Raw genomic sequence first — 71,309 nt, 5'->3', positions numbered from 1 at the left:
TTGCAGAGAGTTGTGGATGTAGCCCAGTCCAGTTGTGGATGTAGCCCAGTCCATCACCCAGACCAGACTCCCCACCTATGACTCCACCTAGGCTGCCTCGGAAAAGCAGGCAACGTAATCAAAGGCTTGTCCCACCCCGATCATTGCTCCTTCTCCCCGCTCTGCACTCCTATCGAGCTTCTGAACGGCCCTTCCATAAGGCAGGGCACTGTCCGATTCACCTCTACCCCATTGTGGACATTGGACTTTGTGGAACTGATGCGCTACAATGCTGAGAACTATATTCTGCACTCTGTATCTCCCTCTTTGCTCGATGTATTGCTCTGATTGTAAGTTCTCAATGTTATAGGAGCAGAATTAGGCCATTCGGCCCATCGCCATTCAAACATGGCTGATCTATCTTTCCTTTTCAACACCATTCTCCTGCTTTCTCCCTGTAATCTTCGATAGGATCAAGAACCTGTCAGTCTCTACCTTCCCCTCTCAACCCCAACCTCCTTTCCAAAGGTACATCCTTTAATTCTGAGGCTGTGCCCTCTAGTCCTAGGCTCTCCCACTAGGGGAAACATCCTCTCCACATCCACTTCTGACCCTTCTTCGGACACTTCAAATCAGTCTGAAGAAGGGTCTCGACCCGAAACATCATCCATTTTTTCGCTCCATAGATGCTGCCTCACCCGCTGAGTTCCTCCAGCATTTTTGTCTACCTTCCATTTTTCCAGCATTTGCAGTTCTTTCTTAAACATGATAAGGGAATGACGTTTAGTGCAAGGTAAAGCCAGCAAAGTCCAATCAAGGATAGTCCCAGGGTCACCACTGAGGTAGATAGTAGTTCAGCGCTGCTCTCTGGTTGTGGTAGGATGATTCAGTTGCCTGATAACAGCTGGGAGGAACTTGAAGCTGGAGGTCTTGTATATCTGATCAGTTTGGATAGCAGAACAAAGCTTTTCACTGTACATCGGTACACATGACAATAACCAACCCAACCTAAATCAGCGACCTCCCAAAGTGGAAGACCTCCCCCTTGCTGGGGTTAAACTCGGTGGGATGGCAGGGTGGGCAAATCATAAGTGATAGTAGTAGAATTAGGCCATTCGGCCCATCAAGTCTACTCCGGCATCCAATCGTGGTTGATCTATCTCTCCCTCCTAACCCCATTCTCCTGCCTTCTCCCCATAACCTTCTCCCCTGCCACCTGTACTAATCAAGAATCTATCTATCTCCGTCTTAAAAATATCCACTGACTTGGCCCCCACAGCCGTCTGTGGCAACGAATTCCACAGATTCACCACCCTCTGGATAGAGATTGGCGGGTGTGTCGTGCGTGGGCGGTTTCTTCAGACGTCAGGGAGTGGCGTCACGGCGCCTCGCTAACGGTACAATCACTCTTGCAGCGGCTACCACCAGCAACACGGACGCATGTTCACCGCCGTCATCCCCACCAATGTCTTCGGCATGCACGACAACTTCAACATCGAAGAGGGACACGTCTTGCCTGGGCTGATCCACAAGACACACCTGGCACACAGTTGAGTCTCCATAAGCGAGTTCGGTATTACAACTGAGCGTGTGCGTGAGTTTGCCCAGGTCATTCGGGATAAACGTTCTCGCCAGCCGAGCTACTGTGTGTGTACGTTACCATCGATAATTGTTTTGAGCTGCGTTTCATACATATTTTCGTTTTGCTTCTTCCAGGTAAGAAAATACCGCTTTCAAAACTATTAATTCGGTGTATTTATGCTTCATTTGTACAAAACTACGATGATTTTGGCGGTTTTGTTGGCTTTTCCTTGGTCGCTTGCTGGCCCTGCTTTGCTGAAATGTATGATTTCTATAACTAGCTATAATTAATATGGAAAGTATTTGTGGGGTTTTCACCTCTTACGGCCACGGGCTGTAGGCACGTTTGTTGACTTCTGAATGAGTTCTGCATGTACATGTGTGAGTAAACTTGTGTAAAGGGCCTGTCCCACTTTCACGACCACATTTAGCAATGTTACAAAATGTTGAGATTTTAAAAATCAAGTCTGCAATTTATCCCATCAGATAAAGCATAAAAAGAAGTTTAATTTGACACCTAATTCACTTTCATATCTTCAGTATTAAAAAAGTTATGGCCATTTTCATACTCGGAAATTAGCATCTTGTTCCCTATTGATTTTCCATTGACTTAACACAAAAGCTGTGATCGAGGACAGTCAAAAGCCCATAACTTTATTAAAAATTAAGAGAACTGAAAGAAATTTTCAGTTATTATAGATTGAAGCATTCTGAAACAAATATGAAACAATCTTCCTTGGATGACCTGAAATTAAAGCATATAATTAGTTAGTTACCCAATTGTAGCTAATTCAAAATTCAATTACTGGATCTAAACATCTATCCATTTCTTAAGGAAAGATTAACATTTTTAAATAGCATAAGTGTCCAAATAACATTCACACAAGAATTCACAATAAAACATGATTTTAAATCTCATTTACATTAATTTATAGGCCAAATGGAAGGAATTTAGTGTTCAATTGCTGTAAATTAATGGCCATTTAAATCAGCTTTCAAGTGGGATCCTGTGGAACTCTGTGGCACGCGCTGGTTTGGAACGTTCCCATTGCGGTAGATTTGTACCCCCATATGCCCAGACAAATACTGCGGGATTTAATGGGCCCCCAAATTAGCTACTCGCAACATAAAATTTTGTATAAAGGGATCTTAAGAAGCGCTTTTTAATGTAAAAATAAACAACCTACCTTCCGTTGTCCGCTGTATGAGATCCGTCCCGTTGTCGGCGGTCGCGGGTTTAGAGGATGATTTTTAACCTACTATAACAATTAAATTAACCAATTTAGTTTAAAAATAGCTGCAGCGAACGAACCTCGCAGCGATTTTTTATCAGCAACTAGGCAGGCTGAACAACCTCGATTTGAATAGCCTAGGGAAAATCGCGTTTTAAACCCGCCCCCCTCTCAAAGGCGCCAAAATCGCGCACATGGGCAGCGACAGATCTGCAGCGCCGCTGAAGGTAGGTTTTGCAACATACCTACCTCATTCACAACCTTTTTTACTCGTGGACATTTTTCTTCAGGCTAGAAACACGCCCCGACCTACTTGATGCCACAAGTACCTACGACTAGCATTACGACCTACCTACGACCTCGTGACGACCATGCTGCGAGTATGAGTCAAGGGCAAACTCGGCAGAGGTCATGAGAGTGGGACAGGCCCTTAAAGCAACGCAAACCAATGTTGACCAACATGTTGACGATCGACCAGACAACAAGCGGTTACGAGCTTTTGCTGTCGATCATGCTTGTGTGCACAAATGCAGCTGTCAAGGGAACTGTCATTGCACGGGATGCATCCAAAAACAGAAGGACGTGAACAAACTGACCGACAAAGCTGAAATGTTGGAAGGCAGGGTAGAAGAATTGAAACAGGAATGCTGCAGCTAAAAAGTGTTTTAGTAGCAATATCAAGACCAACAAAAATGTGAGAAGATTGGCAGGGCTTTCTCCGAAGGAAGACGTAGACAACCTATGCGAGTATGTGAAGCATCAAGCAATGAAAATGCGATATTGGGAAGGGAAGAAAAAAGTCGTCAGTACTAAAGTACCAAGAATATTTAAACAATCGCCAAAGAATTCTGGACCCAGATCAAAACTCATCATAAAGGATGAAATGGTACTCGTGTTGATGAAGCTGTGCCTTGGGCTGTCGATGGTGTTTCTCACGACTTTGTTTGTAGTTAGTGGGGATACACGTTCTAAAATATTCAATACATGGATTAAATTCCTAGCCATCCAACTGAAACCCCTGGCCAGATGGTGATTTGATAAGGTCCACACAGCTGAAACAGATAATAAATAAATGCCCAGCACTGAGATGCATTCTCGACTGCACAGAGATATTTATAGAATGACCACAGCATGTGCAGCTGCAGGCTTTGACATGGTCCGACTACAAGAAACACAACACTGTGAAACTATTGGTTGGAATTATCACATTCTTATCAAAAGCTTGTGGTGGGCAATCATCTGATACACACATTGTTAGGAAGAGTGGATTTTTGAACTTAGTTGATCCTGGGGTTTGCATAATGGTGAATAGAGGATTTCCCATTCAAGAAGACTTGATGTTTCGCCAAGCCTATTTAGAGATCCCCCCATCCCAGGCGTGGTCATCAGCAAATGACCAGAGAAAAAGTACACAAAACCAAGAAGGTTGCCAATGTCGGCATTCATGTTGAACGTCTAACATAGGTCGTCTAAAGTGGTTTACCATCCTGAGAAACACTTTACCCATCACTTTAGTTCCGCATATGGATGATATTTTCACCGTCTGTGCAGTATTATGTAATTTACTGCCTCCATTGATGTGTAAATGAGATGTTGTTGTACCTGCAGATCATTTTGATCAGAAGTTTATCTTTGTGTTTATCCAGATTTGATATGAACTGAAATCCAGAAGTTTGCAACATGTACATTTCAACTCTTATTTTTATTTTACATTACTTTACATTAATTTACATTAATTTACATTACTTATTATGCAAAACAGTTTTGTTATCACCATGTATCTACCCAGAGCTAATTTATGCGTTTAATTGATAGTATAGTACAATTTTAAGATAATTTGTTTTTTTCAAGCCACACTGACTATTTACTAATAGTTATACTATATGTGTGTCTGGATTAGTTCCAGGATGCTGTCTGGATCTTGTTTTGCATGTCTGCTGTGTGGTTTTTAATCATTCTTCATGTACCAGGTAGAGATAAATAGTTGGGGAAAATTGGAATAGCAAATAATTGATAAAAACGTGCTAGATGAATATTTAAGAGGTGGCATGACATGGTTGTTGTATACATGATAGAAGGTTGCTTGCTAGCATTGTAAGATACAAAGAAGACAAACGCAGTAAAAATGTTATTTTTACACAGTTCCGCCCAATACGTACGCGTATTCACGTGTATTCGTGATCACTAGCAACGTTCTTTGTTTATCCCGAATGACCTTTGACAAATCCCATGATTCAATGCACGCGCGAGATACCGAACTCGCTTATTGTGTTTTAGACTATGTTAGTGACTGTACCTGATCATATTGTCACCCATCCCTCTCCCCTCCCCCCTCCCACTCCCCCCCTTTATCCCTCTTCCTCTATCCTTCACCCCCTCCCACCTTCTCCCTCTCCATCACCCCCTCCCACCCTCCCTCCTTCTCTGCCTCCCTCTTTCCCTCTCCCTCCCACCCTCCCTCTTTCTCCCTCACCCCTTCCCACTTTCTCTGCCTCCCTCTCTCCCTCCCACACTCTTCTTCCCTCCCTCCCCCATCCCTCCCCTCCCTGCCTCCCTACCCCCATCCCTCCCCTCCCTGCCTCTCTCTCTCTCCCCTCCATCCCTCCCCGCCTCTCTCTCCCCCATCCCTCCCATCCCTGCCCCTCCCTCCCTCCCACCCTCCCACCCTCTCTTCCTCCCTCCCCTGAAGGATACAGCATTGAAACAGGCCCTTCAGTCCTCGCCAACACAATATTGGTGTACGGGGGGGGGGGGGGGGGGGGGGGGATCGCTGGTGGGCACGGACTCGGAGGGCCGAAGGGCCTGTTTCTGTGCTGTATCTCTGAACTAAGCATTCCTGCAGGGGGTGCATTCTAACCCCATGCTGTTTGTTTCTGTTACAGAGAACGGCAGTCCTCTTGTAGTCTGGGGCTCAGGGAAACCGCGCAGGCAGTTCATCTACTCACTGGTGGGTCGTTGGAGGGGAGCTTCACTCTGCTACTGCACTGGGGGGGGGGGGGGGGGCACTGAGCTACTCATAGAGTGATACAGCGTGGAAACAGGCCCTTCAGCCCAACTTGCCCACACCAGCCAACATTCCCCATCTACACTAGCCTCACATAGGTTCAAGGTGAAGGGGAAAAGATTTAATAGGAATCTGAGGGGTAGCTTTTTCACACAAAGGGTGGTGGGTGTATGGAACAAGCTGCCAGAGGAGGTAGTTGAGCCTGGGACTATCCCAAAGTTTAAGAAACAGTTAGACAGGTACATGGATAGGACAGGTTTGGAGGGATATGGACCAAGTGAGACTAGTGTAGATGGGACATGTTGGTCGGTGTGGGCAAGTTGGGCCGATGGGCCTGTTTCCACACTATTAAATCTTTGCCCCCTGTCTTATACCTATGTCCTCTGGTCCTTGATTCACCTACCCCTCATTCTCCTGCGCTCCAAGGAATCCCAGCCCTCTCAACCTCTCCCTATAACTAATTCCCTGTAGTCCTGGTAAATCATCTCTGCCCCCTGTCCACCTTGACAACATCTCTCCTGTAACATGATGCCCAGAGTGGAGCACAATACTCTAAATGCTGCCTCACCGACAACTTATACAACTGCAACATGACCCTCCCAACTGTATTCCCAGCATGTCTGAGCAGCTTAACGAAAGCCTCTTAAACACAGCCGTACTACCTACTGCCAGCAGGCACGCAAACAAAAGCTTCTTGCTACGTCTCAGTGGTTGTGACAAGAATACACCGAGACCACGGGACATTGCAACAGCTGGAGCTGCTCGTGGTTAGAAGGGACGAGGCAGGGTCGTCTCGTACAAGATGGGCCGAAGGGCCTGCTTCCATGCTCTATGACTCTACAACAGCTCGGTGGGGGGGGGCTTAGGTTTGAAAATGGATGGGGAATTAGAACTGAGGTGGACACAAAACGCTGGAGTGACTCAGCGTCTCTGAGGAACTCTGGAGTAACTCAGCGGGACAGGCAGCATCATCGGAGAGATGGAATGGCCGACGTTTTGGGTTGAGATCCTTCTTCAGACTGAGGAAGGGTCTCCACCCGAAACATCACCCATTCCATCTCTCCGGAGATGCTGCCTGTCCCGCTGAGTTGCTCCACCATTTTGTGTGTATCTTCGGTGCAAACCAGCATCTGCAGTCCCTTCCTACAGTTTGACCAGGGGGGGGGTAGATGGGCGACTCTGAATATTCAATCCCTCCTCTCTCACCCAAACCCTGCCACCACGACCCGTCTCTGCAGTTGCAACGCCCCTTGTTGTCACGTACATCCAGAACATTCTAGATCCAGGGACTAACAGCGGTTCCTGGCTTTTGCAGGATCTGGCTCGGCTAATCATCTGGGCCTTGAGGGAATACCAGGAGATCGAGCCCATCATCCTCTCTGGTGAGTGCTTCTCCACCGTGTAGCGGTATACAGGCGCTAGGCAAATGCAGGACGTGTCGAGACCTCGCCCCTTTCTGCCCAAACATCTCCTCCACCCAACACCAGGGCCTGCGTGAGGCCAGTGGTTGTGAGAATTGAATTGAATACATTTTATTACCCGTGTATGTATACATACAAGGAATTTGCCTCGGTGCTTTGCTCGCAAGTAACAACACGAGATACAGTAGACAATTAAAAATAAAACATTATAATTTAAACATGTGACTAATTACATAAAATACCAGAGCACAAGGAGGCTACAGACTTTTGGTTGTTGAGTAGAGCTACTGCTCGTGGAAACAAAACTGTTTTTATGTCTGGCTGTGGCAGCTTTGACAGTCCGGAGTTGCCTTCCAGAGGGAAGTGATTCAAAGAGTTTGTGGTCAGGGTGAGAGGGGTCAGAGATGATCTTACCCGCTCGCTATGGCTTCCACAGGTAAAGTCTGGTGGTGGGACCAGGTAGAGGGAGCTCCACTGTGTGTCTAACCCCAGGAGCGTGTGATGGGACAGTGTAGAGGGGCTTCACTCTGTGTCGAACCCCAGTGGTGGGATAGTGTGGAAAGAGTGTCCACTTCCCCTCCTGGTCCCATCACCTGCTGAAGCCGTGGCCTTGAGTTCTGGGCTTTGTGTTGACGATATCTCTCGGGGTGAGGGTGTGGGCAGGAGGATAATCTTTGTGTGTGTGTCTCTCTCTGTCCGCAGTGGGAGAGGAGGAGGAGGTGTCCATTAAAGAGGCTGCAGAGTGCATCGTGGCTTCCATGGGCTTCAAAGGCCAGGTTATTGTATCCTTCAATGTGACAATTGCCCCGTGAGCTCAGTGACGTTTACACTTTAGAGATACAGCCCGCAAACAGGCCCTTCTGCCCACCGAGTCTGCGCCGACCAGAGACCACCCCGCACACTAGCACTATCCCACACACTGGGGACAATTTAAGCCTGCAAAATTAACGCCTTACCAAATTAGCCGACAGACCTGTACCTCTTTGGAGTGTGGGAGGAAACCGGAGCACCTGGAGAAAACCCACGCGGTCACAGGGAGAACGTACAAACTCCGTACAGACAGCACCCGTATTCAGGATTGAACCGGGGTCTGTTGTGCTGTGAGGCAGCAGCTCTACCGCCGTGCCCCCCCCCCCCCCGCACAGTGCGTCTCACAGCCGCCAGCGTGAGAGTGAGCGGGAGCCAGATGTCTGGGCGTTCTCATCCCCACAGGTGCAGCAGGAGGAAGCGGCAGCGAGTGTTTAAACGGTTCTGAGCTCCAGCACGGTGGTCATTTACGACCAGTGATCTCAAGGAAAGAGCGCGCAGAAGATTCACGAGGATTGCTGCCAGGACTCGAGGGCCTGAGCTACAGGGAGAGGCTGGGCAGGCACAGACTTTATTCAGGAGGCTGAGGGGTGAACTTATAAAGATGCATACAAAATGATGAGGGGAATGGATAGGGTGAATGCACACTTTTACCCAGAGTGCCACTGCACAGTGAAATTATTTTGTCATGTTTACCCATGTGGGCGCCGCCATGTTTTGGCGCCATTTCCAAAGTTCGTCCTGCCCGCTCGGTCTACTGCAGCAGTTCCCGTTCCAGGCGAGCTCCAGGCTCCTGCAGGGCCCCCATCGGTCGGCTCAGCCCACGATCCGACATCCCTCTCCTCGTCCGGCCAATGTTGTGTCCGGGGGCGCCCCCTGCAACCGACCTGGAAGGTGCTGGAAGCTTTCACCCTCCTACCTCGGTTGCTGTCTGTGTGGAGTTTGCACATTCTCCTCGTGACCGCATGGGATTCCCCCCACATCCCAAAGACGTGTGGGTTATTGGTTAGTTATCGTGTGTGCTTGTCTGTGGGGGGGGGGGGAGAAAGAGTTGATGGGAATGAATTGGGATTAGTGCCTGGTTGATTGGTGGCCGTTAAACAGCATGGACTCGGTGGGCCGAAGGGCCTGTTCCCATGCCTTGTGACTTTTCCTTTAACTTTGTGCGTTCAGTTCGACACGAATAAATCTGACGGCCAGTACAAGAAGACGGCTAACAACGGCAAGCTGAGGACATACCTGCCCGACTTCCAGTTCACCCCCTTCAGCCAGGGTGAGTTCACACCATCACCAGCTCTTCCTCTGCACCCCACCCCCACTGACTCACCCCCCCCACTGACTCACCCCCCCCCACCACTGACTCACCCCCCCCACTGACTCACCCCCCACCCCACTGACTCACCCCCCCCCCACTGACTCACCCCCCCCCCCCCACTGACTCACCCCCCCCCACTGACTCACCTCCCCCCCACTGACTCACCCCCCCCACTCACATACCCCCCCAGCTGACTCACCCCCCCCACCTCACTCATCCCTCACCCACCCCTCACTCACTCACCGACACAGCAGCTACACACCTCACCCCCCGACACCGTAGCAACCCCCCCCCCCCCCCATTCACCCTTCTCCCTCACCGTTCCTCAACCGCCCCACTGTCACAGTAACCATCCCCCGCCCCCCCCCCGCCACAGTAGCCAAAGGGCAGGTTCCCATGGGGACTAACTCTCACACTGGCCCTTGTTTCTGTGTGTTCCAGCTGTCAAGGAGACCTGCGACTGGTTTGTAGCCAACTACCACACGGCCAGGAAGTGAGGCAGGGCAGGTGCCGCCCGCCCGCGTGTGGTCTGTTCACGCACGGTGGGGTGGGGTGGGGTGGGGGGAGTGATGTCGGCTTGGGAGTAGATAGCGGTGATAGTCAATGGGTGTAGTAACGGGGCCTGACCCAGCGAGCAAGCACACACGTCCAGCTTCACAATCTCTTCGCCTCAGCCACCTCTGTGCTGCACCTCAGGGCTTCCATAGTGCCTCTACCTGTAGTCTCTGTGTTTGGGCTTGGGGAGGGGGAGGGGGAGGAACTGCCCCCGTATCTCTGTCAGAACATGCTTTTGCTGCCGTCTCCCTCAAACCCAACCCCTCCCCTCCCCCTCCACACACTGCTACCTCACCCCCTCTGAGGTGGTGGACAAGCTGGGTTTGATAGGACATCCAACACCACAGTGAAGAGGGAGAACAAGAGTGTGGCTTTAGTCCAGTCCAGTGCAGGCCAGCCTGTCCCTGTGAGCTGGGGAGGGGGAGATACATAGTCAGTGACCCACCCCACTCTGGTCATTGGACTACCCCCTCTGCCTGTTATCAGAGGCTCCACCTGAGATACAGAGGGGTGCAAAAGCCCAGCCTATGCTGGAGGAGATGAGACCAGAGGCTGGAACCCATGGAGGTGGTGGCTGGTTGGACAATATCCACCGGCAGAAGATTGCTGCTTAATTAGCAAGTTGATTTTTAGTGAGGTACTAATTTTGTACAGCAATTGTATTATTAAAAAGGTTGTTGCTATCAAACCACTGCCTGAACTGTGTTTTGTTGGTGGTGACTCTCGGATGGACACAAGGCTGCAGGTCACAGGTGTGGACCCCATGATCAACCAGCTCACCGACAATAGCCTGCGATAGTCGTGGTCAGTGCACACAGGGTGGGATATCTGAATGGTGGCCGATTAGGAAAAGGGGAGATGCAACGAGACCTGGGTGTCATTGAAAGTAGGCATGCAGGTGCAGCAGGCAGTGAAGAAGGCCAATGGTATGTTAGCATTCATAGCAAAAGGATTTGAGTATAGGAGCAGGGAGGTTCTACTGCAGTTGTACAGGGTCTTGGTGAGACCACACCTGGAGTATTGAGTACAGTTTTGGTCTCCTAATCTGAGGAAAGACATTCTTGCCATAGAGGGAGTACAGAGAAGGTTCACCAGACTGTTTCCTGGGATGGCGGGACTTTCATATGAAGAAAGACTGGATAGACTCAGCTTGTACTCGCTAGAATTTAGAAGATTGAGGGGGGATCTTATAGAAACTTACAAAATTCTTAAGGGGTTGGACTGGCTAGATGCAGGAAGATTGTTCCCGATGTTGGGGAAGTCCAGAACAAGGGGTCACATTTTAAGGATAAGGGATAAGTCTTTTAGGACCGAGATGAGAAAAACATTTTTCACACAGAGAGTGGTGAATCTGTGGAATTCTCTGCCACAGAAGGTAGTTGAGGCCAGTTCATTGGCTATATTTAAGAGGGAGTTAGATGTGGGCCTTGTGGCTAAAGGGATCAGGGGGTATGGAGAGAAGGCAGGTACAGGATACTGAGTTGGATGATCAGCCATGATCATATTGAATGGCGGTGCAGGCTTGAAGGGACTCCTGCACCTATTGCCTATGTTTCTATAACCAGTCTGCATGTGCTTCGAGACACAGCCTTGGCCTCTGTAAATTGTCCCTAGTGTGGAGGGAGTGGATGTGAAAGTGGGATAACATCGAACTGATGTGTTTCTCCACTTAGTTCTGAGATACGGCATGGCCACAGGCCCTTCGGCCCACCGTGTCCACGCCAACCCGTTCACACTAGTTCTATGTTATCCCACTTTCTCATCCACTCCCTACACACTAGGGACAATTTACAGAGGGCCAATTAACCTACAAACCCGCACGTCTTTGGGATGCGGGAGGAAACCGGAGCACCCGGAGAGAACGCACGCAGTCACAGGAAGACGTGCAAACTCCATTGAGACAGCACCCAAAGTTGGGATCATACTTGGGTTTCTGGTGCTGTGAGACAGTGGCTCTACCCACTATGCCCTGGTTTCAAAAATAGTTGCCCAAATGACTCCAAGCTTGTTCTCTCATTCAATAAGATCATGTCTCAGCTACGACATAGCTGTCCTTCCCCCTCAACCCTTAACTCAGTGTCCAAAGTTATCCGTCCTCAGACTTGTCCTTGCCCCCTGAACACATGCTTCCCTATGGTATAGAGATGGGTAAAGACACAGACCTTCTGCTGCCCATTGTGCTGCATTGGTCTATGTTCTTACATTGGAAGCTTGCTCTGTAGCTCCTACAATGGCTTGATGCCAGAAGCTGTATCATGCAAACTAACACATCGGTTCCAAGGCAAATCAACTTCAGAAAGAACACAATGTGCAGGCCAGAACTGCAGATGCTAATGTCAAGTAACCCCTACATTCTCCCCCCCCCTCACCCGCAAGTCATCTTGTTCTCACCCAACACACAGCTGACAACAACCTGCTTCTTTTATCATCGTTACTTTTTTACATATCTATCACTCAATTGTTCGATAGCTCTCGTTTCCCTTTCCCTTGACTCCGAGTCTGAAGGATCTCGACCTGAAACGTCACCTGTTCCTTGTCTCCAGAGAATGCCCAGTTACTCCAGCTGTCTCTTCAGAAAGACAGAGCCCAGCAGTGCGACACACTGAAGGTGAATATCAGCAGGGATGTAGAAATGAGGAGGCAACAATGCTTGCTTCAGTTAGCTGGGTAATAGTGTGGAGGGAAGGAACAACAACAAAGCCACCAGCCTGGTTTGTTTAAGAAAACCTATATACATTTATTAAATACTTAAAAAATTACAAGATTAGAATCATGGCTGAGACAGTTTCACCACAAGCTGAAACTAGGTTTAGACCAGTCTGAAGAAGGGTCTCGACCTGAAACATCACCCATTCCTTCTCTCCAGAGATGCTGATGTCCCGCTGAGTTACTCCAGCTTTGTGTCTAACTAGGAAACTGTTACTTAATGCCCAAGCAATCTCAACTCACACCTAGAGTTTTAAGTCCCAGCCAAATGCTCAAAGGTGTGTGAAGCCGTGTGGCTAGGTGCATTAGAACCAACATTGATCAGTTATGCAGAAGTTTCTAAAATACAAAATCCATACATTGAAAGCTCCGCTAAGTCTGTTACACAGAGCCAGGTCCAATAAGCTGGGTCCCATAGACTAATGAGAAAATGAGAAAATGGGACTTCACAATACATTAGACAATGCCGACATGGAGGCATTGAAAAGGACAAACAGCATTCTTGATGTAGAGTCAAGGGACTGCGGATGCTGGTTTACACAGAGTGCTGGAGTAACTCAGCGGGTCAGGCAGCATCTGTGGAGAACATGGATAGGTGACGTTTCGGGTCGGGTCTGAAGAAGGGTCCCAATCCGAAACGTCACCTGTCCTTGTTCGCCAGGGATGCTGCCTGACCCGCTGAGTTACTCCAGAAATGTGTCCTTTTAGCATTCTGGATACAATCAATGTGTCAAAAGTGCAATTAAAATAGTCACTCAAATGAACATACAAATTGGGCTGATGTTCCACTATCCCAGCAGCAATTACAGGAAAGTAGCTCCATTTCCATCAGGTAAGATCAGTTCTGCCGCTGGAATCTGATGACTTTGGCTTTACTGCGCTTGGTTGCAGAGGAACAGGGGTCTGTGAATGATGCAATCCAGGCACCAGGTAACCTGCCCCAGCACACAGTTATTCCACTCATCGCACAGCTTCCAAGCACGAGATGGAGAGTCAGCAGCTGGAGGTGGTGCAGTGGTTCGGGTGGAGGCGTATTTACCTGCACGCCAGAGTCTGCTCCGAGCCGTGGACTCTGCAGAATTCCCGTCCGGAAGCAGCTTTGTTCCGGCACTGCTGGCCAGTCCTGGTAATGCCACAGCAGGGCAGCCTCCGGGACAGGGAGCTGGCAGGAGAGGCAACGGTTAAGTGTGCAACCAATCCTTACACCCCCATTCCGTTTGCTTCCCACAACAGCTTGTCCCACTTCCCACCTCTGGCAGAAGTGGTCATATCAAACCTGCTCATCCCCAAAAGGTATAGTTAGTGATAACTCCCAAAACTCTACCGACGGGCAAACTAATAGTCCATAGAAGAATGCAGCATTGGAACTGGCCCTTCAGCCCATGTCTGATGCCAAGACCAACTCTTACCTGCCTGTACATACTCCATATCCCTTCATTCCCTGTACATACACATGCCTATCTAAAAGCTTCTGAATCGCTACCATCGTACCTGCCTCTACCTCCACCCTCGGCAGCACGTTCCAGGCACCCACCGCACCGCACTCCGTGCAAAATCCATGCCCCGCACATCTCCTTAACGCTTTGCCCCCCTCACCTTAAAGCTATTAAAACCTGCCGCCATCTTAGGGTCATAGAGTCACACTGCGAGGAAACAGGCCCTTCAGCCCAACTTGCCCACACCACCCAACATGTCCCAGCTACACGAGTCCCACTTGCCTGCGTTTGGTCCATATCCCTCCAAACCTGTCCTATCCATGTACCTGTCTAACTGTTTCTTAAATGTTGGGATAGTCCCAGCCTCAACTACCTCCTCTGGCAGCTTGTTCCATACACCCACCACCCTTTGTGTGAAAAAGTTACCCCTCGGATTCCTATTAAATCTTTTCCCCTTCACCTTAAACCTATGTCCTCTGGTCCTCGATTCCCCTACTCTGGGCAAGAGACTCTGTGCATCTACCCGATCTATTCCTCTCATGATTTTATACACCTCTACAAGATCAACCCTCATCCTCCTGTGCTCCATGGAATAGAGTCCCAGCCTACTCATCCTCTCCCTATAGCTCACACCCTCTAGTCCTGGCAACATCATCGTACATTTTCTCTGTACCCTTTTCCAGCTTGACAACATCTTTCCTATAACATGGTGCCCAGAGCTGAACACAAGACTCTAAATGCAGTCTCACCAATGTCTTGTACAACTGCAACATGATCTCCCAACTTCTATACTCAATACTCTGACTGATGAAGGCCAATGTGCCAAAAGCCATTTTGATCCCCTTATCTACCTGCGACTCGACCTTCAAGGAACCATGTACCTGCACTCCTAGATCCCTCTGCTCTACAACACTCCCCAGAGGCCTACCATTCACTGTGTGGGTCCTGCCCTAGTTAGACTTCCCAAAATGCAATACCTCACATTTCTCTGTATTAAATTCCATCAACAATTTCTCAGCCCACCTGGCCAATTGATCAAGAACCTGCTGCAATCTTTCACAATCACCTTCACTTTCTGCAAAATCACCCACTTTTGTATCATCAGCAAACTTACTAATCTTGCCCTGTATGTTCTCATCCAAATCACTGATGTAGATAACAAACAGTAACGGGCCCAGCACCGAACCCTGAGGCACACCACTGGTCACATGCCTCCAGTCTGAGAAGCAACCTTCCACCATCATCCTCTGCTTCCTTCCATGGAGCCAATTTTCTATCCATTCAGCTATCTCTCCTTGGATCCCATGCAATCTAACCTTCCAGAGCAGCCTACCATGCGGAACCTTGTCGAATGCTTTGCTGAAGTCCATGTACACAACATCTACAGCTCTGCCCTCATCAACCTCCTCTCACAAATCTGACTATCCCTAATCATCCCTTGCCCATCGAAATGCCTGTATAACCCATCACTCAGAATACTCTCCAGTAACTTTCCAACTACAGAGGTTAAGCTCACCAGCCTATAGTTCCCAGCATTTCCCCTGCAGCCCTTCTTGAATAGAGGCACAACACTTGCCGCTCTCCAGTCTTCCGGCACCTCTCCTGTATTTAAGGACGACTCGTCAATTTCAACCAGGGCTCCCGCAATTTCCTCTCTAGTTTCCCACAATGTCCTCGGATATGTCTGATCAGGCCCTGGAGATTTGTCTACCTTCATACACGACATTACCTTCAGTACTTCTTCGATGGTAACACTGACTGCTCTCAACACACTTCCATTGACTGCCCCAAGTTCCTCCATCCTACTATCTTTCTCCTCGGTAAATACAGAGTAGAAATACTCATTGAGGACATTGGCCATCTCCTGTGGCTCCACACAGAGGTGACGGCTTTGATTCCTGATCTTATTTCCTTTTGTTTTCCCATCTTCATCATGCCACACTGTGAAGGCCCAGACACTCACCTAGTGCTGCCAGCAGAATCGTGAAGAAGAAAGGTCTCAGCTTCAAACACGCTGGTATGATGTTGGAGGCGATGGATTTCTCCCGCACTCTGAAAGCAAACATTAAAGAGGATTCAGAGCGGGGCGTGTACACAGTCATGGGCTAGACACACACACACACAATTGGTGCGCTCTTGAAGACAGACAGAGACAGACAGAGACAGACAGAGACAGACAGAGACAGACAGAGACAGACAGAGACAGACAGAGACAGACAGAGACAGACAGAGACAGACAGAGACAGACAGAGACAGACAGAGACAGACAGACAGACAGACAGACAGACAGACAATTGTTGCACTCTTGAACTTGTACAGGTGTACAGTAGAGAGCGTATTGACTGCTTGCATCATGGCCTGGTTTGGCAACTGTAATGCCCAGGAACAAAAGAGATTACATACTCATGAAGAAAACGTCTGAAGAAGGATCTCGACCTAAAATGTCACCCATTCCTCTCCACAGATGCTGCCTGACCAGCTGAGTTACTCCAGCTTTTTGTGTCTATCTGCGAATTAAACCAGCATCTTCAGTTCCTTCCTACACAGATTACAAAAACACTGCCGGGTCCATCACGGGTACTGACCTCCCCACCATCGAAGGGATCTACAAGAGGCTCTGCCTCAATAAGGCAGCCGGCATCATCAGAGATACACACCACCCTGACCACGCTCTTGTATTTATACATATATACATTTATATACACACACACATATACACACACACATATAGCGGTATGCTCTACCTATTGTACTTGAGTTTGGTGTGATTGAATAGCATGCTTTAAAAGCTCTGCACTGTAGCTCGCTACAAATGACAATAATAAACCAGAACTGATACTAGAGTCCTTTGAAAAACCAAAACACTAGATTGTGCTCTATACATAAAATGGTGAACTGCAGTACTTGGGCTGAAGTTACCCCAGCACTCTAGGTTAATTGTAAACCCATGTCCTAGGAGATGTGTGTGGTAGCTATGCATTATCAAAAATTTTTTTTTTTAGAGGTACAGCACAGAAATAGGCCCTTCGGCCCACCAAGTCCGCACTGACCAGCGATCCCCGCACATTAACACTACCCTACACACACTAGGGACAATTTATAATCTACACATACACCAAGCCAGTTAACCTACAAGACAGCACCTGTAGTCAGGATGGAACCCGGGTCACTGATGCTGTGAGGCAGCATCTCTACCGCTGCACCACCGTGCCGCTCCAAAAACATTTGTCATTATTTTAAGCTGAAAAGAGATTAAGAACGTACGTTTTTCTCAGCAGCTTCCCATTGAGCACAGTTGGGCAATGGCGGTGGATTTTTCAGAGGTAAGAGGGCCATTAGAGGTGCAGGAACTTTGAAGGAATACGCCACTGGATTTGTGGTGGGCTGCACGGTCTCGACAGGAGCTGGTGTTAGCGGGCTACCTCTGATAAAACACGCGTTTTCCAAAGCATAGTTTCCTGCAATAGAAAGGACAGTCGGTTTCAACCACATTCCCCTGGTGTTTAAGGGGACTGCATAAATCCAAGAGGCAAGTGTATCATTGTCATGCACAGAAGTGGGACAATTACATCGGGCAGTGGGCCACACTGCATCTTCAAACTAAACTAAGGGACAGTATGAAGAAGGGTCTCGACCAGAAATGTCACCCATTCCTTCTCTCCATAGATGCTGCCTGTCCTGCTGAGTTACTCCAGCGTTATGTGTCTATCGAAGGAACAGACAATGCCTGCACCCAGAATGTCCTTTGTGGGGAGTTTCTCCTCCAGAGTGCACAGGCGGGACCTCATGGCTCCATCCCTCATCAGGGCAATGGGAACCTTTGCCAGTGGTAGCTAACGGAAGGCACAAACTGAGCTACCACTTGAGGGCAGCACTGAGTTCCATGCCCATCGCACACGTCCTCTGTGGCTAGACACAAAATGCTGGAGTAACTCAGCGGGACAGGCAGCATCTCTGGGGAGAAGGAATGGGTGACGTTTCGAGTTGAGACCCTTCATCAGACTGTGCAGCAAATGGAGGCAACTCCTGGAGCCTGGCTGTCTGCTTCTGCCTGAAGAGGTCCTTCTGCAGTTGTCCAGAGCCCTAGTGAGACCACACCTGGAGTATTGTGTGTAGTTTTGGTCCCCTAATTTGAGGAAGGACATTGCTGCCATTGAGGGAGTGCAGCGTAGGTTTGCAAGGTTAATTCCCGGGATGGCGGGACTGTCATATGCTGAGAGAATGGAGCAGCTGGGCTTGTACACTCTGGAGTTTAGAAGGATGAGAGGAGATCTCATTGAAACATATAAGATTGTTAAGGGCTTGGACATGCTAGAGGCAGGAAACATGTTCCCGATGTTGTCCAGAACCAGGGGCCACAGTTTAAGAATAAGGAGTAAGCCATTGAGAACGGAGACGAGGAAACACTTTTTCCTCACAGAGAGTGGTGAGTCTGAGGAATTCTCTGCCTCAGAGGGCGGTGGAGGCAGGTTCTCTGGAGGCTTTCAAGAGAGAGCTAGATAGGGCTTAAAAATAGTGGAGTCAGGGGATGTGGGGAGAAGGCAGGAACGGGGTACTGATTGGGGATGATCAGCCATTATCACATTGAAAGGCGATGCTGGCTCGAAGGGCCGAATGGCCTACTCCTGCACCTATTGTCTATTGTTTCACAGTTCAATATATTGCAACAACCTTCCACCCACACCCCTCCTCCCCTCTTCCCCATAGCCCCACCTGAATGCCCCCCCCCGTCCCCCGTCCCCTTCCACTCGTATTCCTCCCTTGGGCTTCACATTTCACGCCTCTTCTCTCCTGATCTCACACCTTGGTCTTTTCATCTCTGGCCTGTGTTCGACCAAGTGCCAATCAAAAACCTGCCTCGCCTGCATCCATCTATCACTTGTAAATACAAGGAACCGCAGATGCTGGTTCACAAAACAAGACAAAGTGCTGGAGTAACACGGCGGGCCAGGCAGCATCTCTGGAGAACACGGATAGGTGACAATTTTGAGTCCGGACGTCACCTATTCATTTGAAGAAGGGTCCCTACCTGAAACGTCAACTCTCCATGTTCTCCACAGACGCTGCCTGAGCGGCTGGCTTACTCCAGCACTCTGTGTCCACCCAACACTCGTCAGGCTTGATCCAGCCCATGCCTCTCCCCCAGCCGCAACCACAGTCAGTCTGGTCCCGACCCGAAACATCGCCCATCCACGTTCTCCACAGATGCTGCCTGACCTGCCGAGTTACTCCAGCACTTTGTGTCTTCATTTTGCAAACCAGCACCTGCAGTTCCGTGCGGCGACCCCTTGCCTTGCAAGCTGTCGTGATCCATTTTCTCACGTTCTTCTACCCATTCAGAATATGCACACTTTCTGTGGCGGGTGGAAGGGAGGAGAAGACAAAGCCATATCTTTATTAAAATTCAGAAACAGTCCATTCAGTTGTAAAAATTATCAACACAAGAAATACTAACTAGGCTTTATAACTTGACAAGTTATAGGAGCAGAATTAGGCCCATCGTGTCCACTCCGCCAATCAATCTCGCCGATCTATCTTTCCCTCTCAACCCCATTCTCTTACGTTCACAGTATTAGGCCATTCACCCCATTGGGTCAGTATAGCTTTTTAGTTTAGTTTTAGAGATACTGCGCAGAAACAAGCCCTTCGACCCACCGAGTCGACCAGTGGTCCCCGACCAGTGATCCCCGCACATTAACACTATCCCACGCACACTAGGCACTACCAAGCAAATTAACCTACAAGCCTGTATGGAAGTCCTTGGAGTAAACCGAAAGAACGTTCTGACAACTGGGCTGATGGGAGGAAACCGAAGATCTCGGAGAAAACCCACGCGGTCACAGGGAGAACTTATAAACTCCGTACAGACAGCACCCGTAGTCGGGATGGAACCCGGGTCTCTGGTGCCAAAAAGTGATGTAAGGCAGCAACTCTACCGCTGCGCCACTGTGACCGCCCTCAGACTGGGTAGAAAGCAGGAGCACGAGTGCATGCCTGCTCTCCCAGTTCCAATGGAGGTCTCAATAAAAGGTGGTGGGCATGTGGAACGAGCTGCCAAAGGAGGTAGTTGATACAGGTACTAAACAGTATTTGAAAGGCATGTGGACATGTTTGTTCTAGGAAAGGTTTAGAGGGAATGTTTAAGAAGGAACTGCAGATGCTGGAAAATCGAAGGTAGACATAAATACTGGAGAAACTCAGCAGGTGAGGCAGCATCTATGGAGTGAAGGAAATAAGCCACGTTTCGGGTCGAGACCCTTCTTCAGACTGATTGAGGGTGGGGGGGAGGGGGGGGGGGGGGGCGGCAGGGGAAGAAAGGAAGAGGAGGAGCCAGTGGGCTGAGGGAGAGCTGAGATGGGGAGGAGAAAGCAGGGACTACCTGAAATTGGAGAAGTCAATGTTCAAGTCACTGGGGGTCCTCACTCTGGCCATGGAGGAGGCCCAGGACAGAAAGGTCGGATTCAGAATGGGAGGGGGAGTTGAAGCGCTGAGCACCGGGAGATCAGGTTGGCTATTGCGAACCGAGCGGAGGTGTTGGGCGAAGCGATCGCCAAGCCTACCATTGGTCTCACCGATGTAGAGCAGCTGACACCTAGAGCAGCGGATGCAATAGATGCGGTTGGAGGAGGTGCAGGTGCAGGTAAAATTGAATAGTATAATATACAAGAAGAACCCAATTATTCACAATATAATAAGAATTTGGAAACAAATAAAAGTATCCTTGAAATTAAATAATTTATCAGTACTAACCCCACTATTGAACAACCCCGCATTCAAACCTTCTCTCATCGACAACACATATCAACAATGGGATAGACTGGGGATTAGGAAAGTAGGGGATATGTATGAATTGGGCAAACTGTTATCATTTCAACAATTAAAATTAAAATTTAAATTGAAGGATAATCAATATTTTAAATATATACAGGTATGTGACTTTATGAAGAAATATACACATAGATTTCAAACCATATTTTTAGACCCTTTAGAAGAAGCAATGAATATTAAGGCTGATTCACAAAAATTAATATCATACTTTTATAATAATATATTATATAGAGAATCACCCTCAACAGAAGCACTAAGAGAAGATTGGGAACATGAGCTAATGATAAAGATCTCGAAGGATAGATGGGAAAAGTATTTGATGAATACACATAACTGTTCTATTGATGCAAGACATAATTTAATTCAATTCAAATTATTACATAGACTATATTATTCAAAAACGAGGTTGAATAAATTTTATCCAAATGTCTCTCCCAGATGCGATAAATGTTTGTTTCAAAACGCTAATATAACACATTCATTTGTAGGATGTACAAAGTTGAATAAATTTTGGAGTGATATATTTGATATATTTACAAAGCTCTTCAAGTCAAGAATAGAACCCAAAATGGAATGGATTATATTTGGAATAATAGGAGAAGATACCAATTTAAATAAAGACCAAAATGTTTTTTTTAATTATGGGTTAATAATTGGAAAGAAATTGATACTTAAATTTTGGAAAAATACAACCATACCAACTGTTAAAATGTGGATTAGGAATATGATGGACATAGCACGCCTTGAAGAAATGAGACTCCGACTAATAGATAAATATGACCAATTCTTAAGGAGTTGGTCTCCTTTCATCGACTTTTTGGAATCATGTGATGCAGCGGTACCATAAGGATTGCTGATTTCAGTTCATGACGTGGATAGATTTACATCTCCGAATATAGATTTGAAAAATTCTCTTTTAAGGGGCCTTCTCTTCTATTTCTATTTTCCACTTTTTCTTTTTTATTTTATTTTTTTATTTTTTATATCCACACTTCACGTTTTTCTACTCTCTACCATCTATTTTTCCACTTTTTCCCCTTTCTATTGTTTTCTTTTTCTTGTCTTGCTTACTTCCTTCTCATAACATAAAACTAGAGGTTGTACATAGAATGGATTACGGTATGACATAGTTGGCACCTAAAATTAGGTGCCACTGTATTGTTTTGTACTGTATTAACTTCTAATAAAATAAACAAAATTAAAAAAAAAAAAGAAGGCACTGCAGATGCTGGAAAATCGAAGGTAGACATAAATGCTGGAGAAACTCAGCGGGTGAGGCAGGATCTATGGAGTGAAGGAAATAAGCCACGTTTCGGGTCGAGACCCTTCTTCAGACTGATTGAGGGTGGGGGGGAGGCAGGGGAAGAAAGGAAGAGGAGGAGCCAGTGGGCTGAGGGAGAGCTGAGATGGGGAGGAGAAAGCAGGGACTACCTGAAATTGGAGAAGTCAATGTTCAAGTCACTGGGGTGCAGACTGCCCAAGCGGAATATGAGGTGCTGCTCCTCTAATTTACGGTCCTCACTCTGGCCATGGAGGAGGCCCAGGACAGAAAGGTCGGATTCAGAATGTGAGGGGGAGTTGAAGCGTTGAGCACCGGGAGATCAGGTTGGCTATTGCGAACCGAGCGGAGGTGTTGGGCGAAGCGATCGCCAAGCCTGCGCTTGGTCTCACCGATGTAGAGCAGCTGACACCTAGAGCAGCGGATGCAATAGATGAGGTTGGAGGAGGTGCAGGTGAACCTCTGCCACACCTGGAAAGACTGCTTGGGTCCTTGAATGGAGTCAAGGGGGGAGGTAAAGCGACAAGTAGCATTTCCTGTGGTTGCAAGGGAAAGTGCCCGGAGAGGGTGTGGTTCGGGTGGGAAGGGATGAATTGACCAGGGAGTTACGGAGGGAGCGGTCTCTGCGGAAAGCAGACAGGGCAGGAGAAGATGTGGCAAGTGGTGGGATCACGTTGGAGGTGGCATAAACGTCGGAGGATTATTTGTTGTACGTGACGGCTGGTAGGGTAGAAGGTGAGGACAAGGGGGACTCCGCCCTTGTTACGAGTGGGGGGGGGGGGATGGGGAGTGAGAGCAGAGTCACGGAGACCCTGGTGAGAGCCTCATCTATAGTCGAAGAGGGGAACCCCCGTTCCCTGAAGAATGAGGACATTTCCAATGCCCTGGTTTGGAACACCTCATCCTGGGTGCAGATGCGGCATAGACGGAGGAATTGGGAGTAGGAGATAGAAGCAGGGTAGGAAGAAGTGTAGTCTAGATAGCCATGGGAGTCAGTGGGTTTGTAGTGGATGTCGGCCAGTAGTCTGTCACCTGCGATGGAGATAGTGAGGTTTAGAGGGATCTGGGCCAAACTGGGCACATGGGACTGGTATAGATGAGGCATGTTAGTCAGCTTTGACGGGCCGGTCCAGAGCCAATTTCTATGCCTTGTGTCACTGGTTCTAGCATCCACACAGCCTGACAATGAGGCTAGGTTATGAAAAGGAACCATGTACACACCGTTCTGGGGTGGAGGTGAAGAACCCTGGCCTCTGGGAACGCAGGAGAACAGGAGTCCACACAGATGTCCTCATTCGGCAGCCAAAGCAATTAATCAGCATCCAGTTACCTGAACAAAAACAAGACAGAGTGCTGGAGTAACTCAGCGGCTCAGGCAGCATCTCTGGATAACATGGATATGCAAAGTTTCACGGGGGGGGGGGAGAGAAATCTTGAAGCGTGGAAGAACAGGACAAAGCCTGGCAAGTTCAAACATTGTTTGCATATGAACATAACATTAGATATAATTCAACAGCTAAATTCTGTTAGGAAATGATGAATTGAGGGAAGAAAGGGTAAAATTAGTATTTTTTCTTTTTGCAATCAAAGAGTAAATAGGCCAAGTTACAGAAACAGGCCACATGCTCATACTGACAATTCCAAAAAGATAGTCCATGCAAGTTTTCTATTCATCTCAAACATGCCAAGAACACGTCAGCTGTTTCTGTCCCAAAGTTGGTGGTGCCAGAACATGTAATATATGCAAACATAATCTAACGTGCAGTTGCCCGAGTGCCAAGTGAAGCACCGGCCAAATGAACCATTGAATAGGTCGTCCTCCCACTAGCTGGCATCAACCAGCATGAGTCAGGTGGGCACCACTGTCCCTCCAGGGCTGTCTGAGCTGGGTGATGCCATCTGCTCAGTGCACACATGGATAGGGAGTGACCAGTGTGGGAGTGACCACAGCTTCTGGACAAGGTGGACATTGTCCAACACAAGGAGTCTGTCCAAGCCAGGGGAGCCTCACACCCAAGACTATTTCACCATCTGCAGTGGCGCAGCGGTAGAGTTGCTGCCTCACAGTGCCAGGGACCCGGGTTCAATCCTGACTAGGGGTGCAGTCTGTACGGCGTTTGCACGTTCTCCCCGTGACCACGTAGGTTTTCTCCCACACTCCAAAGACGTACAGGTTCGGTAGGTTACTTGGCTTTGGTAAAAATGACAAATTCTCCCTGGTGTGTGTAGGATAGCGCTGGTGTATGGGCGATCGCTGGTCGGCGTGGACTCTCTGGTCCAAAGGGCCCGTTTCAGAGCTGTATCTCCAAACTAAACTAAAACAACGCACAGATTGCAAACAGCATCCACCAGGAGAGGGACAGAATCTACATTTCAGTTGATAGATCCTACATTAGAAAAGGTCCTCTCTCTACAGATGCTGCTCAACCTGCAGTATGTTCCAATTTATCATTTTGTGTTAGGGTGGCTGAGTGGCGCAATGGTAGAGCCGCTGCCTCACAGCGTCAGAGACCAGGTTTGATCCCAATGCCAGGTGCTGTCTGTGCGGAGTTTGCACGTTCTCCCCGTCACCGCATTGGGTTCGTCCAGGTGCTCCAGTTACCTCCTACATCCTAAAGGCATGCAAGTTTGTAGAATGGACACAAAATCTGGAGTATCTCAGCGGGTCAGGCGGCACCTCTGGAGAAAGTTCTCAACCCAAAACATCACCTCTTGCTTTTCTCCAGAGATGCTGTCTGACCCGCTGAGTTCCTCCAGCATTTTGTGTCTATCTTTCAGCTTCTGCAGTTCCTTCTTACACAGATTTATAGGTGAATATAGAGCCCCGGTCGCCTCGACGCTGCTGTTGGACTGCTGGGCCGCGGGAGAAGAACAAAGGGAAGAGAAAAGGCTTTTGCCTTCCATCACAGTGAGGAGGTGTTGGAGATTCACTCTGATGGATGTTTGTGTAAATTGTGTTAAGTGTGTGTCTTGTTTTTTTTTGTAATGTTAAGACTGTAGAAAGTTCAGGTGGCGCCATGGGACAGTAAGGGCGCAGCATTGAGCTCCGTTCCCGTTAAATTCGTGAAAAAGCCGTTTTGGAAGACGGGACCGATTTTAAAATACTCACCAGAGCTGTCTGACGTCGCGTAAGTGATGTCATCAGAAATCGCCGCGAAATAACAGAGATTAACGGCAGTTTTTAATGAAAGAGGAATCTTCCTCAGAGACCTGCAAGATCTGCTACAAGACTCCATCTTAAAGAACTCGGCAAAACTCTGCAAACAGCAGCAGAAAGCTCGGAAGAAGAAGCTGATTCTCAAAGACTACCCTCTGAAATGGCTTCAAAGTAGAAGGAGAGACAGATGGAACAAATGAAACAATCGGTAAGAGCTTCAGTTACCAAAGACATTTCTCAAATGATACTGGATGGGAACATCACACTGGAGAAAAATCTGTCTAAAAAAAAATTAAAGATGGTAATGATGAAGTGATTAAGCAATTTGCTACTCTAAAGAAACGTGTTAAAGAAGTTGAGGAGGAGTTAACTTCAGATATCATGCGGGTTGAAAAAGTCTGCAATGAGAAGTTTGATTCCATTCTCAAGACCACTAAAAAGTACGACACGGTTATGGAAGAAATGGATGCTGCAATGAGTGAGATGTCTAAGGAGATAAAGAGACTGAGAAAGGCGCAAGAAGCTGCTGGGGGGCAACTTGCCAAAATGACAGAATTTGAAAGGAATGCCTGATGTAAGATATGGAATTATGTATCCTGCAAAAATGAGGATTACCTGTAACTCTGTTGAACGTGCCTTCATGGACCCAGAAGCGGCATTTAAACATGCACAAGATATCGTAAAGGAGAACGACTGATAACCAGGAATGACTCCCTTAGAATATCACAGAGGAGAAGCGGCAAAGATAAGACTCTTTTTAATCAAAGAACCTGCTCTCATTAAGATGGCGGAATTTTCCACGAAGCATTGGCCAGACATGTTATCTCCCTGGAATGTGAATTTGAGGTCGCACTCTATGTTTCACCTTGAATGAAGGACTTAAAGAAAAACAAAACGAAGTTGGGGAACATGGAAAACAAAGTCAAACCTGGGAACATGGAAAAATAACACAAATGGACTTGAATATAAAAACTCTTGATTTAAGAAATTTTATAATCATATACTAACATAAAATAACTAACCAACTCAACAACACTAACCTGTGCGTAAATGAGGGGGGAAGAGACTCAGACACTTGGAAATTATCCAAGAGTCTGACTGTTTAACCCCTTGGAACCTACTGTTGTCTAAGATAAAAGTCTGGGACTTAAGTGGGGAATGTAATGTAATAACTGTCGGTGTATAAGTATATATGAGCATATAATTAACATATGGTAAATTTTAGTATATATTTAATGCTAGACCACTTGGAGATGCATATAGATATTTAGAACCCAAGTGGGTTTTTTTCTGTTTGGATATATTTTTCAGCTTCAAGGCCTTTCTTCCTTTTTACAATATCTGATCAAGGGGGCGGAGTTGAATGTATAACAACAACGACGGAAGCTCACAAATACCTATCTACCACCGATAGGTGTTTTTTTTTTCTTATGGTATCTTTCCTTAGATACTTTAACACCATTTTAAAAAATTATTATTTTTTCATCACCACACACTTTTTTAAGGTTCATTTCGGAAAGGAGGTGCCAAATAAACTTAACAGTTCTGGATGACCACCCAACACCTAGAGCTCTGAGGTACTTGGTTGCACCATATGACTTAAGGGTATCAAACTGATTCACAATGCAAGACGATAAACAAAAGAAGATTGGAGGAATCACGTTTTGTAGTTGGAATATAAGGGGCGCTATTGAACCAATTAAAAGGGGCAAGATTTTTGCCCAATTAAAATCACTCAATTCTGACATAATTTTCTTGCAGGAAACACACCTGAAACAACAAACACAGATAAGATTGAAGGCAAATTGGATCGGTCAAACATATTACTCTTCATTTACTTCCAAATCTAGAGGCACGGCTATTATTATTATTCGTAAAGGTATACCATTTAAATCAAAGAACATCATATCAGATAAAGAGGGGAGGTACGTTATAGTTACGGGAGAAATTCACTCCACCCCACTTACTATGATAAATATTTATGCTCCTAATTTTGATAACCCTTAATTCTTTAATAAAATTCTGGATATAATTTCAGAGTTTAATTATCAAAATGTGATAATAGGGAGGGGATTTCAACTGTGTCTTAGATCCATATTTAGACAAATCTGCAAAACAAAAGAGGAGTAATATACAATCTAAAACTAGCGAACTCCTAAATACATATATAAAAAATACAAATATAACAGATGTATGGAGAATTGCTAACCCAGTTGGAAGGGAATACTCGTTTTACTCATCGGTACATAAAACGTACTAACAAATGGACTATTTCTTAGTAGACTCGAAATTAATTCCGTATACAAACAACCCTAAATATCATAATAGCATTATTTCTGATCACTCCCCGTTAACTTTTTTATTAAAATTAGAAGGAATGTTGGATAAAAAATCGTTCCGGAGGTTTAACCCCCAAATTTTAAACAACCCATAAGGTAGTACATATTTAAAACAACAGATGAAACTCTTCTTCGAGACTAACGATACACCAGGTATCTCACCTTCCTTATTGTGGGAAACTTTCAAGGCATTTATCAGAGGAGTTATAATTTCATATCAAGCTTTCCAAAATAAAAACAACATAGAACAATTGCAGCTAGAACAAGAAATTAGACAATTAGAGCTAGACAATGCCAAAGACCCAACCATAGACAAACATAATAAGATAACACTACTGAAATTTAAATTAAACAAAATTTTAATCGGCAAGAGTAATAAGATTATTTCAAATTACAAAACAGGAAAACTTTGAATTCGGCGACAAACCACATAAACTTCTAGCACGTCAGCTGAAAAAACGGGAAAAGGAAAATACAATTACCAAAATTAAATCAGATAAGGGTGAATTATTAACATTACCTAAAGACATTAACAAAAGATTTGCTCAATTTTATCAAAATTTATATACATCTAAAACCGCAGCAGATAACATTAAAATCACAAACTTCTTAGAAAATTGTAATCTTCCAAAACGCAATCTGTTGGAACAAGAGGAATTAGGAGCTCAGATTACACTTAAATAGAAGAAACAATAAATTTGCAGAAAAATGGTAAAACGCCAGGACCAGATGGCTTTAGTAATGAATTCTACAAAAGATTTTACGAGATAACTTCTCCACGCTTACAAAAATTATACACTCATGCTTTTAAAGAAAACATACTACCAGAAACATTAGCCGAATCAACTATTACACTTATACCAAAAAAAGATAAAGATCTAGAAGAACCAGGCTCATATAGAGCTATAGCACTCTTAAATACAGATCAGAAAATACTAGCAAAGACCCTAACGAGAAGACTGAGTAAATACGTTAGTAAACTAATAAACCCGGATCAAACGGGGTTTATACCTAAAAAATACTCATTCAACAATTTAAGGCGCTTGTTTAATATAATGTATTCACAAAAAACTGAACAAAAAGACATCAATTATTTCATTGGACGCAGAAAAAGCATTTGATCAAGTAGAATGGATCTGTATAAAGTATTGCAAAAATTTAACATGGGAGAGAATTTTATCTCATGGGTAAAATTATTATATGACAAGCCGACTGCTAGAATACTGACTAACAATGTTATCTTCAAAATGTCAATTATCAAGGGGCAATAGACAGGGGTGTGCATTATCGCCCCTGCTATTTGCCCTTGTGATAGAGCCTTTAGCAGCAAGTATAAGAAGCCATCCGAATATTCGGGGATATAATATTAAAGATTCAAATAATAAAATGTCACTATACGCAGACGACGTACTATTATACATTACAAATTCGCAAATTAGTATACCAAATATACTACATTTAATAGAGGAATTTGGCTCCTTTTCAGGATATAGAATAAATTGGAATAAAAGTAAAATTATGACGTTAAAACCTCAAGAGTCGACACACCTGTTAAAATTCCCCTTTAAAATCGCAACAGAAAAATTCAAATATTTGGGTATCCAAATAACTAGAAAATATAAATCACTATTTAATGCAAACTTCAAGCCTTTATTAACTAAATTGAACGCATTGATTAAATTCTGGAAAACACTGCCGATGTCCTTAATAGGCAGAATAAATGCTATAAAAATGATCTTTCTACCACAAATATTATACCTATTTCAATCAATATCAATATACTTACCAAAAAATGTATTAAAAAAAATTAGACTCTAATATTACAAACTTCATATGGGACTACAGATCACACAAAATCCAAAGAAAACACCTGTGTAAACCTAAAGAATCTGGGGGACTGACACTTCCGAACCTTTTATACTACTATTGGGCAGTGAATATTATGGATAAGAATGGAGAAAGAGGACTGCTCTCCTTTTAATATAGGAGCGATCCTCTTCTCCCCGATAAAATTGAACAATACAATATATAAGAAGAACCCAATTATCCACAATACGAATTTGGAAACAAATAAAACTAAGTTTGAAATTAAGAAAACTATCACTTTTATCTCCAATAGTTAATAATCCCTCATTCAAACTATCTCTCACTGACAAAACATATACCTATTAGGAAAGAATAGGAATTAAGATGATTGGAGATATGTATGAAATGGGAAACCTTTTATCATTTCAACAATTACAATTAAAATACAATCTGAAAAGTAACCAATATTTTAAATACCTTCAAATTCGAGACTACTTGAAAAAACACATACAAGGATATCAAACTCTAACCCTAGATTTACTAGATGAAGCAATGAACAGTAAGGCAGAATCAAGCAACTTAATATCATATTTATACAATATCATTTTAAATATAGAATTACCATCAACAGAGGCAATTAGAGTAGACTGGGAACGAGAACTACTGATAAAAATTCCGAAATAAATATGGGAAAAATATCTGATATACATACACAAATGTTTGATTAATGCAAGACACAACCTAATTCAATTTAAAATTTTACATAGATTATACTACTCAAAAAATAGATTGAATAAAATCTATCCAAATATCTCCCCCATCTGTGACAAATGCTTATCTCAAAATGCCACTATAACACACTCTTTTGTCTCTTGCACAAAACTTCATAAATTCTGGGATGAAATTTTTACAAAACTATTTAACATAAAACTTGACCCTAATACAGAAATGATTATCTTCGGATCAACGGAAGATGGGAATAAGCTAAATACGCTTCAAAAGTCTCTCCTTAACTATGATTTAATAACGGCAAAAAAACATACTTAAATTTTGGAAAAATGCAGCCACACCAACGCTTAAAATGTGGATTTCAAATATGTCGGAAACGTCACATCTAGAAGAAATGCGACTCCTACCAGCAGGTAAAGCAGACCAATTCTTAGTGATTTGGTCTCCTTTTATCAACTTTTTACAAGCATATGGTGCAACATAACCGTAGAAATCAAATGTTTCAGAACCAGATGAGGGGTGGTCAAGAACATTAAATAGGTATATCTCCCTTAATCTCTTTTTTTATTTATTTTCTTTCTCTCTCTTTCTCTATTTCTTCTTTTCTTCTCTCCATTCCTCTGTACCTTTTTGTTTACGTCTCTCTTCTTTCGGGCTACCTTACTATCTCACCCACCAATCTCTATGATAATTTCTCTTTTTCTATTCTTTTCTTCCTTACTCCTGTTTTATTATTAAATTAAAAATAAGAAGTTGTACATGAAATGTAACATGTCAATATGTATTAGGTACTTTGGTACCACATTATTGTACTTACTTCGAACAAAAATAAATAAAAATTTAAAAAAAGACTAGAAAATGCAATTTCATTCAAACCAAGCTGTTTGAATGACAATAAAAGGCATTCTATTCTATTGCATTTGGTAGACTGCAATGTGTAGTGAGTGGATGAGAAAGTGTGATAACACGGAACTAGTGTGAACAAGTGATTGATGGTTGGCATCGACTCAGTGGGCCGAAGGTCCCATTTCCATGCTGCAACTCAGGCCAAATATCCATGCTGAGATTGCAAAGTAAAAGGTGTCACTCATACAACCTTTCTGTACAACTCCTACATCGTACAACCTTGTTCTGCATCTCCCGATGGTGGAAGCAGGAATTGCGAAGATAAAGTCTCGTGTTCAATTTCTAGAAACAGATGCAGCCACACTGGCCCACTCTGGAGTGTGGCGGCACCCAACGGCAGCGGCTCGAATGCAGTCCGCCTTTTATTTTTGTCCCGTTAGATGTATGTTTTCGGTTTTAATTTTTATTATTTTTTAGCTGTGTATATGTGGGGGGTGGGTGGGGGAAACCGTTTTAAATCTCTTCCCTGTACGGGGATCCAACACTTTTTCCCTGTCGGGTCTCCGGTGTCATTGGGCCTAACATCGTGGAGCCGGCGATGGCCTCCAACCGGAACCAACCTGAGGACTCCAGTCGCGGAGCGTGCGGACTCGCCATCGCGGAGCTTGCCGACTTCGGAGCGGGGAGAGCTGTGGTGGCGCATGGCTGCGACCCGACTTCGGAGCTTCGGAGGCTCCGGCCGCAGGCCCGGTGGACAGGAACATCGGGAACTCACAGGTCCCTAGTGGGAGACCGCTTTTCAGAGCTCCCGCAACGGCAACTTCTCCTGCCGGAATCGCGGGGTTTAAATGACTCGGAGCTGGGGCCTAACATCGCCCGACACGGCTTAAACGGCCGCGGGACTTACCATCGCCCGCCGGGGGCTTTAACATCGTGACCCCAGTTCGCCTCGACACTGCAGTTGGACTGCTGGATCGCGGGAGAAGAACAAAGGGAAGAGATAAGACTTTTGCCTTCCATCACAGTGAGGAGGTGTTGGAGATTCACTGTGATGGATGTTTGTGTAAATTGTGTTAAGTGTGTCTTGGTTTTTTTTTGAAATGTCATGACTGCAGGAATGAAATTTCGTTCAAACCTTGTCTGTTTGAATGACAATAAAAGGCATTCTATTCATTCTATTCATTCTATCCCTTCTCACTAACAGAAACTGGCCACAGGGTGTGGGTCATGAAGCTTCACTCACCAACCACAGTCAGAGTCAGAAAGGCACTGAGGCTCGTCAAGTCCAAGGAGGCACAATGGTTGAGCTGGGACAGGGCGTTTAGCAGGACCAGCACCAACAAGACTGCTCTGGAGAAGCCTGGTGTTTGTAGAAAGGTCATGATCACGGCAGCAGCCAGGAAACAGCTGGTGTGTACAACACACGTGTACATCACATGCAGGTCTCTCCCTGTGGACAGCAATGTCAGGAGTTACTTCATTACACAAACTCACGTTACATCATTCACTGACCCTGCAGTTAGTGCAAAGCGGGTCATGCAGCACGGAAACAGGCCCTTCAGTCCAAGTTGACCCTGCCGACCAAGATGCCCCAACTACACCAGCCCCACCTGCCCATGTTTGGCCCATACATATCCTTCTTAACCTTTCCTATCCATATACCTGTCCAAATGTCTTTTGAAGCCCAAAGTTGAAGAACTTTTCAGGGGCTACAGTGAGAAGACAGGAGAATGGGGTTGAGAGGGAGAGATGAATCAGCCATGATTGAATGGCGGAGTAGATTCAATTGGCCTAATTCTGCTCCGATGACTTATGAACTTATATGCAGACCATGGTTTATTTGATGGCTAACAAGTAAAGGGTGTCGACCCAAATCATCACCTACTCCTTCACTCCAGCGATGCTGCCTACTCACTCGCTGAATTTCTCCAGCATTTTTATCTACCATTAGCAGTTACAATGAGGGTAGATCATAGTCAAATGTCACCACAATATCCAGTCAGCATTTTCAAAACAAATGGACTGAATGCCCCAGGTGATATTGGTTTATTAATGTCACGTGTACCGAGATGCAGTGAAAAGCTTGTGTCGTGCTACCCGGTCAAATCATACCATTCCATACACAAATGCAAGAGGCTTCAACATCGGGAGCCTTGATTGCCGCGATGGCTGCTGAAAGGCCCCGTGAATGGGCCGATTCAGCCCTTAGAAAGCGGCTGCTAAAATCTGGATGACAAAACATGGGGGGGGGGGGGGGGGGAGGGGATGTGGGATACCCCCCAGGATTTCTGCCCTTGCCCATACTTCCTTTAATACTGTACAGAATTACAAAACTTCGGCTTACACAGTCAAGCTAATCTTTTACTTAATAAAATATTTGACACGACTATTCCTTACATAACCAGGATATTCTCACCGGTCCAGTTGAGGAAGTGCTGCAGTGTGTTCATTCTCAGGCTCTCTCCTTGCTCCAAGTGTCCGAGCACATGCCTCACTGTCCCAACTGTATCGTTCATCTTCTGCAGCTTCTCCAACTGCTCGTGGTGGACGGCCGTCTGGGACTGATGGGCAGCAAACAAGGCCAGCTTCCACTCTGCAAGCAAACACATTCAATATTAATAATCACCCTACGCTCCCGATAGCAGAGTGCGTTACACAGCACAAGGCGGTCACGGTGGCGCAGCGGTAGAGTTGATGCCTTACAGCGAATGCAGCGCCGGAGACCCGGGTTCCATCCTGACTACGGGTGCTGTCTGTACGGAGTTTGTACGTTCTCCCCGTGACCTACGTGGGTTTTCTCCGAGATCTTCAGTTTTCCTCCCACACTCCAGAGACGTGCAGGTTTGTAGGTTAATTGGCTTGGTAGATGTAAAAATGTGTCCCTAGTGGGTGTAGGATAGTGTTAATGTGCGGGGATCGCTGGTCGGCGCGGATCAGGTGGGCCGAAGTCCCTGTTTCTGTGCTGTATCTCTAAACTAAACAATATGCCCATGTCCTGGAATCTCTTTTTATTATTTGGAGAAGGGAACTGCAGATGCTGGTTTAAACCGAAGATAGACACAAAATGCTGGAGTAACTCAATGGGACAGGCAGCATCTCTGGAGAGAAGGAATGGGTGACGTTTCGGGTCGAGACCGTTCTTCAGAGTGAGAGTCAGTGGAGAGGGAGAAGCAGAGATAAGGAAGGGAAAGGTGTGAAAACGCAGGATTAGAGATTAGAGCCAAGATCTCCACCCACTTTGGTGTCTCGTCGTCACATCTCACACTTCCTTATCTGCCTCTCTCTCTCTCTCCCCTAACACTCTGTTTGTAGAAGGGTCTCGACCCACAGTCACCCATTCCTTCAACGATTCCCGTCCCATTGAGTTACTCCTGCATTTTGTGTCCATCTTTTATTATGGTAGCCAAGCTATGGCAGGAAACATGTTCCCGATGTTGGGGGAGTCCAGAACCAGGGGCCACAGTTTAAGAGTAAAGGGTAAGCCATTTAGAACAGAGACGAGGAAACACTTTTTCTCACAGAAAGTTGTGAGTCTGAGGAATTCTCTGCCTCAGAGGGCGTTGGAGGCTGGTTCTCTGGATGCTTTCAAGAGAGCTAGATAGGGCTCTTAAAGATAGCGGAGTCAGGGGATATAGGGAGAAGGCAGGAACGGGGTACTGATTGGGGATGATCAGTCATGATCACATTGAATGACGGTGCTGGCTCGAAGGGCTGAATGGCCTACTCCTGCACCTATTGTCTATTATCTATTATCTATTCTCATCAGATTGCAGCCTGGTACACGTTTAAAGATGGGCTGCATTCCCTCCCACCGTCCTCCCGGGAAAATTAGAGGCTGAGAAAAGTATGTACAATTATGAGAGTCATAGACAGCCAGAACCTTTTGCCCATAGGTTGGAAATGTCAAAGACTAGAGGCAATCAGTCTGACGATGGGTCCCGACCAGAAACGTCACCTATCCACGTTCACCACGGATGCTGCACGGCCCGCTGAATTTACACCAGCACTTTGTGTCCTCAGACATTGTGGTTGGTTGGTGGGGGGAGGGGGGAGAAGGAAGCTGGAAGAGAGGTGGGGCAGGACAAAGCCTGGCAGATAGTCGATGGATACATGAGGGGATCTTTGATAGATAAATAGTTGGGCTAAGGCCAAGGAGAAACATTCAGAAGGTGGTGAGAAGCAAAAGGATTGAAGAATTGCAAGTTGTGATGCTAGAGGAAGGAATGTAGGTGGAAGGAGATGGGAGGGGGAGGTGGGTAGGGGATAGGGGGGTAGGGACAATGGGGAGATTGCAGTCACCCAAAGGTGGAGATTTCAATGTAGCTACACTTGGAGAGTGCGATGCGACTCACCCAGCTTGGTATCGAGCTGATGAAGGCGTGCTCCGACTTCCAAGAGGTGGGCTAGAATTGTCTGCTGGCCTTGGTGCAGCTGCAGGTCCTGGTGGACCAATTGTTCACTCACATTGTCTGCATCATTAAATATACAGGCTGTAAATATTCCGGCTGCAGCACAATTAACACCATCAGCAACTACCTGCACCACCACCACAAATATCAGTGAAAATGAATTGCTGCTTCATTGCTGCCAGGGGTTATGGGGAGAAGGCCGGAGAATGGGGCTAGGAGGGAGAGATAGATCAGCCATGATTGAATGGCGGAGTAGACTTGATGGACCAAATGGCCTCATTCTGCTCCTACTGACCACTCTCCACAGCTACTGCCAGAATAGTTTATTTGAGCTGCTGCCTCACAGCACCAGAGACCCGGGTTTGATCCTGACCTCAGGTGTTGTCTGTGTGGAGAGTTTGTACGTTCTCCCTGTGACTGCGTGGGTTTCCTCCCACATCCCAAAGACGTGCGGGTTTGCAGGCTAATCGGCCCTCTGTAAATTGCCCCTAGTGTGTAGGGAGTGGATCAGAAGTGGGATAACATAGAACTAGCGTGATCGATGGTCAGCGTGGACTGGGTGGGCCGAGGGGCCTGTTTCCATGTTGTACCCCACTGGGTCACAGTGACTGCACCCGAGGGCAGGATTAAACCCGGATCTCTGGCGCGGTGAGGCAGCGCTGGACTCTACCTGTCGTGCCACCTTCCAGAGGGGAAACTTCAGCCATTTCTCATTCCACGGAGGCTCCCTGACCTGCAGATAAAGTCCGGTCTGTCTTATTGATGGCAACTCACCCACGGTTAGTGTGATGCCCTCAATCAGCTCGGCAATCAGCTGGTGCCCACCAGTAGGGACCGCCCTTCCTTGGGCCAGCTTCTCCAGGTTTGCATTGATGGAGGACTCCACATCCTGCCGCCAAGCCTCGAGCTGTTCTTGCTGCTGTAGCAGCAACTTCTGGCTGTTAACCAGCTTCTCCAGTGAAGCAGCAGTCAGCTCTCTCAGCTCCGCTTGCCCATCCTGGAACAGATTTGACAGACATGACAGAAGACAGTGGCAGGACACACCACACTCAGAATACTAGACAGAGCTCTGATCGCCCAGCTCTGGTAAGGTGGTCATTCAGGCTGGAATGGGAGCAGTGGAGAGTCCCTAGGATGTTACCAGGACTAGAGGGCTTGAGTTAGGAGAGGCTGGGAGTGTTTGCTCTAAAGTATAAGATGCTGAGGGGTGATGTTATAGTAGTATGCAAAAACCTAGAGTAACTCAGCGGGACAGGCAGCATCTCTGGAGAGAAGGAATGGGTGATGTTTCGGGTCGACACCCTTCTTCAGACTGAAGTCTCAACCCAAAACATCACCCATTCCTTCTCTCCAGAGATGTTGCCTGTCGCGCTGAGTTACTCCAGCATTTTGTGTCTACCTACAGCTTAAACCAGCATCTGCAGTTCCTTCCTACACATGATGTTATAGAGGTATATAAACCACGATGATGTTTTAGAGGTATATAAAACTACGATGGGCTTGGATGGGACTCAGTCCTTTTCATGGGTTAGGAATCACAAACTAGAAGACAGAGATTGGAGGCAAGATGGGTGCTGAGCATGAGTGGTTAGCTGCCAGAGGAAACTGTGAACGCAGGATCAATTATAATGTTCAAAAGAAGTTTGAAAAGGTCACGTATGAAAGATTTGTTGGGATATCGGCCAAACATGGGCAATGGGACTAGCTTGGTGACATCTTGGTTGGCGTGGGCCAGTTGGGCAGAATGGCCTGTTAGCATGCTGCATAACTATGACTGTTGCACTAAGCAAAGGCGCTTCAGCCAAGGGTGACACGGTGGTGCGGCGGTAGAGTTTAAAGCACCAGACACCCGGTTCCATCCTAACGACGTGTGCTGTCTGTACGGAGTTTGTACATTCTCCCCTTGACCTGCGTGGGTTTTCTCCCGGTGCTCCAGCTTCCTCCCACACTCCAAAGACGTACAGGCTACAGGTTAATTGGCTTTGGTAAAGATTGTAAATGGTCGTGTGTGTCTATCTGTCTGCGTCTTTCTGTCTCTGTGTGCGCGTCTCTGTGTGCGTGTGTAATGCTGGTCGGCATGGGCAGTGGGCTGAAGGGCCTGTTCCCGTGCTGTATCTCTGAACTGAAGAAGGAGGGCTAGGGTCGGAGGAAGGGGAGCACATTTACCTTCAGGATGTTCATGACTTCCAACAGACAGGAGGGTGCGTGTGCTGAGCAGTTGGCGGTGGTCTCGGCGCGTGGCCTGAGGTGTTGCTGCCGGTCGGCATGGCACAGAGCGCGGGCATGGTTTCTCACCATGTGGTAGGCTTTACGCGTGGCGGCATCCATGCCCTGCGTACAATCAGACAGTGCCTCGGGGACAGGAGGAAGAGCACAGTCACACAGACATACAGGTGCAAGCTCTTTGGCTCGGAATAATCAAATCAATAGACAATAGTGGCAGGAGTAGGCCATTGGCCCCTTCAAGCCAGCACCGCCATTCAATGTGATCATGGCTGATCATCCCCAATCAGTACCCCGTTCCTGCCTTCTCCCCATATCCCGACTCCAAGTGGGCGCAAAGTGAAAACACACAACTTTACCTCAGTGTTGCAAAGAAAAACACACTGAATAAGCACCCTGAATAACTGCTCTCAAGTAATTTGACACAAGCCTCCAGTCTTAGGAAGGTCACACTGCATAGACCAGTAAAGTAGATGTGTAGTTTAGATTAGTTTATTGTCACGTGTACCGAGGTACAGTGAGAAGCTTTTGTTGCGTGCTAATCAGTCAGCGGAAAGACTCTACTCGATCACCCATCTTTGCTCCATGGGAGATGCTGAGAGTTCGGGCCCCTCGTGTGAGGAGTAGAGGGGAGGACCCCTAAACCCCATCATCTCCACAGGACAGAGTTCGGCCCCATCATTTGAGGACGGGAACTGTAGATGCTGGTTTAAACCAAAGACAGACTCAAAATATTGGAGTAACTCAGAGGGACAGGCAGCATCTCTTCTGGAGAAAAAGCATGTGACGTTTTGGGTCAAGATACTTCTTCAGACTTGACCTGAAACGTCACCTCCTTTTCTCCTGACCCGCTGGGTAGCTCTAGTATTTTGCGTCTATCTCCAAGTAGCTATCCAAGGAGATATCTCCAAGTAGGCAGTTACTGGCAAGAACCATAATAGTGTTGATGTACAGGGGGATCTTAGGCTTCAAGTCTAAGGCTTCACACAGAGGGTGGGGGCGATATGGAACAAGCTGCCGTCAGTAGTTGAGGCAGCTACTGTCACAGTTAAAAGATATTTGGACAGGAATAGATAAGGTGGTCAAAAGGGCTTTTGGCACATTGGCCTTCATCAGTCAGAGTACCAGGGCCCCATCCCCGACCTCTACCTCCGTTACATTGACGACTGCTTTGGTGCCACCTCCTGCACCTACACACAACTGACTGACTTCATCCACTTCACCACCAACTTCCATCCGGCACTCCAATACACCTGGACGATTTCCGACACTTCCCTACCATTCCTTGACCTCACCATCTCCATCGCAGGGGACAGACTCCTGACCGACATACATTACAAACCCACTGACTCCCTGGACTACACGTCTTCCCACCCTGCCCCCTGTAAAGACTCCATCCCCTACTCCCAATTCCTCCGCCTACGCCGCATCTGTTCCCAGGATGAGACATTTCATACCAGGGCATCGGAAATGTCCTCGTTCTTCAGGGAACGGGATTCCCCTCCGCCACCATAGATGAGGCTCACACCAGGGTCTCATCCATACCCCGTAACACTGCTCTCTCTCCCCATCCCCGCACACGCAACAAGGGCAGAGTCCCTCTGGTCCTCACCTTTCACCCCACCAGCCGGCAAATACAACACATAATCCTCCGCCATTTCCGCCACCTCCAACGTGACCCCACCACTCGCCACATCTTCCCATCTCCCCCCATGTCTGCCTTCCGCAAAGACCGCTTCCTCCGCAACTCCCTCGTCAATTCTTCCCTTCCCTCCCGCACCACCCCCTCCCCGGGCACTTTCCGTTGCAACCGCAAGAAATGCAACACCTGTCCCTTCACCTCCCCCCTCGACTCCATTCAAGGTCCCAAGCAGTCGTTCCAGGTGCGACAAAGGTTCACCTGTATCTCCTCCAACCTCATCTACTGCATCCGCTGCTCTAGATGTCAGCTGATTTACATCGGTGAGACCAGGCGTAGGTTGGGCGATCGTTTCGCCGAACACCTCCGCTCAGTCCGCAATAATCTACCTGAACTCCCGGTGGCTCAGCACTTCAACTCCCCCCCCCATTCCCAATCCGACCTCTCTGTCCTGGGTCTCCTCCATTGCCAGAGTGAGCAACAGCGGAAATTGGAGGAACAGCACCTCATATTCTGTCTGGGGACCTTGCGTCCTTATGGCATTAACATTGAATTCTCCCAATTTGGCTAGCCCTTGCTGTCTCCTCCCCTTCCTTAACCCTCTAGCTGTCTCCTCCCACCCCCCCGCCCTAGGGCTCCTCCTCCTCCTCCCTTTTCCTTCTTTCTTCCCCCCCCCCCACCCCCCATCAGTCTGAAGAAGGGTTTCGGCCCGAAACGTCGCCTATTTCCTTCGCTCCATAGATGCTGCTGCACCCGCTGAGTTTCCCCAGCAATTTTGTGTACCTATTGAATATAGAAGTTGAGGGGTCATGTTGCAGTTATACAAGACGTTGGTGAGGCCGCATTCAAATAATGTACACAGTTCTGGGCACCGTGTTATAGGAAAGATGTCAAGCTGGAGCGGGTACAGAGAGGATTTAAGGCCCTGTCCCACTTTCCCGAGTCACTCACAAACTCTCGGAGAATTACAGTAATAGCCATTCGTAGCTATTATTCGTGGGCATTTTTCAGCATTTTGAAAAACGTCCCGACTTACCTGATGCCCCGAGTTACATAGAAACATAGAAAATAGGTGCAGGAGGAGGCCATTTGGCCCTTCAAGCCAGCACCGCCATTCATTGTGATCGTGGCTGATCGTCCCCTATCAATAATCCGTGCCTGCCTTCTCCCCATATCCCTTGACTCCACTAGCCCCTAGAGCTCTATCTAACTCTTAAATCCATCCAGTGACTTGGCCTCCACTGCTCTCTGTGGCAGGGAATTCCATAAATTCACAACTCTCTGGGTGAAGAGGTTTTTTCTCACCTCAGTCTTAAATGATCTCCCCTTTATTCTAAGACTGTGGCCCCTGGTTCTATATTCTACGCAGATCTGATCGTTCCATTACAGGAATAGATGTGGAGTCTTTGGAGAGGGTTTGCAGATTTGGGTTAGCAAAATTATGTCTGGAATGGATGGTGATAGCTATAAGGAGAGGTTGGACTAACGTGGATCATTTTCTCTAAAGCAGAGGTTGAGGGGAGAACTGATGGAAGTTGATGAAACTATGAGGCATAGATAGGGAGGAGAGTCAGAACCTTCTTCCTGCACTTGGCTTGAACAAATTGCCCCTAGTGTGTAGGACACTAAAATGGGATAACAAATAAGTAGTAAATGTTTGATCGATGGTCAGCATGGACATTGTGGGCTGTAACCCAGATGGCGCCCAAGCTAGGTGACTCTCCACGTACTAGTCCCAGTAGCACTCATTGCAATCACTCCACTCTTTCAAACCTCCACGCATTTCTTACCATTCCCTTTTCACTGCGTTTCACTGTACCTCAGTACACGAGACAATAAACTAAACCGAACTGCAGGGCATGTTTCCACACTGTATCTCTAAACTCTTAACAAACTAGAACTTTTAAGCATTTTTTGTGTCTATCTTTGGTTTAAACCAGCATCTGCAGTGCCTTCAAACACTTCGAGCATTAAACTGCTTTGCTTGTGTACGGGCCAACAACAGTTCTCAAGATGCGTACGATTTGGAGCCAAGCACATGACAAATGTTTCTAAAGGAACTGCAGATGCTGGTTTAAACCGAAGATAGACACCAAAAGCTGGAGTAACTCAGTTGGACAGGCAGCAACTACTGGAGAGAAGAAATGGGCGACGTTTCGGGTCGAGACCCTTCTTCAGACTGGGTGACATTTTGGGTCAAGACCCTTTAGAAAACATATAATATATATGAAATGTCACCTATCCACATTCTCCAGAGATGCTGCCTGACCCGTTTAGTCACTCCAGCTTTTTGTGTCTGCATGGCAAATGTTACTTGGTTTACCTGGGCGAGACAAGGGAGATGGTGGAGTTTTTAAATAACAAAAGACTCAAGACATTTCCTCAACCCTACTCCCACAGCTCATGGCTATAAGCTTCAAGGTAGTGTTCACCACCGTCCTCCCCTCTGCCCACAACATTAGCAGAAGCCCCTGTTACCATGCCCGGAGTGCAGGGGTAGGTTGGACGGTGCTCAGCAGCTGCTCGGCAGTTGAACAAGGCCATCCCAAGCTTGGAAAGGTGCTCTTCCGAAAGATCACTGCAGGACAGCGTCAACTCGCCCAACACCTGCAGCAAAGAAACCCAAATTCAATCAGACACACAAAAAACACTGGGGTACCTCAGCAGGTCAGTCAACATCTCTGGAGAATGAGGATAGATTACAAAAAAACAGGAAAAAGGTGTATGCCATTTAGGACAGAGATGAGGATTATTTTTTTTTCACCCAGAGAGTTGGGTATCTGTGGAATTCACTGGATTTTTCCAAGAGTTAGATTTAGCTCTTAGGGCTAAAGGAATCAAGGGATATGGGGAAAAAGCAGGAACGGGGTACTGATTTGAGATAAACCATGATCATATTGAATGGCGCTGCTGTCTCGAAGGGCCAAATGGCTTACTCCTGCACCTATTTTTCTATGTTCTATGTTCCGGGTCAGGACCTTTCCAAACTCAATACAATCAAACTCAGGATCAGCTTCTTCTTCCCCTCTGTTCATAGGTTCGAGGAGCAGAATTAGGCCATTCAGCCCATCAAGTCGACTCTGCCATTCAATCATGGCCGATCTATCTTTCCCTCTCAACCCCATTCTCCTGACACCCTTAGGAATCAAGAATCTGTCAATCTCCTCCTTAAAAATATCCTTAGACAGTCTCCACAGAAGTCAGCAGCAATGGATTCCACAGATTCACCGCCCTCAGGCTAAAGAAGACCTGTCCCCACATTCTACGTAGCTAGGATGCCCTCCCCTGGAGATTTCATCTTCAGATTTACCCACCATTTAACCCATTCCCATTATGTTCCCCTCATCCCATTACATCCATGCTTATGAACAGAAGGCAGTGGGTCATTGAGGGCCAGCATGGACTCAGTGGGCCGAAGAGCCTCACCCCACATTGGATGCCCTGCCACTGAATCCCCAACACACCCTCATATTTCTCCATTCACCCACTCAAGCCAAACCTCATCCCTATGTCAGCCCCCGTCCAATTCCTACCTCATCTCTACATACACAGGTTATGGTTGAGGGCTAGCATGAACAGTGGGCTGAAGGGCTTGTCTCCACACTATATGTAGTTAAGATGTTCTGGCAATGAATCAGTAACAGTCTCTTCATAATTCACCACCATTTCACCATGTCCAATGGATCAGCAACAATCCCGTCATCTTATTTCCCCACTATTTCACCCTCTCATCCGCAGCCCATCCCTGTTTGGAAGTCCGTGGATGGAGTAGGCCATTCAGCCCCTCGAGCTAGCACCACCATTCAACATGATCATGGCTGACCATCTAAAATCAGTACCCCGTTCCTGCTTTTCCCCATATCCCCCGATTCCCTTAGCACTAAGAGCTAAATCTAACTCTCTCTTGAAAACATCCAGCGAATTGGCCTCCACCACCTTCTGTGGCAGAGAATTCCACAGATTCACAACTCTCTGGGTGAAGAAGTTTTCGTCATCTCCGTTGTAAGTGGCCTACCCCTTATTCTTAAACTGTTGCCCCTGGTTCTGGACTCCCCCAACATCCAGAACATTCTTCCTGCATCTAGCCGCTCCAAACCCTTAAGGATTTTATACAGCTGAGGGCTAGCATGGGCTCAATGGGCCAAAGGGCTCAACGTTGGATGTCCAGCTATTGAATCCGCAACAACCCCTCCATCCTTTTATTTCCACACCATTTCTCCCTCTCAAGCCCATCCCGACCCTGTACTAAACACGAGAGGGCCACTCGGCCCATCGGGTCCGTACTAGCCACCCGGGTGATGGTCTCACCGCCCGCTGGCAGCCGTCCAGCTCGGGCAGGGCCGGCGGTGGCTCCTCGGTCTCGCTCCTCTCGAAGAGGGGCAGGGGCGGCTGCGGGTGGAGGAAGAAGCTGCCGGAGGCGGCGGCGAGGTGGCAGGTGAGGCCGAGCAGTAGCAGGAGGAGGGAGCGGCGAAGGTCCATGGTGGAGACACGACCGGCTGCCCACTCGCCGGCCGTTTAAAACCCGGCGCCGGTGGGCTGCCCTATATACCCCCAGTCACGTGTCACCCGGGACCACCCGTCACGTGTCACCCTGGACACCCCCCCCCCATCATGTGTCACCCGGGACCACCCGTCACGTGTCACCCTGGACACCCCCCCCCCCATCATGTGTCACCCGGGACCACCCGTCACGTGTCACCCTGGACACCCCCCCCCATCATGTGTCACCCGGGACCACCCGTCACGTGTCACCCTGGACACCCCCCCCATCATGTGTCACCGGGACCACCCGTCACGTGTCACCCTGGACCCCCCCCCCCGTCACGTGTCAAGATACACCCCGTCACCGCAGTCATGTGTCACCACACACATATCACCCGGGACCCTAACGTCACCCCCCCCTCCGCACGTGTCACCGTGCCCCTCCCCCGTCACGTGGCAGTCGACAACCCTGCCCCCATCACGTGTCACTCTGAGGCAGGAAATCTGCTGAGGCGGCCCGGGAGACACGCCCCCTTCTCCCAGCTGCAGCAAACGCCGTGCAAACTCCTCGGGACCGTGCAAACCCCCCGTCCCCGTGCAAACCCCCCGTCCCCGTGCAAACCCCCCGTCCCCGTGCAAACTCCCCGTCCCCGTGATCTTTGGATCAAACCGTGCAACTTCCCCTTCCTCGTGCAGACCCCCCCCCCGTCCCCGTGCAAACCCCGGCGTCGCCATGGAAGCGGGAGGGAGCGTGGGCCTGGTGGGCGCGGGGAGGATGGCGCTCGCCATCGCCACCGGCATCCTGGCCGCAGGTAAACACGGGGGGAGGGGGCAGGTAGAGGGAATGGGCTTGTGGGGAGACGGTGCAGCGGCAGAGGGAGTGTGCGTGTTTGGGCAGGGAGCGGGTGTTAGGGTGAGGGAAGAGATGGCAGAGGGTGTGGGCTATGGGGGTGGGGGAGAAGGCAAAGGCAGGGATATAGTTTAGTTTAGAGACATAGTGTGGAAACATGCCCTTCGGCAAACTGTAGCAACTTGTACAGACAGCACCCTTGGTCAGGAATGAGCCTGGGTCTCATGGCGCTGTGAGTCAGCAACTCTACCGCTGTGCCGATAGATTTCTCCGGTCCCTCCGTCCCTATTGTTTAATTATTCTGTATTTTTGATTATTCTGTATCTCCTTTTTTTTTTCTATATGCACTACTACTACAGACTGACGCAAAACTGCATTTCGTTGTACCCATACCTAGTATTTGTGCAATGACATTAAAGTTGAATTGAATTGAATTGAAAAGTGTCCAATCCAATTTTTAATCCACTCTACCAAGCCCACATGAATGTCAGAGGTCTTATGTTTTGTGTAAGAAGGAACTGCAGATGCTTGCTTAATCCGAAGATAAGACACAAAATGCTGGAGTAACTTTGCGGGACAGGCAGCATCTCTGGAGAGAAGGAATGGGTGACGTTTCGGGTCGAGACCCTTCTTCAGACTAGTTAAGGATAAGGGAAACGAAAGATATAGACGGTGATGTGGAGAGATAAAGAACAATGAATGAAAGATATGCAAAAAAGTAAAAATAATAAAGGAAACAGGCCATTTGCTGTTTGTAGGGTGAAAATGAGAAGCTAGTGTGACTTGGGTGAGGGAGGGAAAGAGAGGGAATTCCGGGGGGTTACCTGAAGTGAGAGAAATCAATATTCATACCACTGGGCTGTCAGCTGCCCAAGCGAAATATGAGATGCTGTTCCTCCAATTTGCGTTTAGCCTCACTCTGACAATGGAGGAGACCGAGGACAGAAAGGTCTGTGTGGGAATGGGAAGGAGAATTAAAGTGTCCAGCAACCGGGAGATCAGGTTGGTTCAGGTGGACTGAGCGAAGATGTTTTGCGAAACGATCGCCCAGTCTGCGTTTGGTGTCGCCGATGTATAAGAGTCCACATCTTGAACAACGGATACAGTAGATGAGGTTGGAGGAGGTGCAGGTAATGATTTGGATCATCCGATGTTGAGGGATGGTGCTGACTGCTTCACTGGTGGTCAGGCAATGGGAACATCAGGTGCAGGAGCAGAGACCTCAATCTAACACTAAATATATTTTCCTCCTTAGGAAACGTCAAGCCTGAAGCAATAATAGCTTCAGCCCCATCAGACACCAACTTGTGCAAGTTTAAGGTGAGGTGGTGTGGGTAGGCACTGGGTTGTAGCTGTGACTTCAAAGCTTTCATGTATCTTGTGTTTTATGACTGTTGGCAGATCAATTTCCCTCCTGGGATCAATAAAGTTCTATCCTATCGTATTGTAAAGAGACAAAAGGGCTGGTGAGATGGGCAGGCACAACAGTAGCTGTTTGTGGTTTCATAAATAATGTCAAGCTATTTGGTCCCGCACTCCAAAGACGTGCAGGTTTGTAGGTTTATTGGCTTGGTATAATTGTAAATTGTCCGTAGTGTGTGTTGGGTGGTGGTTAGTGTGCGGGGATCGCTGGACCATGCGGACTCGGTGGGCCGAAGGGCCTGTTTCCGCGCTGTATCTCTAAACTCTCTAAACGGAACTATAGCCCCCAATGTTCCCTCTTTGTTATTTGGAAACGCGTCCTTGACCGACCACTGGTCCCTCGCCCCCCCCTCACCCCCAGCACTAACGGCCCCGTCCCACTGTGGTCCCCACCGCAGCCCCGTGTCATTGCGTTCCCCACCACAGCCCCGTCCCACTGTTGTCCCCCCCGTTGCAACGTCCCACTATGGTCCCTACCACAGCCCCGTCCCACTGTGGTCCCCACCGCAGCCCCGTTCCACTGTGGTCCCCACCGCAGCCCGGTTGGTGCCACTGCGGGCCTGATCCCACACTGTGGCTGGGTGAGTGATAATTTGCTAATCTTGTTTCTCTGCCGGTCTCTGCGTGCAGGAAATGGGAATGCGGACCACACACGACAATGACAACGTGGTGAAGAACTGTACCGTCCTCTTCCTGGCTGTCAAGCCTCACCTCCTGACCAACGTCCTGGCGAACATCTGCCCGCTGGTCACACCAGCCCACCTGGTGGTGTCTGTGGCAGCCGGGGTCACGATAGACACACTGGAGAGCGTGAGTAGCTGTGTACGGGCTAGAGATGCTGCTCACTGCCATTGTTCTACTTGTTCATGGCAGCTCTGTTATGCATTGCTTTGCAGAAGTATTGCTTTTTTCTAGGGGGGGGTGGGGAATGAGCGTGGGGATTCCCGGTGTTGCACAAGATCTGCGGCACGGTGGTGCAGCAGTTGAGTTGAGCCAGAGATCCGGGTTCGATCCTAACTACAGGTGCTGTCTTTACGGAGTTTGCACGTTCTCCCTGTGACCTGCGTGGATTTTCTGCGGGTGCTCCGGTTTCCTCCCACACTCCAAAGACGTGCAGGTTTGTAGGTCAATTGTTACTTTTTCACACAGAGGGTGGTGTGTGTATGGAACGAGCTGCCAGAGGAGGTAGTTGAGGCTGGGACTATCCCAACATTTAAGAAACAGTTAGACAGGTACATGGATAGGACAAGTTTGGAGGGATATGAACTAAACGCGGGCAGGTGGGACTAGTGTAGATGGGACATGTTGGCTGCAGTGTGGGCAAGTTCGGCTGAAGGATCTGTTTTCGTGCAGTGTCTCTAAAGTAAAGTAAACGTGTGTGAATAAGGATGTGGTGAGCAATCATCTCCCAGCACTGCGGGCAAGATCGGCTGCCTGTTGTCGGATGCTCCTGAACGAGTGAGTTTTCACCAGCAGTTGACAAAGATGAGGCAGGAGTAAGAACCAGGAGGTGGAACATTTCAATTTTGGTAGACACAAAATGCTGGACGTTTCACAGAGTGCTGGAGTAACTCAGCGGGACAGGCAGCATCTCTGGAGGAATTAACTTTGAGGGCTCCAGTCGCAGAGCCTGTGGATTTAACCATCACGGAGCTGGCTGACTTCGGAGACTGGTGACGTTGCGGCTGCGACTCGACTTCGGAGGCTTCCGATTTGCTGCAACATGTTTCACAAAACATGGGGGGGGATTGTCCCCCACCTCTCAAAACATCTCCCCCCCCCAAGGATTTCCGCCCATGCACATTCCCAATCCTTTCCACTCGTCATTTTAATTTCATCTTCCATACATCTTGTTGTATTTTATCACTGTTGGCAGATCAATTTCCTTCCTGGGATAATTAAAGTTCTGTCGTATCGAATCATAGGGTGAATGCACAGATCTGTTACCCAGGGGAGGGAAGTCGAGTACAGGAGGACATGGGTTTAAGGTGAGAGGGGAGAAGTTTAATGGGGGCAAACCTTTCACACAGAGGCTGGTGAGTTTATGGAACGAGCTGCCTGAGGAAGTAACACAGAGTGCTGGAGTAACTCAGCGGGTCAGGCAGCATCTCTGGAGGTCAGGACCTTTCTTCATCATTCACCAACTCGAAATGTCACCTATCCATGTTCTCCACAGATGCTGCCTGACCCGCTGAGTTACTCCCAACACTCTGCGTTTTACTCAAGATTCACGAATCTGCAGTTCCTTGTGCCGGAGGAGGCAGTTGAGGCAGATACTATAACACTGTTTGAAGGATATTTAGATCAGTATACGGGTCTTGACCCGAAACGTCATCTATTCCTTCTCTCCAGAGATGCTGCCTGTCCCACTGCGTTACTCCAGCATTTTGTGTCTTCTCTCCAGAGATGCTGCCTGACCTGCTGAATTACTCCAGCACTTTGTTTTTCACTCCTGCAGGCAGCTCGTTTCATTTACCCACCACCCTCTGTGTGAAATAGGTTGCTGCTTGGGTTCCTATTAAATATTTCCTCTCTCACTTTAGACTTTAGAGATACAGCGTGGAGACAGGCCCTTCGACCAACCGAGTACAAATGTACAATCTCCGTACAGACAGTGCCTGTAGTCAGGATTGAACCCGGGTCTCCGGCGCTGTGAGGCAACAACTCTACCGCTGCGCCACCATGCCGTATTCTTTTAAGGAGTGATTTTAAAAAATCTCAGGCTAAACGCATGTCTCCTGATTTCCCGTCCCCTCGGGCACTGTGGCCAGCACGGGGGAGTTGGGCCGAGCGGCCTGTTTCTGCACTGCCTGACTCTATGCCTCCACTGTGCCACTCTCCACAGCTTCTACCGCGGGGCTGCAGGGTTCTGCGGATGATGCCCAACCTGCCCTGCACGGTACTGCAAGGTGCCAGTGTGTTCTGCTGCGGGTCCCACGCCACAACGTCCGACGCAGACCTCCTGAAGGGCCTCGTATCTGCCTGCGGCTTGTGCGAAGAAACGCCCGAGTCCTACATCGACATCCACACCGGGGTTAGCGGCAGCGGTGTGGCCTACGTACGTTCACTGTCGTCTACTGAAACAGCACGTAAACAGGCCCTTCAGCCCATCCAGTCCCCGCCATCCCCACACACTGACACCACCCCAACACACACACGTGTGGCAGCATGGCCTACGTACGTTCACTGTCGTCTACTGAAACAGCACGTAAACAGGCCCTTCAGCCCATCCAGTCCCTGCCATCCCCACACACTGACACCACCCCAACACACACACGTGTGGCAGCATGGCCTACGTACGTTCACTGTCGTCTACTGAAACAGCACGTAAACAGGCCCTTCAGCCCATCCAGTCCCTGCCATCCCCACACACTGACACCACCCCAACACACACACGTGTGGCAGCATGGCCTACGTACGTTCACTGTCGTCTACTGAAACAGCACGTAAACAGGCCCTTCAGCCCATCCAGTCCCTGCCATCCCCACACACTGACACCACCCCAACACACACGCGTGTGGCAGCGTGGCCTACGTATGTTCACTGTCGTCTACTGAAACAGCACGTAAACAGGCCCTTCAGCCCATCCAGTCCCTGCCATCCCCACACACTGACACCACCCCAACACACACGCGTGTGGCAGCGTGGCCTACGTACGTTCACTGTTGTTTACTGATACAGCGTGCAAACAGGCCCTTCAGCCCACCCAGTTGCTGCCGACCAGCCATCCCCAGCCCACCCAGTCCCTGCTGACCAGCCATCCCCACACACTGACACCAACCCAACATACACACGTGTGGCAGCGTGGCCTACGTACGTTCACTGTTGTTTACTGATACAGCGTGCAAACAGGCCCTTCAGCCCATCCAGTCCCTGCTGACCAGCGATCCCCAGCCCACCCAGTCCCTGCCGACCAGCCTTCCCCACACACTGACACCAACCCAACACACACGCGTGTGGCAGCGTGGCCTACGTACGTTCACTGTTGTTTACTGATACAGCGTGCAAACAGGCCCTTCAGCCCATCCAGTCCCTGCCGACCAGCCATCCCCTCACACTGACACTGCCCCATCAGACACACATATACAGTGCCCTCCATAATGTTTGGGACAAAGACCCATCATTTATTTATTTGCCTCTGTACTCCACAATTTGAGATTTGTAATAGAAAAAACACCACATGTGGTTAAAGTGCACATTGTCAGATTTTAATAAAGGCCATTTTTATACGTTTTGGTTTCACCATGTAGAAATTACAGCTGTGTTTATACATAGTCCCCACATTTCAGGGCACCATAATGTTTGGGACACAGCAATGTCATGTAAATGAAAGTAGTCATGTTTAGTATTTTGTTGCATATCCTTTCCATGCAATGACTGCTTGAAGTCTGTGATTCATGGACATCACCAGTTGCTGGGTGTCTTCTCTGGTGATGCTCTGCCAGGCCTATATTGCAGCCATCTTTAGCTTATGCTTGTTTTGGGGGCTAGTCCCCTTCAGTTTTCTCTTCAGCATATAAAAGGCATGCTCAATTGGGTTCAGATCAGGTGATTGACTTGGCCACAAGAATTCACCATTTTTTAGCTTTGAAAAACTCCTTTGTTGCTTTAGCAGTATGCTTGGGATAATTGTCTTGCTGTAGAATGAACCGCCGGCCAATGAGTTTTGAGGCATTTGTTTGAACTTGAGCACATAGGATGTGTCTATACACGTCAGAATTCATTATTCTACTACCATCAGCAGTTGTATCATCAATGAAGATAAGTGAGCCAGTACCTTCAGCAGCCATACATGCCCAGGCCATAACACCCCCACCACCGTGTTTCACAGTTGAGGTGATATGCTTTGGATCTTGGGCAGTTCCTTCTCTCCTACATACTTTGCTCTTGCCATCACTCTGATATAAGTTAATCTTCGTCTCATCTGTCCACAAGACCTTTTTCCAGAACTGTGGTTGCTCTTTTAAGTCCTTCTTGGCAAACTGTAACCTGGCCATCCTATTTTTGCGGCTAACCAGTGGTTTGCATCTCGCAGTGTAGTCTCTGTATTTCTGTTCATGAAATCTTCTGCAGACAGTGATCATTGACAAATCCACACCTGAAGAGTGTTTCTGATCTGTCGGACAAGTGTTTGGGGATTTTTCTTTATTATAGAGTGAATTCTTCTGTCATAGCTGTGGAGATCTTCCTTGGCCTGCCAGTCCCTTTGCGATTAGTAAGCTCACCAGTGCTCTCTTACTTCTCAATGATGTTCGAAACAGTTCATTTTAGTAAGCCTAATGTTTGGCTGATGTCTCTCACAGTTTTATTCTTGTTTCTCAGTCTCATAATGGCTTCTTTGACTTTCATTGGCACAACTTTGGTCCTCATGTTGATAAACAGCAATAAAAGTTTCCAAAGCTGATGGAAAGACTGGAGGAAAGACTAGGTGCTGAGAGACAATAGGTGCAGGAGTAGGCCATTCGGCCCTTCGAGCCAGCACCGCCATTCAATATGATCATGGCTGATCATCCACAATCAGTACCCCCTTCCTGCCTTCTCCCCATATCCCCCGACTCCACTATTTTTAAGAGCCCTATCTAGCTCTCTCTTGAAAGTATTCAGAGAACCTGCCTCCACCGCCATCTGAGGCAGAGAATTCCACAGACTCGCAAATCTCTGTGAGAAAAAGTGTTTCCTCGTCTCCGTTCTAAATGGTTTACCCCTTATTCTTAAACTGTGACCCCTGGTTCTGGACTCCCCCAACATCGAGCACACGTTTCCTGCCTCTAGCGTGTCCAAACCCTTAACAATCATATGTCTCAATAAGATCCCCTCTCATCCTTCTAAACTCCAGAGTGTACAAGCCCAGCCGCTCCATTCTCTCAGCATATGACAGTCCCGCCATCCCGAAAAATAGGAAGGATTTTGTAGGAGCAAGGTTTACATGCGTATGGAAAAGGATGGCCTGATTAGGGACAGTCGGCATGATTTTGTAAGCAGCAGGTCATGTCTTAGAGCTTGATCGAGGTGATGAAGATGATCGATGGGGCTGGGGATGGTGGATACATGAACTTTAAGACATCTCGTTGGCTGACCCAGAAGGTCAATAGACAATAGGTGCAGGAGTAGGCCATTCGGCCCTTCGAGCCAGCACCACCATTCAATGTGATCATGGCTGATAATCCCCAATCAGTACCCCGTTCCTGCCTTCTCCCCATATCCCCTGACTCCGCTATTTTTAAGAGCCCTATCTAGCTCTCTTGAAAGCATCCAGAGAACCTGCCTCCACCGCCCCCTTGAGGCAGAGAATTCCACACTCACCACTCTCTCTGAGAAAAAGTGTTTCCTCGTCTCCGTTCTAAATGGCTTACTCCTTATCCTTATCGTTCTGGACTCCCCCAACATCGGGAACATGTTTCCTGCCTCTAGCGTGTCCAAGTCCTTAACAATCTTATATGTTTCAATGAGATATCCTCTCATCCTTCTAAACTCCAGAGTGTACAAGCCCAGCTGCTCCATTCTCTCACCATATGACAGTCCCGCCATCCCTGGAATGAACCTTGTAAACCTACGCTGCACTCCCTCAATAGCAAGAATGTCCTTCCTCAAATTAGGGGACCAAAACTGCACACAATACTCCAGGAGTGGTCTCACTAGGGCTCTGTACAACTGCAGAAGGACCTCTTTGCTGCTATATTCTATTCCTCTTGTTATAAAGGCCAACCTGCCATTCGCTATCTTCACTGCATGCTGTAGCTGCATGCTTACTTTCATACCCCCAGATTCCGTTGTATTTCTCCTTTTCCCAACTTGACGCCATTTAGATAGTAATCTGCCTTCCTGTTTTTGATACCAAAGTGGATAACCTCACATTTATCCGCATTAAACTTTATCTGCCATGCATCTGCCCACTCCCCCAACCTGTCCTGCAATAAGGAGGCATTTAAACACACCTGAGCAATTATAAACACCTGTGAAACCATGTGTCCCAAACATTATGGTGCCCTGAAATGGGGGGACTATGTATAAACACAGTTGTAATTTTTACATGTTGAAATAAAATGTATAAAAATGGCCTTTAGTAAAATCTGACAATGTGCTCTTTAACCACATGTGATGTTTTCTATTACAAATATCAAATTGTGGAGTAGAGAGGCAAATAAATAAATGATGGGTCTTTGTCCCAAACTCTGGTCAACTCATCCCTTCCCGCCAAACCACCCCTTCCCAGGGAACCTTTCCCTGCAACCGCAGGAGATGCAACACCTGTCCCTATACCTCGACTCCGCCCAGGGGTCCCGACAGTCTTTTCAGGTGAAGCAGAGGTGCACTTGCACCTCCTCCAACCTCATCCACTGTATCTGCTGCTCTAGGTGTGGACTCCTGTATATTGGTGAGACCCGGGCGATCGTTTCGCTGAACACCTCCGCTATCTTGTGTTGATGCCCCCAAGTGCTTTAAGTGTGAGATCAGACAAGGCACCCTTTTTAAATGCAGATCCTTCTCTTGCTCTCTCCGCTCCCTCTGTAGGTGTACCTGTTTGCGGAGGCGCTGATAGACGGGGCTGTGAAGATGGGCATGCCGTACGAGTTGTCCAAGAAGCTTGTGGCTCACACTCTGCTGGTAGGTGACCAATCAACGTTGTGTGACCTTCACCCCCTCCCCTGTGGCAAGTGGCCATGCGGCACGGTGCCGCAGCGGTAGAGGTGTTGCCTCACAGTGCTAGAGACCCCGGTTACATCCTGACTACGGATACTGTCTGTCTGTGTGTGTGTGGAGTATGCACGTTCTCCCCATGACCCCGTGGATTCCCTCCAGATGCTCCGGGTTCCTCCCACATTCCAAAGACGTGCTGGTTTGTCGGATAATTGGCCCTCTGTAAATTGCCCCAAGTGTGTGGGATGGACACAAAATGCTGGAGTAACTCAGCGGGACAGGCGGCATCTCTGGAGGAAAGGAATGGATGACAATTCGGGTTGGGACCCTTCTTCAGTCTGATGTCAGGGGAGAGGGAGATCGATATTCAATAGATAATAGGTGCAGGAGGAGGCCATTCAGCCCTTCGAGCCAGCACCGCCATTCAATGTGATCATGGCTGATCATCCCCAATCAGTACCCCGTTCCTGCCTTCTCCCCATATCCCCTGACTCCGCTATTTTTAAGAGCCCTATCTAGCTCTCTCTTGAAAGCTTCCAGAGAACCTGCCTCCACCGGCCTCTGAGGCAGAGAATTCCACAGACTCACCACTCTCTGTGAGGAAAAAGTGTTTCCTCGTCTCCGTTCTAAATGGCTTACTCCTTATTCTTAAACTGTGGCCCCTGGTTCTGGACTCCCCCAACATCGGGAACATGTTTCCTGCCTCTAGGGTGTCCAAACCCTTAATAATCTTATGTGTTTCAATGAGATATTCTCTCATCCTTCTAAACTCCAGAGTGTACAAGCCCAGCTGCTCCATTCTCTCAGCATATGACAGTCCCGCCATCCCGGGACTTAACATTGTAAACCTACGCTGCACTCCCTCAATAGCAAGAATGTCCTTCCGCAAATTAGGGGACCAAAACTGCACACAATACTCCAGGTGTGGTCTCACTAGGGCTCTGTACAACTGCAGAACGACCTCTTTGCTCCTATATTCGATTCCTCTTGTTATAAAGGCCAACATGCCATTTGCTTTCTTCGCTGCCTGCTGTACCTGCATGCTTACTTTCATAGGCTGATGAACAAGGATCGCCAGATCCCGTTGTACTTCCCCTTTTCCCAACTTGACGACATTTAGATAATAATCTGCCTTCCTGTTTTTGCTACCAAAGTGGATAACCTCACATTTATCCGCATTAAATTTCATCTACCATGCATCTGCCCACTCCCCCAACCTGTCCAAGTCACCCCGCATTCTGATAATGTGAGGTGTGAGAACAGGGCAAAGGGGATGGAGATCAAGGAACATGTAGAATGGATCATTGTTAGCAGGGAGAAGACAAAGCAAACAGAGAGAAGGGTTTCTGCCCGAAATGTCACCTATTCCTTCGCTCCATAGATGCTGCCTCTACCGCTGAGTTTCTCCAGCATTTTTGTCTACCATCGATTTTTCCAGCATCTGCAGTTCTTTCTTAAACCAAGATAAAATGTCGTCAGAGACAGTAAGACTGGTCGGAAAACTGGGAAGGGGAGGGATGGAGAGAGGGAAAGCCAGGGTTACTTGAAGTTAGAGAAATTAATGTTCATGCCGCTGGGGTGTAAGCTGAAGTGTGAACGGATGGTCAGTATGGACTCGGTGGGTTGAAGGGCCTGTTGCCATAAACTAAAATGTAGTCTAAAGACGTTGACCAACGGCTACAAGAATAGCTTCCTCCCAGCAGCTATTGTGGGCAGTGGGTGGGAGTTGCAGGGTCAGCCTGGCCAGACCATGTTGTTGATGTCCTCCACCACTCCGTACTGCTGCAGGCCGCCCACAGATGCTGCCAGACTCGCTGAGTTACTCCAGCTGTGTACGTGTGTAAGTTGCTACAGCTCCACCGCCGATCATCTGGCAACTGGTGATCCGGCACCTCCTGTCATCCAGACAAAATTACCAGAGCGCACTTGACATCTCCCCCTGGAAATGTGTGTGTCCCCTAGGCCGGGTGAGGCGGCCGATCTCTACCTGATTGGGACTTCCCAGGGTGAACTTGCCCCTTGCGGCCGGGCCTCTGGAATTCTGGCCCGGCTGGACCCGGCAGATCCATTCCCATAGCCGACTTTGTGGGCTGCTATCTCGCCCTCTTTCCACCCCCCCCCCCCCCCCCACCTCACCTCCACGGCATAGATTGAACCAGGTGTGGGGAACCTGCGGCCTGAAGACCATTAAGTGCGGCCTTCTAGGCTGCATGGGGCCTTCTAGGCCATTAAGTGCGGCCTTTTGAATGAATCCAAATTTTGTAGAACAAATCCTTTTATTTTTATTAATGTTTTTGTTCGTCTTTTATTATTTTTTATTTTTATCTTAAAATGAACGTATTTAAAATACCAAAGAGTAAAAGAAGATTCAACGAAATAATCCTCCCCGACTGACGGCCACAATTAAAACGTTAGTAAGTCATGAGGGCTATTTTAACAAAATAATGTCCATTTTGAAGTATATCTAATTGAAGTTTCTTGGATGCGGCCTTATTAGATTACATGTAATAAATGTCACCATGGGTGACAGAGTCACACAGCTTCTACCCCGCTGTTATCAGACTTCTGAACTAATTTAGTCATAGAGTGATAGTGTGGAAACAGGCCCTTCAGCCCAACTTGCCCACACCGGCCAACATGTCCCATGATAGGCTGCTCTGGACTAGTGTAGCTGAGATGTAACTAGTGTGGCCGGTGTGGGCAAATTGGGCTGAAGGGCCTGTTTCCACACTATTCACTCCAAGTCCCATCTACACTACACTAGTCCCACCTGCCTGTGTTTGACCCATATCCCTCCAAACCTATCCTATCCATGTACCTGTCCCGATGTTTCTTAAACATTGCAATAGTCCCTACCTCAACTATCTCCTCCTGCAGTTTGTTCCATACACCCACCACCCTTTGTGTGGAAAAAGTTCCTATTAAATCTTTCACCCCTCACCTTAAAGCTATGCCTTCTGATTCTCGATTCCACTACTCTGGGCAAAAGACTCTATGCATTCATCCTATTTATTCCTCTCACAATCTTATACACTTCTACAAATTACCCCTCATCCTCCTGCACTCCAAGCAATAAAGCCCTAACCTACACAACCTCTCCCGATAGCTCAGTCTAGTTTTTCGTTAGTTTAGAGATACAGCGTGGACACAGACACTTCAGCCCCCTGAGTCTGCGCCGACCAGTGATCACCTGTATACTAGTTCTATCCTACACACTATGGCCAATTTACAGAAGCCAATTCACCTACAAACCTGTACGTCTTTCGGAGTATGGGAGGGAACCAGAGCACCCGGAGAAAATTCCCGGCATGGCGGGACTGTCATATGTTGAGAGAATGGAGCGATTGGGCTTGTATACACTGGAATTTAGAAGGATGAAACATATAAGATTATGTTAGGGCTTGGACACGCTAGAGGCAGGAAACATGTTCCCGATGTTGGGGGAGTCCAGAACCAGGGGCCACAGTTTAAGAATAAGGAGTAAGCCATTTAGAATGGAGATGAGGAAACACTTTTTCTCACAGAGTTGGGAGTCTGTGGAATTCTCTGCCTCAGAGGCCGGTGGAGGCCGATTCTCTGAATGCTTTCAAGAGAGAGCTAGATAGGGCTCTTAAAGATAGCAGAGTCAGGGGATATGGGGAGAAGGCAGGAACGGGGTACTGATTGTGAATGATCAGCCATGATCACAGTGAATGGCGGTGCTGGCTCGAAGGGCTGAATGGCCTGCTCCTGCACCTATTGTCTATTGTGAAAGCCACATGATTACAGGGAGAACGTTCAAACACCGTACAGATAGTACTCATAGTCAGGATGGAACCTGGGTCCCTTGTGCTGTGAGGCAGCAACTCTACCGCTGTGCCACCGTGCTGCCCATGGTTTGAGACAGAACGGCTCTGGGACCAAGGGTGTCGGATAACTGGTGGTGCATCTGTAATAAAGGTTGCTGTGGGTGACCTCTCTCTCTCTCTCTCTCCCCCCCCCTCTTCCTGCAGGGAGCTGGGAAGATGATGCTGGATTCTGGGGAGCACCCAGCCAAGTTGAAGAATGACGTGTGTACGCCGGGCGGGACCACGGTGCACGGCCTGTACCAGCTGGAGAAGGGCAACCTCCGCAGCACCGTCATGGACGCAGTGGAGGCTGCCACCGGCCATGCCCGCGAGGTGGGCAAACGCTTACAACCCCACCAGGGGCTGGGGCAACGTTGAGTAGGCTCTTCAAGCCAGCATCGCCATTCAATGTTATCATGGCTGATCATCTACAATCGGTACCCCGTTCCTGCCTTCTCCCCATATCCCCTGACTTATTTAGCCCTAAGAGCTAAATCTAACTTGAAAACATCCAGTGAATCAGCCTCCACTGCCTTCAGTGGCAGAGAATTCCCCAGATTCACAACTCTCTGGGTGAAAAGGTTTTTTCTCATCTCAATCCTCAATGGCTTACCCCATTATTTTTAAACCGTGACCCCTGGTTCTGGACTCGTCCAACATCGGGAACATTTTTCCTGCACCTACCCTGTCTAATCCCTTAACATTTTTATATGTTTCTATAAGATCCTCCCTCATCCTTCTAAATTCCAGTGAATACAAGCCCAGTGACCCCACCTCAGGGTCTGGAGAAACCTTAACCCCTGTGCCCCCCAGGAGCCTACGACGCCTGGCCCTGTCGGCTCCACCAGGTCTGGCCCCGGGCTCCAGACCACCAGCTGCATCCGAATCTGTTGAAGAGCTGACGGAAAATGCAACAAACTGCAGGCGCTGGTTTACAGTAAAGACACAAAGTGCTGGAGTAACTCAGCGGGTCAGGCAGCTTTTCTGCAAAACGTGGACAGGTGATGTTTCAGGTTGGGACCCTTCTCCAGACTGATTGTAGTCAGGCACAGATAGCTGGAAGAGAGGGGGGTGAGGGGGTGCAGGACAAAGCCTGGCGAGTGATAGGTGTATACAGGTATGGGAGATTTGTGCACTCATCTGTCAAATCAACCACCCCCCCCCCCCACCTGTATCCATCCATCACCAGGCTTTGATCCCTCCCCACCCCTCTCTTTTTTAGTTCCCCCCCCAACAGTCTGAAGAAGGGTTGCGACTCAAAACGTCACCAATCCATGTTCTCCATAGATGTGTGGGAAGGAACTGCAGATGCTGGTTTAAACTGAAGATAGACACAATAAACGAGTAACTCAGAAGGACAGGCAGTGTCTGAAGAGGAGGAATAGGTGACGTTTCGGGTCGAGACCCTTCTTCAGATGTTCAGAGAGCAACCTCCACAGATGCTGCCTGTTCTGCTGAGTTACTCCAGTACTGTTCAATCTGAGGAAGGGTCCTGACCCAAAACGTCACCTGTCCCTGTTCTCCACAGATGCTGCCTGTCCTGCTGAGTTACGGCATTTTGTGTGTGTGTGTTGCTATTGCAAGTGCTCCTGCTGGTGGTGAAGTTAGTGAGGTGTTCTGATATAAACCTCACTAAACATATGATCTCTACAAATCAACAACACTATCCCCACTGACATGTTTACTGCTGTAAGCCCACTCTGCCTGAGGCGGCTCGGTTGGGTGAAACCACCTTGACTCTGCTTGACCAAGCTCTTTGATACAGCGTGTCCTGTTGGAAAGTGGAAAAGCTTTGCATTTGTTTTTCATTCAGGATTGCACAGATTGTCACACGGTGGGTGGCGCAGCGGGTAGAGCTGCTGCCTCACAGCGCCAGAGATTCAGGTTCAATCCTGACCTCGGGTGCTGTCTGTGTGTGGAATTTGCACGTTCTCCCTGTGACCTGCGTGGGTTTCCTCCCACTTCCCAAAGACATGCAGGTTTGTGGGTTAATTGGCCTCTATATTGCCTGCTAGTGTAGGGGGTGGATGAGAAAATTGGATAACATAAACTAGTGTGAACAGGTGATCAGCCCTTTTCCCTAACAAGTCTGAAGAAGGATCTCGAACCCGAAACATCACCCATTCCTTCTCCAGAGATGCTGCCTGTCCCGCTGAGTTACTCCAGTATTTTGTGTCTGCGAACAGGTGGGTGATCGATGGTCAACATGGGTACAGTGGGCTGAAGGGCCTGTTTCCAATCTATCTCTAAACTAAATGATAAGAAGGAATCATTATTTTTGGAGAAAAAATAATGATGTGTAAAATGTTACAGCTGAGGTCAGACATCTAGGTACCAGTGATCACAGGAGCACCTGATGGCCAGGTGTTGTGATCAGTAAATCATTGTGTGTGTACATGTGCAACAATTATCCACAAGATGGTTCCTGTTGGTAACAAGCAGCTGCAGATGCTGGTTTATACCAAAGACAGACTCAAAATGCTGGAGTAACCCAGCAGGTCAGGCAGCATCTCTGGAGAAAAAGCATAGTTGATGCTTCAGGTTGGGACCTTACTTCAGCCTGAAACATCATCTATCCTTTTTCTCCAGAGATGCTGCTGAGTGACTACAGCACTTTACGTATATAGAATAGAATGCCTTTTATTGTCATTCAGACAGGGTTTGAACAAAATTTCATTCCTACAGTCATGACATTACAAAAAAAACCAAGACACACACTTAACACAATTTACACAAACATCCATCACAGTGAATCTCCAACACCTCCTCACTGTGATGGAAGGCAAAGTCTTATCTCTTCCCTTTGTTCTTCTCCCGTGGCCCAGCAGTCCAACTGCAGCGTCGAGCCGACTGGGGTCACGATGTTAAAGCCCCCGGCGGGCGATGGTAAGTCCCGCGGCTGTTTAAGCCGTGCCGGGCGATGTTAGACCCTGCTCCGAGTCATTTACACGCTGCGATTCCGGCGGGAGAAGTTGCCGTTGCGGGAGCTCCGAAAAGCGGTCACCCACCAGGGACCCGCGAGCTCCCGATGTTCCTGTCCACCGGGCCTGTGGCCGGAGCCTCCGAAGTACCGAAGTCGGGTCGCAGCCGCGCGCCACCACAGCTCTCCCTGCTCCGAAGTCGGCCAGCTCCGCGATGGCGAGTCCGCACGCTCCGCGATTGGAGCCCTCAGGTTGGTTCCGGTTGGAGGCCGCCGCCAGCTCCACGATGTTAGGCCCAACGACACCGGAGACCTGACAGGGAAAAAGTCAGGTCCCCGTACAGGGAAGAGATTAACCGTTCCCCCCACCCACCCCCCACATATACACAGCTAAAAAATAATAAAAATTAAAACCAAAAACATACATCTAACGGGACAAAAATTTAAAAAAGACAGACGGACTGCAGTCGAGCCGCTGCCGTTAGGTGCCGCCACACCAACTATTATAGGTGGTTACTGTTTTTAGTCTGGTTGGTTGATGGATACAGCATGGAAACCAGCCCTTCGGCCCACCGACCCCACACCTATCATCCGTTCACACTGGTTCTACGTTATCCCACTTTCTCATCCGCTCCTGATACACGAGGGGGCAATTTGCAGAGGACCAATTAACCTACAAACCCGCACGTCTTTGGGATGTGGGAGGAAACCAGAGCACCCGGAGAAAACCCACGTGGTCACAGGGAGAACGTGCAAACTCCACACATACAGCAGCCAAGGTCAGGAACTAACCTGGGACTCTGGCACTGTGAGGCCTGCTGGTTAAAGCAGGAAAATATTAAATCTGAAACTTGATAATTTTGTGAACAAACTACCTGTACAATATCTTAAAGATTTTTTTTGTTTACATCAATCGGTTTACATTATTTGATTGGTTAATGATGCAGAATTATGACTGCTTACAGCAGGTTTACTGAGGCATCAGAGGTAATATTCCTCCTTAAGAGAGGACTTGGGTAACCCAGGGACCAGCACATGAATGTTATCAAAATATAAATCAAGCGAATTTGCAAAATAAATGAGGGGAACTGATGCTGACCAGTTGTTCTGGTAGTGAGGCAAGAATGTTGTAATTATTTAATATCAGTTGTCAATAAAGTATAATCATACCAATTAAATTTAGTGCTTGAGGCTCTGTTGAATTAGTTCCAACTCCAGTCTCCAAGATGATTCATTGTACCTGTACGTCTGACTTTCCAAATATCAAAAATACCAGAGGGCATAGGTGAAGGTGAGAAGGACAAAGTTTTTTTACAGAGTGGTGGGTGCCTGGAACGTGATGGTGGTGGAGGCAGATACAATGGTGGTGTTTAAGAAGTTTTTAGTTAGGCACGTGGAAATGTAAGGAATATAATGAATGAATGAATAAGTTTATTGGCCAAGTATTCACATACAAGGAATTTGCCTTGGTGCTCCGCCCACAAATGACAACATGACATACAGTGACAGGACTGACACATAAAACATTCAACAATAATAAAACATTATCGATTAAACATGTGAATTAAATAAAATATCAGAGCAAAAGGAGGCTCTAGATTTTTGGTTATTGAGTAGAGCTACTACTCGAGGAAAAAAGCTGTTTTTATGTCTGGCTGTGGCAGCTTTGACAGTCCGGAGTTGCCTTCCAGAGGGAAGTAATTCGAAGAGTTTGTGGCCAGGGTGAGAGGGGTCAGAGATGATCTTGCCCGCTCGCTTCCTGGCCCTTGCAGTGTACAGTTCGTCAATGGAGGGAAGGTTGCAGCCAATAACTTTCTCAGCTGATCGGACGATTCGCAGCAGCCTCCAGGTGTAGTGCTTGGTGGCTGAGACAAACCAGGCCATGATGGAGAAGGTGACGACAGACTCTACGATGGCCGTATAGAATTGGACCATCATTGCCTGTGGCAGATTGTGCTTCCTCAGCTGCCGCAGGAAGTACATCCTATGTTGTGCCTTTTTGACTGTGGAGTCGATGGTAGCCCCCCAGACACAGCACAGACATAGTGGGCCGAAGGGCCTGTGCTGTGCTGTTCTATGAGACGTCAGCTATCCACGTCCTCCACAGACACTGCCTGACCCTCTGCGTTCCTCCAGCACTTTGTGCTTTGCTTGCGTTCTGATGGTCGTGTGATCAGGTACAGCTTCAGGGTTGAAGGACTGGGGTGGTTCATCCCTACTTTGGTCAACGAGAGTTGTTTTTTAAATGTGCTATAGAAATAAAAGTGACGACTTGGAAATGTCCAATACTCGATGTCCAGCAATTTGGTCATTGGCTGAAAGGTAAGCTCTTGGGAGTTTCATTGTGTTTCCTTTCTGTAGCAGTCATTTAAAACTGGGCACAACCATCGAAGAGGAGCACATACCTTCAAGTTCGGGAGCAGCAGGAGCGGGTTCGGTGATTGGCTGAGGGATTTACTTTGCAGATTGGTTGTGGCGAATTGGCCAATGTTGGTAGTTGGCAAGGTTTGCTGTCGGGGAGCGACCAGTCGGGGAAAGTGCCTTTTGAGAAAAGTGCTAGTCTTCAGCGAGGAGGCTGAGGAGAGGAGACTACGGCAAAAGTTGGAGAGGACGGGATGCGGTGAAGGCATGATGGGTAAGATGATTCAGTGTGAGGTTTGCAGGATGTGGGAGGCCAGGGACACAGATAGAGCCTCTGGCTGCCTCAACTGTGGTAAATGTGTCCCGGTGGAGCTCCTGAATGAACGTATTGGGGAACTGGAGAAGCAGCTGGATGACCTCCGGGCCATCCGGGAAAACGAGAGTTTCGTGGACAGGACCTACAGTGAGGTTGTCACGCCAAGGATACAGGAAGAGCGAAGGTGGGTGTCTGGGAGAAAGGGAAGTAACCGTGGAGTGCAGGAGACTCCAGTGGCTGTGCCAAATGAAAACAGGTACATCCTTTTGGGAGCTGTCGGGGCAGATGACACTTCCAGTCCAAGTGGCGGACAGGTCGGTGGTTCCAATCCTAGCGATGAAACTCGACTAGCGAGACCGACGTCGGGCAGAGCTATAGTGGTGGGTGACACCATTGTCTGCGGTACAGACTGGAGATTCTGAGGCGGCAGGCGAGACTCGAGGATGGAACCCTGGTGCTAGGGTTCAAGATATCACAAACCGATTTCAGAACATCCTCGAGAGAGAAGGTGAACAGCCGGAAGTAGTTGTGCACGTGGGCACAAACGACGTCGGGAAGAAGAGGAAGGAGGTTCTGCAACGTATGTTTAGAGAGTTTGGAAGAAGACTGAAATGCCGGACTTCTAGGGTGGTTATCTCTGGATTGCTTCCAGTACCTCGTACTAGTGAGGACAGGAACAGGGAGATAGGGGATCTGAATGTGTGGCTGGGGGACTGGTGCAGGGAGCAAGGATTTAGATTTATAGACCACTGGGATCTCTTCTGGGAGGGGTGACCTGTACAAAAGGGACGGGTTACAACTTAACTGGAGGGGGACCAACGTTCTGGCAGGCAGGTTTGTTAGTGCTACACGTGTGGGTTTAAACCAAATGTGGGGGGGGGGGAGGGGTTGACAAATTGGGAGTATAAAGATCGAGTTAAAGGGGAAGTGAGTACAGGAAAAGTTACAAAAGACTCCCAAATTAATGGGAAGGAAAGTTCGGGAAGGGATAAGAGAGTAAGGTCAGGGCCAATAGTGACCGGTGTGAGAGGGGAGGTCTTCTTCTTCTTCTTGCGAATGAAACATGAACCAAAGGAATAGTTAGATCTCAAGCCTGTTGTTGAGCAGCCATGTTGTTGTCAATGTCTGCCAGGCCCTGACTGAGCTCCATTTGGTGGGTGGTAGAGCGGGCACCCAGAGATGACATGGTTGGCTGTGTGTTGTTCTGCTCTGCATTCACAGGCGGAGCCCCCATCTCCACACGCTGGCATTGAAACGCCCCAACTCCAGTACCAAGTCTGTTGAGCTTCACCCATGCTCCTCTGGGGAGCTCAGACCCTGGACAGCTTTTATCTGGTGAAGAGATGTAGCTGTGTAATGGAGATGAGGTTGCCTGGAAGTAAAGGGAGCTGCTCGACTGGAGTAGGTTGAAGGCACCCAGTGATGGTTCGTAAGGTGGTGTTTAGGCTCGTGTCTACCAAGCTAGTATGTCTACTTCTACTTGAATAGCGAAGTTAAAGTGTTGTATATGAATGCACGAAGTATAAGAAATAAAGTGGCTGCAAGAGGATCAGTGCTGGGAACTGAATATTCAAGGGTATACATCCCATCGAAAAGACAGACAGCTGGGCAGAGGGGGTGGGGTAGCTCTGTTGGCGAGAAATGAAATTCAGGCCCTTGCGAGGGGTGACGTTGAAACAGGAGATGTAGATTCAATATGGATAGAACTGAGGAATTGTAAGGGTAAAAAGACCCTTATCTACAGGCACCCAAACAGTAGCCTGGATATAGGGTGCAAGTTGAATCAAGAGTTAAAATTATCATGTCGCAAAGGTAATGCTAGGGTTATGGGAGATTTCAACATGCAGGTAGACTGGGGAAAATCAGGTTGGTACTGGACCACATGAAAGGGAGTTTGTGGATTGCCTCCATGATGGATTCTCAGAGCAGCTTGTACTGGAGCCTACCAGGGAGAAGGCAATTCTGGATTTAGTGTTGTGTAATGAACCGGATTTGATAAGGGAACTCGAGGTAAAGGAGCCATTAGGAGGTAGTGCAGGTAATTCTGCACTGATAACGTCACTACCCACAAAGAGATAAAGACCTTCCCTAACCAGAAGCCGTGGATGAGCAGGGAGGTCAGACTCCTGCTGAAGGCTCGCGATGCCGCTTTCAGATCTGGCAACGCTGAGGGATACAGCTCATCCAGGGCCAATCTGAAAAAGGGAATTAGGAATGCTAAACTCAATCACAAACGGCGGATTGAGGAGCATTTCCAAAACAACTCCGACCCCAGGCGCATGTGGCAAGGAATCAAATCCATTGCCGATTACCATAAAGTTAACACCCCCCCCCAGACAACGCCTCCCTTCCTGACGAGCTAAACCATTTCTATGCTCGCTTTAACCGGGACAACAAAACTCCAGCCATCAAAGTTGCTCCACCCCCGAATGAACAACCCCTCAGTCTCTCCACCTCTGCTGTACAAGATGCACTGAGCAAGGTGAATGAGCACAAAGCTGCCGGCCCCGATGGCATCCCCGGGCGGGTGCTCAGGGCATGTGCTGGACAACTATCCCTAGTCTTCACTGACATTTTCAATCTGTCACTGGCCCAGGGTGTTGTCCCCACTTGCCTCAAGACATCAACCATTGTGCCAGTGCCCAAACAATCAGCTACAGGGAGTCTCAACGACTTCCGCCCAGTGGCACTCACCCCTGTCATTGCAAAGTGCTTTGAGCGGCTGATCTTGGCTCACCTCAAAGCCAGCCTCCCCCCCACACTGGACCCCCATCAGTTTGCCTACCGGACCAACAGGTCTACAGAGGACGCCATATCGGCGGCCCTACACTCTGCCCTGGCCCACCTGGACAGCAATAACACCTACATCAGGTTGCTGTTCATTGATTTTAGCTCTGCCTTTAACACTGTCATCCCCGCTAGCTTGATCACCAAACTCAGCGGACTTAGCATCTCCACCTCCCTCTGCAATTGGACACTGGATTTCCTCACCAACAGACCACAGTCTGTTAGGGTCAACAACCTCACCTCCACTATAACACTGAACACCGGCGTGCCACAGGGCTGTGTGCTCAGCCCTCTCCTCTACTCCCTCTTCACCCATGACTGCATCCCTAAGAATGGCCCCAACGCCATCATTAAATGGTAGGACTGATCAGTGACAACGACGAGTCAGCCTACAGGGAGGAGGTCCAGCACCTGGCAGCCTGGTGTGCCAGCAATAACCTCGTCCTCAACTCCCAGAAGACGAAGGAAATTATTGTTGACTTCAGGAAGAACAGAGGGGGCAGACATACCCCCATCCATATAAACGGGACTGAGGTGGAGCGCGTCTCCAATTACAAATTCCTCAGGGTACACATCTCGGAGGATCTGTCCTGGTCCCTCAACACCTCCAAGCTGACCAAAAAGGCACAGCAGCGCCTTTACTTCCTGAGGAGGCTCAAGAAAGCTCACCTGTCCCTCCAGATCCTGACCAACTTTTACCGCTGTACCATCGAAAGAATCCTGACCACCTGCTTCACGGTATGGTACAGCAGTTGCACCGTAGTGGACAGGAAGGCACTACAACGGGTGGTGAAAACCGCTCAGTACATCATCGGTGCCCCGCTCCCTGCCATGGATGCCCTCCACCGAAAACGGTGTCTGAGACGGGCCGGGAAGATCATCAAAGACCCCTCCCACCCTAACCATGGACTGTTTGCCCTCCTCCCATCAGGGAGGCGGTACAGGAGCCTCAGGTCGCGTACTAGTAGGATGAGGAACAGCTTCTACAACAACACTATCACATTGCTGAACTCGGAGTCCCGCCGATAGATTTCTCCAGTCTCTCCGTCCACATCGTCTGAAGAAGGGTTTCGGCCCGAAACGTCGCCTATTTCCTTCGCTCCATAGATGCTGCTGCACCCGCTGAGTTTCCCCAGCAATTTTGTGTATCTCCGTCCACATTGTTTGCTTATTCTGTATTTTTATTTCTATATTGCACTATTACTACGGACTGACGCTAAACTGCATTTCGTTGTACCCATACTTGTATCTGTGCAATGACAATAAAGTTGAATTGAATTGAATTGAATTGAAAAAAATAGTGACCATAGTATGATAATTTTTAATCTACAATTGGAGAGGGAGAAGAGTAAATCGGAGGTGTCAGTATTTCAGTTGAACAAAGAGGACTATGGAGCCATGAGGGAGGAGCTGGCCAAAGTTGACTGGATAGATACCCTAGCAAGGATGACAGTGGAACAACAATGGCAGGTATTTCTGGGAATAATACAGAAGGTGCAGGATCAGTTCATTCCAAAGAGGAAGAAAGATTCCAAGGGGAGTAAGGGACGACCATGATTGACAAGGGAAGTCAGGGACAGTACAAAAATAAAAAAGAGAAGAAGTACAACATAGCAAAGATGAGCGGGAAGCAAGAGGATTGGGTAACGTTTAAAGAGCAACAGAAGATAACTAAGATACGGGGAGAAAAGATGAGGTACGAAGGTAAGCTAGCCAAGAATATAAAGGAGGATAGTAAAAGCTTCTTTAGGTATGTGAAGAGGAAAAAATTAGTTAAGACCAAAGTTGGACACTTGAAGACTGAAAAGGGCGAATTTATTATGGGGAACAAGGAAATGGCAGACGAGTTGAACAGGTACTTTGGATCCGTCTTCACTAAGGAGGACACAAACAATCTTCCTGATGTACTAGTGGCCAGGGGATCTGGGGTGACAGAGGAACTGAAGGAAATTCACATTAGACAGGAAATGGTGTTGGGTAGACTGATCAAGCTTTTCCCTTTGAGAATAGGGAAGATTCAAACAAGAGGACATGACTTCAGAATTAAGGGACAGAAGTTTAGGGGTAACATGAGGGGGAACTTCTTTACTCAGAGAGTGGTAGCGGTGTGGAATGAGCTTCCAGTGGAAGTGGTGGCGGCAGGTTCGTTGGTATCATTTAAGAATAAATTGGATAGGCATATGGATGAGAAGGGAATGGAGGGTTATGGTATGAGTGCAGGCAGGAGGGACTAAGGGAAAAAAATTGTTCGGCACGGACTTGTAGGGCCGAGATGGCCTGTTCCGTGCTGTAATTGTTATATGGTTATATGGAACTGAAGGCTGATAAATTCCCTGGGCCTGATGATCTGCATCCCAGGGTACTTAAGGAAGTGGCTCTAGAAATTGTAGACGCATTGGTGATCATTTTCCAATGTTCTATAGATCCAGGATCAGCTCCTGTGGATTGGAGGGTAGCTAATTTTATCCCATGTTCTGAGAAAGGCGAGAGAAAGAAAACAGGGAATTATAGACCAGTTAGCCTACCATCAGTGGTGGGGAAGATGCTGGAGTGAATTATAAAAGATGAAATAGCCGCACATTTGGATAGCAGTAACAGGATTGGACCGAGTCAGCATGGATTTACAAAGAGAACTAATCTTCTGGAATTTTTTGAGGATGTAACTAGGAAAATGGACAAGGGAGCCAGTGGATGTGGTGTACCTGGACTTACAGAAAGCATTTGAGAAAGTCCCACATAGGAGATTAGTGGGCAAAATTAGTACATATGGTATTGGGGGTAGAGTGCTGACAAGGAAAGATTTTTGGTTGGCAGACAGGAAACAGAGTAGGAATAAACAGGTCCCTTTCAGAATGGCAGGCAGTAACTAGTGGGGTGCCGCAACCGGTGCTGAGACCGCAGCTATTTACAATTTACATCAATGATTTAAATGAAGGGATTAAAAGTAACATTAGCAAATCTGCAGATGACACAAAGCTGGGTGACATTGTGAACAGTGGGGGAGGCATGGGAGTGCTGGAATCTTACGTTCAGCAATGGGTTGCGTTGGAGGACCAGGCCTCCTCCCGTGTGACAGGGACTCATCGGGTCCCAGTTGGTCTATTGATTATTATTATTTTCTACCTTTAACTGTGCAATGTGTGAGTGTATAAGACTGTGATGCTGCAGCATTGATGATAATAAGCGAGTTCGGTATTCCATGCCCAGGTCAAAGGTCAATATGCATAACATAGCAGTGGGCCTTCATTTCTTTCGTTTTTCCCAGTATAGATTCTTCTCGGTTAGAAAATACTGCGTTCAAACTATGAAATAGTTGTATTTATTGTTCCTTTGTTAAAAGCAAAGATTATTTTGTTGTTTTTATTGCCTTATGCTTTGGTGAGTGACCGAGATCATGCTCGTCGGTGTCGGGCCCGGGTCCGTTGAGTGGCTGCTGGGCCGGCCCCATTTTGTCCCTGTCGGGAGACGGCTGGAGGCGGCCGGAGGTGTCAGGCCAGGCTTGCAGTGGTGCAGGGAAGAGGCTGAGTTGTTACAGCGCTTTGTGTATATGGCAGGTGCTCGGCTTTTGCCGGCGCCGGGGGGGGGGGGGGGGTTGGCTGGCGGTCCTCGGCCCATCGGGGAGCGGGGTTTGTGCTGGAGTTGGTGCTTCTCTGCGCTGGCTGTGGGCCTGGGGCCGCTGGTGTCGTCGGTCTGGGGCTGTCGCTTGGCCCGGTGGGAGTAGAGCTGGGGTTGGCTGAAGAATTCCATTGCCTTGAAATCAGCAGAATAGTGAAAGGACCTGGAATTCTGCAGCAATTCAACAACTTCATTGTTTGAAAGCAGTATTTTCCAACCTAGAAGAATCAAAGCTGGATTCGGAATAACGGAAGAAATGAAGGTTCACTGCTCGAAGGTACACAAAAATGCTGTAGAAACTCAGCAGGTGCAGCGGCATCTATGGAGCGAAGGAAATAGGTGACGTTTCGGGCCGAAACCCTTCTTCACTGCTCCACTGCTTTCCAGCAATGTCATGCATCGTGATCTTTGACCGGGGCATGCGCAGTCGGGATGCCGAACTCGCTTATTGACTCCGTTTCCGGTTACTGGCCCATGCTGGTTTCGCGCATGCGCGGCCTGCGGACCTGGTGCGCAGGCGCCGGTTGCCGCGCATGCTCCGTCTTTCTGCCGGTTTGGAACGTGTGAGACGGCGGTGAGTGAGGGAGCGTCCCCTGGGTGGGGGAGTGTAGTGAGGGAGCGTCCCCTGGGTGGGGGAGTGTAGTGAGGGAGCGTCCCCTGGGTGGGGGTGGGGCAGTGAGGGAGCGTCCCCTGGGGGGGGGTGTAGTGAGGAGCGTCCCTGGGTGGGGGGGGGGGCAGTGAGGGAGCGTCCCCTGGGTGGGGGAGGGGCAGTGGGGAGCGTCCCCTGGGTGGGGAGGGGGCAGTGAGGGAGCGTCCCCTGGGGTGGGGGAGGTGCAGTGAGGGAGCGTCCCCTGGGTGGGGAATGTAGTGAGGGAGCGTCCCCGGGGTGGGGGAGGGGCAGTGAGGGAGCGTCCCCTGGGTGGGGGAGTGTAGTGAGGGAGCGTCCCCTGTGTGGGGGAGGGGCAGTGAGGGAGCGTCCCCTGGGTGGGTGAGTGTAGTGAGGGAGCGTCCCCTGGGTGGGGGAGGGTAGTGAGGAGCGTCCCCTGGGTGGGGGAGGGGGCAGTGGAGGGAGCGTCCCCTGGTTGGGGGAATGTAGTGAGGGAGCGTCCCCTGGGTGGGGGAGGGGCAGTGAGGGAGCGTCCCCTGGGTGGGGGAGGGGTAGTGAGGGAACGTCCCCTGGGTGGGGGAGTGTAGTGAGGGAGCGTCCCCTGGGTGGGGGAGGGGCAGTGAGGGAGCGTCCCCTGGGTGGGGGAGGGGCAGTGAGGGAGCGTCCCCTGGGTGGGGGAGGGTAGTGAGGGAGCGTCCCCTGGGTGGGGGAGGGGCAGTGAGGGAGCGTCCCCTGGGTGGGGGAATGTAGTGAGGGAGCGTCCCCTGGGTGGGGGAGTGTAGTGAGGGAGCGTCCCCTGGGTGGGGGAGTGTAGTGAGGGAGCGTCCCCTGGGTGGGGGTGGGGCAGTGAGGGAGCGTCCCCTGGGTGGGGGAGTGAAGTGAGGGAGCGTCCCCTGGGTGGGGGAATGAAGTGAGGGAGCGTCCCCTGGGTGGGGGAGGGGCAGTGAGGGAGCGTCCCCTGGGTGGGGGAATGAAGTGAGGGAGCGTCCCCTGGGTGGGGGAATGTAGTGAGGGAGCGTCCCCTGGGTGGGGGGATGTAGTGAGGGAGCGTCCCCTGGGTGGGGGAGTGTAGTGAGGGAGCGTCCCCTGGGTGGGGGAATGTAGTGAGGGAGCGTCCCCTGGGTGGGGGAGTGTAGTGAGGGAGCGTCCCCTGGGTGGGGGAGGGGCAGTGAGGGAGCGTCCCCTGGGTGGGG

General features: G+C 48.4%; 3 protein-coding genes across 4 annotated transcripts in view; 2 read left to right on the top strand and 1 right to left on the bottom strand.

Annotated features, from left to right (window-relative positions):
• gfus (GDP-L-fucose synthase) overlaps positions 1-10,582 on the top strand; it is a 15,311-nt gene extending 4,729 nt beyond the window's left edge. Inside the window, exons 2-7 of the mRNA XM_033040966.1 lie at positions 1,395-1,528; positions 5,675-5,739; positions 7,112-7,178; positions 7,920-7,999; positions 9,198-9,297; positions 9,781-10,582. Coding sequence (XP_032896857.1) covers positions 1,395-1,528; positions 5,675-5,739; positions 7,112-7,178; positions 7,920-7,999; positions 9,198-9,297; positions 9,781-9,836 — 502 coding nt within the window. The 3' untranslated portion in view covers positions 9,837-10,582. The remainder of the gene's footprint in view (positions 1-1,394; positions 1,529-5,674; positions 5,740-7,111; positions 7,179-7,919; positions 8,000-9,197; positions 9,298-9,780) is intronic.
• A 2,024-nt stretch (positions 10,583-12,606) lies between these two features.
• LOC116985855 (protein brambleberry-like) lies at positions 12,607-43,816 on the bottom strand. Of its 2 annotated transcripts, none has more exons than XM_033040946.1 (12): positions 43,600-43,816; positions 41,770-41,898; positions 37,596-37,781; positions 36,204-36,426; positions 35,373-35,489; positions 33,437-33,613; positions 32,264-32,470; positions 23,365-23,473; positions 19,254-19,390; positions 17,301-17,494; positions 16,000-16,088; positions 12,607-13,762 (listed from the first exon to the last, which is right to left on the bottom strand). In XM_033040946.1, exons 1-12 carry the CDS (start codon positions 43,768-43,770, stop codon positions 13,636-13,638), a joined length of 1,866 nt encoding a protein of 621 aa, XP_032896837.1. In that variant the 5' UTR covers positions 43,771-43,816; the 3' UTR covers positions 12,607-13,635. The 2 variants fall into 2 exon arrangements, with proteins under 2 accessions (XP_032896837.1, XP_032896845.1); XM_033040954.1 differs by having other exon boundaries at positions 19,302-19,390.
• A 525-nt stretch (positions 43,817-44,341) lies between these two features.
• On the top strand, positions 44,342-57,965 carry pycr3 (pyrroline-5-carboxylate reductase 3). Its single transcript, XM_033040934.1, has 7 exons — positions 44,342-44,381; positions 44,494-44,585; positions 45,879-45,943; positions 46,676-46,855; positions 48,891-49,103; positions 53,558-53,650; positions 57,676-57,965. Exons 2-7 carry the CDS (start codon positions 44,507-44,509, stop codon positions 57,886-57,888), a joined length of 843 nt encoding a protein of 280 aa, XP_032896825.1. The 5' UTR covers positions 44,342-44,381; positions 44,494-44,506; the 3' UTR covers positions 57,889-57,965.
• Positions 57,966-71,309: the final 13,344 nt, after the last annotated feature.

Source organism: Amblyraja radiata, chromosome 2, assembly GCF_010909765.2.
Source record: "Amblyraja radiata isolate CabotCenter1 chromosome 2, sAmbRad1.1.pri, whole genome shotgun sequence".
Taxonomy (NCBI): Eukaryota; Metazoa; Chordata; class Chondrichthyes; order Rajiformes; family Rajidae; genus Amblyraja; species Amblyraja radiata.
The sequence above is the reverse complement of the archived record's forward strand: the minus strand, read 5'-3'. Positions and strand labels throughout refer to the sequence as shown.

Coding starts and splice junctions, on each gene's coding strand:
- pycr3 (XM_033040934.1), top strand. CDS start 44,507: ATGGAAGCGGGAGGGAGCGTGGGCCTGGTGGGCGCGGGGAGGATGGCG. Junction 44,586..45,878: donor CACCGGCATCCTGGCCGCAG/GTAAACACGGGG, acceptor TTTCCTCCTTAG/GAAACGTCAAGCCTGAAGCA. Junction 46,856..48,890: donor CGATAGACACACTGGAGAGC/GTGAGTAGCTGT, acceptor CACTCTCCACAG/CTTCTACCGCGGGGCTGCAG.
- LOC116985855 (XM_033040946.1), bottom strand. CDS start 43,770: ATGGACCTTCGCCGCTCCCTCCTCCTGCTACTGCTCGGCCTCACCTGC. Junction 36,427..37,595: donor AAGTCATGAACATCCTGAAG/GTAAATGTGCTC, acceptor AATCTGTTCCAG/GATGGGCAAGCGGAGCTGAG. Junction 32,471..33,436: donor GCACTTCCTCAACTGGACCG/GTGAGAATATCC, acceptor TGCTGTCCACAG/GGAGAGACCTGCATGTGATG.